We start from the raw sequence: 71,831 nt of genomic DNA, 5'->3' as shown, positions 1-71,831 counted from the left end.
ATAGGGAGTCTCAACCAGTAAGCACATCCCCGGAGGTAAGAAGAGAAAGGTTTCGGCACAATTTATATACAGTTCAAATAATATTAAAGCGGTAAAAGCATCACTTAGCACATTGAGCCTAGACATATAATAAAATCAGATAATAAATAAACCCAAATAATAACAATTATTCTAAGCTCGAATTCTTAACCCTGAACCAGCGATTCTCGGTCAGTTTCCCCAGCAGAGTCGCCAGAGCTGTCACACCTCCTTTTTCCGCGCCCGAGGGGGCGCAGGGGAGTTTTTTCCAATTGAAGGACAACCGAAACGGGATTGGTTTAATTATTTCAGAGTCGCCACTTGGGAGATTTAGGGTGTCCCAAGTCACCAATTTTAATCCCGAATCGAGGAAAATAATGACTCTATATTACAGTCTGCGTACCAGAAATCCGGATAAGGAATTCTGTTAACCCGGGAGAAGGTATTAGGCATTCCCGAGTTCCGTGGTTCTAGCACGGTCGCTCAACTGTTATATTTGGCTTGATTATCTGATTTTATACAAGTATGAACTTATGTGCAAATTCTAACTTTTAACCGCTTTATTATTATTGTTTTTACAAGAATGTGAACATCGCTTAAAACACGTCTTTGGACTGCGTCACATGAAATGCACCCACAATCCGGAACGCATTTTGTTTGATGTTTTGAGATTTGGATTTGGGTCGCATGAAATGCACACCCGAGCTTAAGAAAGTAAATTATTAAACACGCGCCTAAAGAGACTATCGCGTTATTATTTTGCGGAGGCCGTGAAATTCGCTAAACGACCCTCCTGAATTCTAAGTAATTTTAAACAAGTATTTACTGAGGGCCCCGCAATTTGTGTTGTTATTCGGCGAGGCTCATCTCATTCTTATTTTTTTAAAAGGAATTTGCAACGTCATGGAAATGCATCTCATACCACGTCACAGTCAATGTACCCGTGATTAAAGACACATTTCGATTTCGTTGAGATTTGGATTTGGGTCACATAAATGTGCACCCGAGTTTAAGGAGATAACATTATTAAAGGCGCGCCTAAAGCAACTAGCGAATTATTATTTTGGGTGGGGCCGTGAAATTTACTAAACGGCCCATCCCGGAATCTAAGTATTTAATACATATATTTTGCGAGGGCTCCACAATCTATACATTTTTTATTTTTGGCGAAGCTTGTCCCGTTTTTTTTTTATTTTATTATTATTTTTATTTTTTTATATTTTTAAAAGGATGCCATTTTTACGCCTTTAACAATGCTAAACCTTACGGCTTTTTCACAACTACAATCTCATAACTTGTCAAGATTTGATAAAAGAAGTTAAGCGAATGAGTGTTTCGGGCGTAGCAACAACAGGTACTAATACTAATTTTGTCCAAATAAACTAAGACAATAATAACATAACACATTGAACGTAAATAATAACAATACTAATCTTGGGACTACTAATACAACTAAATCAAATGATATCAAGTAAACAATAATAACATAACACAAAAATGAACTAAAATGCATACGGTGAAACATAAGCAGAAAATTATCATATCAATCGATATATTGCAACTTCGAACATTGAACGTAAAATTTCTTTATCTAATACAGTGAGGCCTACTAACCTGAACAGACAGAAACGAATAGAACCAGGGACCAAACCTCTACATCGACTTCAACGGACGGACTCGACGCGCCGGACCTCGACGAACAAAGACGACCTCAACGGACTGCACGACAACAGTGAAAGAACAACGATAACATCAGCTGAAGCAGTGGTGGTCGCGTTTGGACGGTGGGGTTGCGGGCAGTGGTTGACAGGCCTGTTTGGTGGTGGTTTTTGTTGGTTCCACAGGTGGTTTTTAGGCGATGGGGGAGGTGACAGACTGGTGGTTTTCGGACGTGAGGCTGGTGAAGCTGGGACGGGCAGCGTTGGTGGTCGACGACCGGACTGGGACGACGAACAGCTGAGGTCGTCGGGGTGCAGCGATGGAGGGAGTTTAGTGGCCGTCCATGGTGGTTTTGGGCAGTGACGTTTGGGTGCGACGGAGGGGAGGTGGTTATGGTCGTTTGAACCGTTGACGGAGGTGGAGGGAGCTGGTGGTGATTGGTCGACGCTGGGGAAGGTGACGAAGGGGGCTGTTTGGACGGTGTCGGAGGTGAAGGTGGGATGGAGGGAGCTGGTGTTTGGACGTGGGGATGGGTAGCAGGGTCGACGGAGTTGGGAGGAGACGGGGTAGGGTTTTTTGGACTGGTTTTTTGAAGAAGACGGAGGAACAGTGGTCGTTTGGGCAGCTGGGAGGTTGTCGATGGTTTGGGGTCTGTTTGGTGGTGACGGGGAGATGAACGGAAGGCTGTGTGGTTGTTGACGGAGGGAGCTGCTAGGGCTTCTTCTTCTTCTTCTTGCTGAAGAAGAAGATTCAACAGTAGACGTTCCCCCCTCTCCAAAATTCAAAAGTCCCCCTTTTCAAATGTTAGTCCGTGTATTTGACATGGATTTGCCCAGAAAACTGAGCCCACGCGTGGTGGGGTTCAAGGCATATGTTCCCCACGCGTGGTGGGGTTCCCCATGTGTCCTGGACACGGTTTATTATGGGCTAGGTCCGAAATTAGGCCTAAAACCGGGTAGTTTGAACCCGAATATTATTCTTTTGCCCGGACCCGAGAAATAGGAACACGTTGCTTAACTAGTCCTATGTAAGCAAAATAACTACCAAAAATAAGACTAGTATTTAAACAAAACTATATCTTTTTTTTAAATATTTTTTCAAGATTTAAAATAGCTACAAAATAAAACTATTTTTTGTAATTTTCGTTTTTAAATATTAAGATAAAATATGAGGTAATATTTTCGTATTTTTCAAAGTTAAAAATGACTATAGAATATTAATAAAAGTATTTTTTTTTGTAATTTTCGTTTTTTTAATAAAGACAAAAATAAAAGTAATATTTTTTTTGTATTTTTCCAAAATTAAAACGACTACAAAACATTAATAGAATTATATTTTTTGTAATTTTCGAATTTATATAAAGTACCAAAATAAAGTGCAATTTTTATATTTTTCAAGTTTATGAGAGATACATAAACTAAAATTTATATATATATTTTTTGAAATTTTTCTTTTTGCAACGAAATAAAGTAAAAATAGTTAAAATAGCTATACTAGACCCAGTTTCACATATTCACGCTAAAAATGTGAAAATTCTCGGGGAGAGTAAAAAATCACGTGCTTACAAGGAGTCCCTCTCCTTATCAATTATGCAATCTTTTCAGTCAGGAGATATTAGATATAACAAGTTAAGCTTATCTTCTTCACATGCATCCTTTATGCTTGAATCTGCCCGTGTCTATATACACTGTAGATAGTCCTGGTTCATGCTTGAACTCCTTTTGTCAATCTTCAAAGCCAACTTCACATGGCCCAACAAGTTCCCCCTTTTTCGATGATGACAAACTCTATGTTTTTCATAAATGTAGGCCCTGTTTTAACTCAGCTCAACATCAACACAAAGTTAGAATATTTTACCTTTTTAAAGTCATTAATCATCAAGGACCAGGTTTATTAGGTTATAACCATCATAGTCCAAAGTAAAAGCACAACATAATTTCTCATTTTGGCATCATCGAAAAATTGCATAATCATATTAGATAACCAGATTTCAACAGAAATTACTCATGGCCACTGTGGCTACTTCAAATACAATCATGGATTTAAGCATCATTTATCAATCTAAGGATATTAGCCATCTAAGAAATATCAACAAACAATTAGAGCAAAAAGCAGTGAATTTATTGATTGATAAGATCCTATCACAAAGTATAAAAAGAAACAAAAACACTAGATCATGAGCAAAAGAAACAAAAATAATCCCAAACTAGATCAGTGGTTGATCTATACTATGTTCGGAGCCTTAAGGCTGGGAAGGACCAGGTTTTTGGTTTTGGCTTGGAACAGTTTCAGCATATCCTGGAGAATGTCATCATTCTTCTCCTTCTCTTTTGCCAACTCAGCATCTCTCTCAGTCTCCACTTCTGCCAACCTCTTCTTTAGCCTATCAATCTCAGCATCATTAGCCCCACTTTCTTGTACCAAAGCTCGTACTTTGCTGTTCACTGATACCTTTTTGGATGAACCATGTTCTTTGGGAGTGGTTTGGACTTTATAGTCACAAACAGTTAGAGTGTTTGCCCCAAAATAATCCTTGCTTGTACCAACTTCCCATTTCTTGATGGGTACCTTGAAGTGTACAAGTACAAAGTACAACCGTGAGAATAAAACCATAGGGTATGGCATGAGTTTTGGTGCCATTCAGAACCCTATCAAGAAACTGGATGATAAATCCAGACCAATTGATTTGCCTCCCACTGTCTAAACATTCCATAAAGACCAGGTCCATGAATGTGGCAATGTGCCTCCTTTCCTGCCTAGGTAGCACAACTTTGTTCACAAATTCAAACAACACTTTGTAGGGTGGTTTCATCTCACTTTTGTAAATAGCCTTGGGCTCAAGCTCCTTTTCATTGTCATCAAACTTCCTAGTAATGGCAAGGGCAGTAGGGAGATTCTCTAGACTTGGTCATTTGAGCTTCTTATAATCATTGTACCCTTCAGCAGGTACACCTCAGATCTCTCCCAATTCTTTATCATCAAATCTCACTGTCACCCCCTTGACCACACTGGTGACCCTACCATCTTTGATCTCACTTCTCCAGCAACATTAACATCCATTCCTCCTCCAAATCCCTGAGGAGTCTACCTTTCAGGATGGTTCTCTTTCCAAACTTAACCATCTTGTCCTTATCAACATCAGATTCTTTTTCTTCTTCTCCACTCCATTCTTTTTCCTCCACTATTTTCACTTTTCTTGATTTGAATGCAAACCCGGTTCTTTTAGCCAGAGTAGACGGCTCAGTATACTTTGTCTTTGAAACAGACTTCTTTGTAGAAGTCTTGACTTTTTTAGCCTTTGGAGTCACAACCTCCACTTCTTCTGTCTCATCTTCATCTCAAAAAACCAGGTCAATCTCATCAATTGTAACTGCCTCAACAGGATCAACCACCTTTTTCTTTCCCTTAGCAACAACTTTCTTCTTTCTTTCTTCTAAGGCTTTTTCCAGCCCAGCCTCACTTTGCTTCTTTTGGCTCCTTGTTGCTCTTACTCTTGTAGGAAAAGTCTCTACAGGGATAGACGAAGTAGCCTTCCTTTTCTTGTTCGCCCTAGCAGTACCAGGAACTTTCACTCCTAAACTTCTTTTCCTTTTAGGATTGTAACTGTCAGATACCTTTCTTAGTAAGTCTGTGCGGGTTTCTTGCTCAGATGAAACAGGTTCTTGAGCATCCTTCCCTAATTGAACTAACCCCTCAGTAGCTTCTCCAGATCCACTTCCTCCTGTTTCTCACTCTCTTCTTCTCTAGCAGATTCCTCACTCCAAACTACCATAGCACCTGATTCAGCCACTCCTTTTCCCATTCCCCTCACAGCACTTCGTGCACCCTCTCTCTCTCTCTCTCTCTCTCTCTCTCTCTCTCTCTCTCTTTCTTTTATTTTTTTATTTTTACCACCAACCTTTCCAGACTCAGTAGTTTCAACACCTTCCACAGGTCCTACCAGAACAAACCTAAGCTCCAAATTTGTAGCAACCTCAAAAATAATTTCAAGAGTAACTTTAGGGCCAGGCGTTACCTTCTCTGTCTCGGAAGAAATAGTTTCTTCCCCCTCAGTAGCAGACTTGAATGACTCATCAGATTTCTGGGATTCTTCGTCCCGACTCGCTTTCAGTTTTTCATTTATTTTCTTGATTTGCTCTCCACTAGCGACAACCTTGTGAGCAATCATTTTTACCCCTCATTTATTAGAGATGGAAGTGGTTTAAAGTGTAGTAGATGGTATGGGTCAGGTTTCCTTGGGTGGTGATGAGGGATTCTCAGAGGGGTTAGCCATTTCTGTGCTTAAGTATAAGAAAAAATGAGATTGATTGTGTTTGGAAGATGAGAGAAGATGGAGAGTATTTTGACAGTTTGAAAACTTTGAAGTGAAGAAACACTAGGACTAATCAATTTAAGAAGAGGGTATTTAATTGGGTAACGACAACCTTTCAGAAGTCTAATCAAACCGAAATTTAGTTTGAAAAAGACGTTGAAGAGTGTCCCTAGAATCTAGGCACTTAATGCGGTTTTGGACTCCTTTTGAACGAAACTGGTTCATTTTTATAGTGGATAAGTTCAAAGGGGTTTGGGATTAAATGGTACTTTCCTCCTAATCATGGTCCAAATATAATTATTCCAAAATATGCAGAGTGGAGAATACGTACCAAGTAATCTTGATGAACCAGGTTCTTCACTGAGAATTCTCTTGTGTAAGTCTGAATTTTTCAAAGAAAATAGAGATAATATCATTAGAGATTAATGATTCACTTTAGCACATGGTGCAAGAGTATACTGATGAAAGTATGAGACTGAGCAAAATCTAATCTAATTAGGTAAAAATAATTCACAATTTTCTAACCAATTTTTGAGTTAGAACTGGTTCTTTTTAGGTGATCGTAATCATTCTTAATTCTAACTTGTTCCTTTCAAAGTGATCTCTACTTAGAGCGTTTGTGAAGATGTCAGCTATTTGCTTGTCAGTAGCACAAAATTCCACAGTGATCAAACCTTTCTCATAGCTTTCCCTTGCCTAACATCTATGTGCTTAGTTCTCTAATGATGAATCGGGTTCTTGGTCATACTAATTGCACTAATGTTATCACAGAATATAGGGATACAACCTACATCAATTCCAAAATCCATTAATTATTATTTGATCCAAAACAATTGAGCACAACATGAGGCAACAACAACATACTCAGCTTCAGCAGTAGATAAGACCACAGAAATTTACTTTTTGGTAGCCCAAGACACAAGACATGAGCCAAGAAAGTGTGACATACCTGAGGTGCTCTTTCTATCCACAAGAAAACCTGCATAATCAGCATTAACATATCCCACTAAGTTGAAATTACTACCTTTTGGATACCATAGAAAAAGGTCAGTTGTGCCTTTCAAGTATCTCAAGATTCTCTTGAGAGCAGTCAAGTGAGACTCCATTGGATGTGCCTGAAATTGAGCACAAAGACCTACACTGAATACAATGTCAGGTCTGCTGGCAGTGAGATATAATAAAGAACAATTCATTCCCCTATACAACTTCTGATTAACAGATGAACCAGGTTCATATATACCCAATTTTGTGGTTGTTGCCATAGGAGTATCAATTTCTTTGAAATCTTCCATTTTAAACCTTTTAAGCAACTCTTTCACATATTTCTGCTTATGGATCATAGTTCTATTTGAGTTGTTTAATTTGCAAGCCTAAAAAGAAATTAAGCTCACTCATCATACTCATTTCAAATTCATTCCCCATTAGTTTAGCAAATTCTTTACTTAACTTATTAGTAGCTGCTCCAAAGGTTATATCATCAGCATATGAACTACCAAGAGATCTTTACCTTTTTCTTTAAGAAAAAAATATTGTTAATTTTTACCTCTCTTGTAGTCATGCTCAAGCAAGAATTTTGATAGTCTTTCATACCATGCTCTTGGAGCATGCTTAAGCCCATAAAGTGCCTTGTCAAGTTTGTACACATGATCAAGACATCCCTTGTTTTCAAAGCCTGGAGGTTGCTTGACAAACACTTCTTCCTTTAATAGCCATTGAGGAAGGCACTCTTGATATCCATCCGATGGAGAGTGAATTCCATATAAGCAGCAAAGGATATAAGGAGTCTAATTGCTTCCAATCTTGCAACTGGAGCAAAGGTCTCATCATAGTCTATGCCCTCCTCTTGACTATACCCTTGAACTACCAATCTTGCCTTGTTCTTTGTAACTGTTCCATCTTCATCAAGTTTATTTCTGAAGACCCATTTTGTACCAATTATTGATCTATCTTTGGGTCTTGGTACTAGATGCCAAACTTGACTTCTCTCAAATTGGTTGAATTCATCTAGCATTGCATTCACCGAGTCTCCATCCTGCAAAGCCTCAACAACATTTTAGATTCAATAAGAAATAAAAAGCATCAAAATCACAAAGATTCTTCAAAGAAGATCTGGTTTTGGTTTCAAAGGTTGGATCAGTAATTATGTTCTCAATGGTATGAGAACTTTGGTACTTGTAAGTTTTCACAACCAACTGGTTTCCCCTAGATATTCCTTCAATATTCCCTCAAGGTTTGAGGATCAGTTCTTCTTTGTTCAATTTCCCCTGTCAGGTTGCCCTGGGTAGAAGAACATGTTCCATCACCTGTTCCTTCCTCTAGTGCAGCTTCAGTCTGGGCTGTGGTTTTATTTGAATTTCTTACCAGCCCAATTTCTTCATCTTTATGTTCCTACCTATTAGAAAGAATGTTAGTTTCATCAAAAACCACATGTACACTTTCTTCTACACACATAGTTCTTTTGTTATAGATCATATAAGCTTTACTATGTGAAGAATATCCCAAGAATACTCCCTCATCACTTCTGGGATCGAACTTACCTAGGTGGTCTTTACTATTATTGTGCACAAAGCACTTGCATCCAAATGTCCTAAGATGAGATATATTAGGCTTTCTCCCTTTAAGTAACTAATAGAGATTCTTCTCAACAAGAGGTCTAGTCATGCACCTATTTATGATGTAACATACAGTGTTCACATCTTCTGCCCAGAAACTATGGGGCAGTTTACTAGAAAGAAGCATAGTCTTAGCCATTTCTTCCAAAGTCCTATTCTTTCTTTCAACTACTTCGTTTTGTTGTGGAGTCCTAGGAGCAGAAAAAATATGATCTATGCCATGCTCATCACAGAATTCAGCAAATTTAGCATTTTCAAATTTAATACCATGATCAGACCTAATTGATGCAAGTTGATTACCTAGTTTGTGAGTTTTTCTAACAAAAGAAGTGGACATGTCAAATAATTCACCTTTGGATGTTAGTAAACCTAGAGTAATCATCAACAAGCACTATAACATATCTCTTACCACCTCTGCTCGATGTTCTCATCGGTCCACAAAGATCCATATGGACCAGTTCCATCGTTTTGGTGGTACTTACCATTTTCTTGCTTTTAAAAGAGGATCTTACATGCTTCCCCTTTGCACAAGCCTCACAAACTTTATCTTTCTTGAACTTAATGTTAGACAGTCTTATCACCAAGTCCTTGGAGACTAGTTTGTTGAGTTGACTTAGACTAGCGTGTCCAAGTTTTTGTGCTAAAGGAGGGGATCATCATCCAACATACTTAAACAAGTGAGCTCAGTATCTGAGAGTGTGGGCAGATCTACATTATATTTGTTGTTCACTATTTTTCCGTGCAAAACTATATTTTCAGTGATAAGATTAATCACAAAGCATTTTGTAGAGGTAAATGCAACCATGTTACCTATATCACACTGTCACGACCCATTTCCATTATAGGTCATGATGGCGCCCAACACCATTGTCAGGCAAGCCAACACGAAAATATAAATAAGTGTTCACTTTACTTTACCAAAACAAGTATTACAATTTCTAAACTTGAAGTTAAAACAAGTGATAATCAGTAATGTACCCAAAATAATTATATAGTTTCCAAAAGAATAGTCTACTAATGTGTGTGCCAAGACCTGGTGTCACAAGTTATGGGCAACTAATAGAATATACAAAAGAATAAATCTATCCACTGTCCGAAATAGAATAGACAGCCAGAAATAAAGAGAGTCCATCAAGCTGCAGAACGGCGTGGGAAGGGAGCATCTCACCGTGGAAGTCTCGGACTATAATTAAGGATGCGCACCAGACTGATAGCCAGATGTACCTGCCTTAGATCCTGTACAATTAAGTACAGAAGCATAGTATGAGTACATAAACAATATGTACCCAGTAAGTATCCCGTCTAATCTCGAAGAAGTAGAGACGAGAGGTCGATTTGATACTTACTAGGATCAAATAATATAATAAAGTGTTATGCTAAGCATGGAAGTCACAAGTAATTAACAGTTTGTAGCAAGAAATAATAAGTCATATCCCTAATAATATCACAGTTAGCCATTTACATTTCAAAACATTTAACAAAGCAAGTCATGAATAAGATTTCACATAGATATCATGCGCACATTATGCCGAGATCAACGACCTGATCCAATAGAAAAGAAACTATGCACTGCCAAATGGTCGAATGGCGCGAACCATAGATGTATCTATTTCTACCGAGGCGATCGGCCCGATCTGCAAATATCAATTATCATCAGGAAAACACATGAAGGCGCATTTATATTCAAATAAATTCATACAAGTGTTCAACAAGTACATACGTTCACTTATGTTCATTTCCAATTCTCTAGCATATCGTAAGTGATCACCTTAGCAAGAAAATATATAAGGATTCGCAAATATGGCATGATACGGGTCCTAAACTACTCGGACAATTAACATAATAGTAGCTACGCACAGACTCTCGCCACCTAGTGAGTACGTAGCCCCCGCATTTAGTGGCAAATTATTTAATTAATACACCTATGGGGACAATTTCCTCTTACATGGTTAGAAAGGAGACTTACCTCGCTCCAAAGCATACTTCCAATACCAAGAACGTGCTCAAACTCTTAATTTGGAGCCGAACGATCCAAAACTAATTAAACGAGGTAGGAACTAGTCAATACAAGCTCACAAGATTGCATTCTAACAATTAAAGCAATTTTCCAACCTTAAACACAAGTTTCCTAAAATCCGACCCCAGGCCCACATGCCCGGATTTCCGAAATTTTCTGAAGAAAGTTGTTCTTTATAACCTAAGGATCAATAATATATGATTTCTAATTCATTTCATAATAAATTTCGTGTTTAAATCTAACTTTTATCAAAACCTAGGGTTTGCCCTAACCCCATGATTTTACTTTAATCTTTGTGTGTTAATCTACCCAAGACTCAAGTATTAAACTAGAAATATGTAAGATAAACTTACCTCAAGATGCTAGGCGAATGTCCTCTCTCAAGAGCTCCAAAATCGCCCAATGGGTGAGTGAAAAATGGCCAAAATGGCTTAGAGCCCGCATTAAATGAAGCTCACTGCTTCAGTGATTTCTGCATCTGCGGTCCCGCTTCTGCAAGAGGAAGGCCGCATTTGCGGAATTGGCCAAGCGAGTTGGGATCGCTTTTGCAGTCTTGAAGCCGCTTCTGCGACTTTGACTTGGCCTGCCTTGGCCGCATCTGCGAGAGGACGACCGTTTCTGTAGTCTCGCACCTGCGGCTGATCAACCGCAGGTGCGGTTATAATAGCAACCTAAAGCTTCAGCTCTTCCCAAATTTTCCAACTTCACTCGAGCCTGGTCCGATTGACGTTCGGGGTTCCCGGGCCCCGCCCGAACATACCGACAAGTCTAAAATCATGAAATGGACTCGCTCGAACCTTTGATACGCCCGAAACAACGTTAAATATAAAAATCACCCCCTAAAACCAATTGAATCAAACTTATAAACTTCAAGTTCTTCAATTCACTTCTAACGTGCCAAAACGTGCTTATACTATTCGGATTAACACCAAAATTTGTGGGCAAGTCTTAAATGTTATATTGGACTTGTACCGGGCTTCGGAACCAACATACGGGCCCGATACCAACATGATCAATCATTAGTTAATTTCTTTAAATCCTTAGAATTTTCAGTTTAACAATTTCTAACAAAGATTCACTACTCGGGCTAGGGAACTCGAAATTCGATTTCGGGTATACGACCAGGTCCCATATTTTCATACGGACTCTCCAGTACCGTCAAAACACGAATCCGGGTCCGTTCGCTAAAAATGTTGATCAAAGTCAAACTTAGTCTTTTAAGAAAATCTTGAGGAATCAAATGAGCCTATTTCAGCCCAAACTCTTCCAAATCCCAAACCAACCATCCTCGCAGGTCATAAATTAGTTAAAGCAAGCGCGGGAAGTTTTATTTAAGGGGACGAGGTTCTAAGAAGCAAAATGACCAGTCGAATCTTTACATTATCCACCTCTTAAACAAATTTTCGTCTTCGAACGGATATAGAAAATTACCTGAGGTGCCGAATAAATGTGGATATCTACTCTGCATGTCCTCCTCGGATTCCCAGGTCGCCTCCTCGACTGGTTGGCCCCTCCACTGGACCTTCACCGTTGAAATTCTCTTGGATCTTAACTGGTGATCCTGTCTATCAACAATAGTAGATGGCTCCTCCTCATAACCCAAGCTCTCATCCAGCTAAATAGTACTGAAGTCTAACACATGGGACAAGTCGGCATGATACCTCCAAAGCATGGACACGTGGAAAACTGGATGAACTCCCGATAAGCTGGGGGTAAAGCAAGCTCGTAAGCAACCTCCCCAACTCGCCTCAACACCTCAAACAGGCCACTGAACCTTAGGCTCAACTTTCCCTTCTTCCCGAACCTCACAATACCTTTCATTGGTGAGACTTTCAAGAGGACCTTCTCGCCAACCATGAAAGATACATCACGCGCCTTCTGATCCGCGTAACTCTTCTGCCTAGACTGAGCTGTGCGAAGTCTTTCCTGAATCAACTTCAACTTATCTAGGGCATCTTTCACCAAGTCTGTGTCGTACAACTTAGCCTCTCCAGGCTCATACCACCCGATATGATAACGACATCGCCGCCCATATAGAGCCTCAAATGGATCCATCTCGATGCTGGATTGGTAGCTGTTGTTGTAAGCAAACTTTGCCAAAGGCAAAAACTAATCCCACTATCCTCCAAAGTCAATCACACATGCTCTAAGCATGTCTTCCAAAATCTGACATGTCCACACTGACTGCCCCTCGGTCTGAGGATGAAATGTTGTGCTAAGCTCTATATGGGTCCCCAACTCACTCTAAATGGCTCTCCAGAAATGGGAAGTGAACTGAGGGCCCCTATCTGATATGATGGAAACAGGCACATTGTGCAACCTGACTATCTCCCGAATGTAAATCTGAGCCAATCTCTCTGAAGTGTAAGTAGTCACAACCGGAATAAAGTGTGCCGACTTGGTCAACCTGTCAACAATGACCCACACTGCATCAAACTTTCGCAAAGTCCGAGGCAACCCAACTACAAAGTCCATAGTAATGCGCTCCCACTTCCACTCTGGTATAGGCATCTGCTAAAGTAGGTCACCCAGCCTCTGGTGCTTATACTTAATCTGCTGGCAATTCAAACACCTAGCCACATACTCTACTATGTCTTTCTTCATCCTCCGCCACCAATAATGATGCCTCAAGTCACGATACATCTTCGTCGCACCCAGATGAATGGAATACTGTGAACTATGCGCCTCCTCTAGTATTCTCTCCCTCAGACCATTAACATTAGGAACACATAGGCGACCCTGGAGTTGCAAAACACCATCCTCGCCAATAGAAACCTCCTTGGCACTACCCTGAAGCACTACCTCTCTGAGAACCGCCAAATGTGGATCATCGAACTGCCGGGCCTTGATCTGCCCCAATAATGAAGACTGATCAACAACACACGCAAGAACTCAGCTGGGCTCTGAAATATCCAACCTCAAAAGTCTGTTAGCTAATGACTAAATGTCCAAAGCTAGTGGCCTCTCCTCTGCTGGAATGAATGCCAAGCTACCCATACTCTCTGTTTTTCTGCTTAAGGCATCCGCGACCACATTTGCCTTGCCCAGATGATAAAGAATGGTAATGTCATAATCCTTCAGTAACTCAAGCTATCTACGCTGCCTCAAATTGAGATCCCTCTACTTGAACAAATGTTGTAAGCTACGATGATCAGTATAAACCTCACATGACACCCCATACAGATAATGCCTCCATATCTTAAGATCATGAACAATCACGACCAACTCCAAATCGTACACAGGATAATTCTTCTCATGAATCTTCAGCTGACGCGACGCATATGCAATAACTCGCCCCTCCTAAATCAATACACATCCCAATCCAACGCGCGAAACATTGCAATATACCATATACATCCCTAAACCGGAAGGCAACACAAGAACTAGTGTTGTAGTCAAAGCTGTCTTGAGCTTCTGAAAGCTCGCCTTACAATCATCGAACCAATGGAAAGGAGAACCCTTCTAGGTCAATCTAGTCAGAGGTGATGCAATAGATGAAAAGCCCTGCACGAATTGTCTGTAATAGCCTGCTAACCCCAGGAAACTCCTGATCTTGGTCACTGAAGTAGGACGTGGCCAACTCTGAACTGCCTCAATCTTCTTGGGGTCCACCTTAATACCCTCCCCTGACATAACATGCCCCAAGAATGCCACTAACTCTAGCCAAAACTCACATTTGGAGAACTTAGCATATAGTTTTTGCTCTCACAAGGTCTGAAGCACTACTCTCAAATGTTGCTCGTGCTCCCCCAGGCTACGTGAGTATATCAAGATGTCGTCAATGAAGACGATGACAAAGGAATCAATATAAGGTCTGAACACCCTGTTAACCAAATCCATAAATGCTGCTGGGGCACTAGTCAAGCCAAAGGACATCACCAAAACTCATAATGGCCATATCTAGTCCGGAATGCAGTCTTCAAAACATTCGAGTCCCGAATCTTCAACTGATGATACCCCGACCTCAAGTCGATCTTAGATAACGCCCTAGCACCCTGCAACTGGTCAAGAAAATCATCGATACGAGGCAACGGATACTTGTTCTTGATGGTGACTTTGTTCAACTGGCGGTAATCAATGCACATCCGCATAGTCCCATCCTTCTTCTTCACAAATAGCACTGGTGCACCCCAGGTGATACACTGGGTCTAACAAACCCCTTTCCTAACAACTTTTCTAGTTGCTCCTTTAACACCTTCAACTTTTTCGGAGCCATACGGTACAATGGGATAGATATAGGCTAGGTGTTTGGATCCAAATCAGTACAGAAATCAATATCACGATCTGGGGGCATGCCAGGAAGATCAAAAGGAAAAACATCGGCGAACTCCCGGACTACTGGAACTGAATCAATCGTCGAAGACTCTACGGTGGTGTCCCGAACATAAGCTAGATAAGCCAAACACCCCTTCTCGACCATATGCCGAGCCTTCAGGAAAGAGATAACCCGACTAGATGTATCAACTGTGGAACCCTTCCACTCCAACCTTGGCAACCCTGACATTGCTAATGTAACAGTCTTGGCATGGTAATCTAGGACGGCGTGACATGGATGTAACCAATCCATGCCCATGATGATCTCAAAGTCGATCATATCAAGCAACAGCAGATCCGCTCTAGTCTTGAAACCACAGAATGTGACCACACAGGACCGGTAGATCTGAACCACAACCACTGAATCGCCCACAGGAGTGGACACATGAACATGAGTGCCCAAAAGCTCAGGAGAAGTAACCAGGAAACGAGCAAACAGAGACGATACATATGAATAGGTAGACCCTGGATCAAATAATACTGAAGCATCTCTACTGCAGACAGAAATAATACATGTGATGACGGCATTTGAGGCCAATGCATCTGGCTTAGCCGGAAGGGCATAGAATCTGGCGGGAGCGCCGGCTGGCTAGCCTCCACCTAACTGAGCAGTAGTTGGCTGACTTCTTCCTGTCTGGCCTCCACCTTTAGGATGGCCTCTACTAGGCTGCCCCCACCTCTAGACGGCTGGGCAACCGGTGCTGAAATCATGGGCTGCTGACCCTGCTATACTGCCTTGCCCCAAAGCCTGGGGCAGTATCACCTCATATGACCAAGGTCTTCGCACTCAAAACAACCATATAGTGCGGCGACATACTACCTTAATGGCCTATAGACCTACTAGAAGAAGCTTGGATAGCCGGTGAACGGTATGAACTCTCCGGCATAGTACTGAAATAGGAACCAGAAGAACCCTAGGGACCTGAATACCTACTGGAGGAACCCTGAATAGCTGGCGGGCATAAGAAATCTCTGACATGGCGCTGAAATAGGGGGGCGCTGGAGCACCCCGAGTAGGTGGTGCTGATGAATATGGGGGTCTGCTGGGCTGACCCCTCCCAAACTGACCTCTACCCATAGCCGGGGCACCTCTGAACTCTTCGGAGAATCTAGCCCTCTTATCCTACTGCATCTGCACTCTACCCCTCAGACGGTAGCCCTCAATCCTCCAAGCAATCTCCATTACTAGCTGATAAGGAGTCCCCATCTCCACCTCTCGGGCCATGTTGGCCCTAATGCCAGAATGCAACCCTACAACAAACCTCCGCACCCTCTCTGCATTAGTATGAAGTATCATCAATGCATGGTGGGGATAACTCAGAAAACCTCGCTTCATAGTCAGTCACGGACATCTGACCCTGCTCCAACTGCTTAAACTGATATCGAAGCTCTTCCCTCTCAGAGGGTAGAATATACCTGTCCAAGAATAACTGTGTGAACTGATCCCAAGTGATGGGAGGAGAACCTGCTAGCTTGCCAAGAACATAGGACTACCACCATCTACGGGCCTTGACCTTTAGCTGAAAAGTAGTGAAGTCAACCCCATGCGACTCCAATATCCTCATATTGTGCAGTCTATCCATGCACCTATCAATGAAATCCTGCGCATCCTCATGACTCTCACCCCCAAAGATAGGAGGGTGAAGTCTAGTCCATCTATCCAATAACTTTTGCGGGTCACCATCTGTAGCTGGTCTGGGCTCGGGCACCACTGTAGCAACTGGCTGAGCCCCATCTGTGGGTAGTGCACCCGGAGTTTGGTACACTACAGCTACATGACCAAGAGCCTGAGAAGTAGGGGTCTGTGCTCTCCTTCTACCTGTGAAGTAGCTGGATCCGCTGAAAATAAACCAGCCTGAGTCATGGTGTCCATGAACCGCAGCATATGGCCCATGACCTCCTGGAAACCCGGTGCTGTCATAAAGTCCGTCGGGGTAGGCTCAGCTGTGGTCACCTCGCCATGATCCTCAATGATAGGATCTCCCGCAGGATTTGCTGGTGGTGCTACTGGGATAGCTCTGGGATGCCCTCTTCTCCTACCTCGGGCCGGTGCCCTCCCCCGGCCTCTGCCTCGGCCTCTAGCAACATGGGGATCAGCTCTTCCCAGGTCTGGAACATCAGTCGTGCGTGTCTTCACCGTCTGTGAGAGAATAGAAGAGGGAAATTTAGTATACCAACCACTACACGATAGGAAATGAATAAAGAGTAGTTTTCCTAACACTCTATGGCCTCTCGAAGATAAATACAGACGTCTTTGTACCGATCCACAAGACTCTATTAGGTTTGCCTATGACTTGTGAGACCTACGTGAACCTAGTGCTCTGATACCATGTTGTCACGGCCCATTTCCATTATAGGTCATAATGGCGTCCAACACCATTGTCAGGTAAGCCAACGTGGAAATATAAATAAGTGTTCACTTTACTTTACCATAACAAGTACTACAATTTCTAAACTTGAAGTTAAAACAAGTGATAATCAGTAATGTACCCAAAATAATTATACAGTTTCCAAAAGAATATTCTACTAATATGTGTGCCAAGACCTAGTGTCACAAGTTGTGGGCAACTAGTAGAATATACAAAAGAATAAATCTATCCTGCTGTCCGAAATAGAATATACAGCCAGAAATAAAGAGAGACTCAATCAAGCTGCAGAACGATGCGGGAAGGGAGCAACTCACCGTGGAAGTCTCGGACTATGATCAGGGATGCGCACCAGACTGATAGCCAGATGTACCTGCCTCAGATCATGTACAATTAAGTACAGGAGCGTAGTATGAGTACATAAACAATATATACCCAGTAAGTATCCCGTCTAATCTTGAAGAAGTAGAGACGAGAGGTCGACTTGATACTTACTAAGGTCAAATAATATTATAAAGTGTTATGCTAAGCATGGAAGTCACAAGTAATTAACAACTTGTAGCAAGAAGTAATAAGTCATGTCCCTAATAATATCACAGTTAGCTAATTACATTTCAAAACATTTAACAAAGCAAGTCATGAATAAGATTTCACATAGATATCATGTGCACATTATGCAGAGGTCGACGGCCCGATCCAACAGAAATGACGTTGGGCACTGCCAGAGGGTCGAATGGCGCGAACCATAGATGCATCTATTTCTACCGAGGCGATCGGCCTGATCCACAAATATCAATTATCATCAGGAAAACACATGAAGGTGCATTTATATTCAAATAAATTCATACGAGTGTTCAACAAGTACATATGTTCACTTATATTCATTTCCAATTCTCTAGCATATCCTAAGTGATCACATTAGCAAGAAAAAATATAAACATTCGAAAATATGGCATGATACGGGTCCTAAACTACCCGTACAATTAATATAATAGTAGCTACGCACGGACTCTCGTCACCTAATGCGTATGTAGCCCCCGCATTTAGTGGCAAATTATTCAATTATTACACATATGGGGACAATTCCCTCTTACAAGGTTAGAAAAAAGACTTACCTTGCTAAAACGTACTTCCAATATCAAGAATGTGCTCAAACTCCCACTTTGGAGCCGAACGATCCAAAACTAATTAAACGAGGTAGGAACTAGTCAATACAAGCTCACAAGATCGCATTCTAACTATTAAAGCAATTTCCCAACCTTAAACATAAGTTCCCTAAAATCCGACCCCGGGCCCACGGGCCCGGATTCAGAAATTTTTCGAAGAAAGTTGCTCTTTATAACCTAAGGATCAATAATATATGATTTCTAATTCATTTCATAACAAAGTTCGTGGTTAAATCTAACTTTTATCAAAATCTTAGGTTTTGCCCTAACCCCATGATTTTACCTTAATCTTTGTGTGTTAATCTACCCAAGACTCAAGTAATAAACTAGAAATAGGTAGGATAAACTTACCCCAAGATGCTAGGCGAAAGTCCTCTCTCAAGAGCTCCAAAATCGCCCAATGGATGAGTGAAAAATGGCCAAAATGGCTTAGAGCCCGTATTAAATGAAGCTCACTGCTTCAGTGATTTTTGCATATGTGGTCAGGGGACCGCATCTGCAGTCCCACTTCTGCGAGAGGAAGGCCGCATCTGCGGAATTGGCCAAGCGATCTGGGACCGCTTTCGCGGTCTTGAAGCCGCTTCTGCGGCTTTGGCTTGGCCTACCTTGGGCGCATCTGCGAGAGGATGATCGCTTCTACGGTCTCGTACCTACAGCTGACCAACCGCAGGTGTGGTTATGATAGCAACCTGAAGCTTCAACTCTTCCCAAATTTTCCAACTTCACTCGAGCCTCGTCCGATTGACGCTTGGGGTTTCCGGGCCCCGCCCGAACATACCGATAAGTCTAAAATCATAAAACGGACTCGCTCGAGCCTTCGGTATTCCCGAAACAACGCTAAATCTAAGAATCACCCCCTAAAACCAGTTGAATCAAACTTATGAACTTCAAGTTCTTCAATTCACTTCTAACGTGCCGAAACGTACTTATACTACTCGGATTGACACCAAATTTTGCGGACAAGTCTTAAATGTTATATTTGAATTGTACCGGACTCCGGAACCGACATACAGGCCCGATACCAATATGATCAATCATTAGTTAATTTCTTTAAATCCTTAGAATTTTCAGTTTAACAATTTCTAACAAAAATTCACTACTCGGGCTAGGGACCTCGGAATTCAATTCCGAGCATACGCCTAGGTCCCATTTTTCCTACGGACCCTCCGAGACCGTCAAAACATGAATTCGGATCCGTTTACTAAAAATGTTGACCAAAGTCAAACTTAGCCTTTTAAGAAAATCATAAGGAATCAAATGAGTCTATTTCAACACAAACTCTTCCAAATCCCGAACCAACCATCCCCACAGGTCGTAAATTAGTTAAAGCAAGCGCGGAAAGTTTTATTTAGGGGGACGGGGTTCTAAGAAGCAAAACGACCAGTTGGGTCGTTACACACACAATTGTGATACATTTATTAGACTGTACTTCAGTCCATCAATCAGGTAGACATTCTCAATAATTAAAGTGAGAGTCAGTCTTACCTACCTTGCCAACCCTAATGATCTCACATTTCTTCTCATTTTCAAAGGAGACATTACTTCTTTTAAGTTCCTTAAGTGAAAGAAACTGGTTCTTGCTTCCTATAATATGCTTTGAGCAACCACTATCCATGTACCATATTTGGCTGCTCCCCTTGACTTGGACCTACAAAAAGAAATCAGGGGTTAGTCTTAGGAACCCAAACTAGTTTGGGTCCCTTTCTATAAGCAAAAAGATGAATCAAATTCTTTTTAGCCCAACTTGGCAGCCTATTTTTCCCTTGAACAAATTCTTTGTTCTTTTGACTTGTCTTTTCTTTTGCAGTGCATTCAAATTTATAGTGACCAGTTTTACCACAGTATGTGCAATTTTTTTTCTCGAAAGTGTGAGGTACTTGCTTTTGAGATCCTACTTAGGTGCAGGGTTCCTAAAGCCAAGTCCTCTTTTGCTACTACTATGGTGTTCTTGTAGCTATGAAAGTGCATCGGAGGACCTGTTCCACTTACAGGTTCTGTCTAGCTCATGCTTGACCTTGCTCAGATCCTCCTTTAGAATCATTATCAACTCATCTCTTTTGTACAACTCATCTTCTATTTTTCCTACATTTTCTTCTAAAGTGAGTTGTGTGTGATCAACTGTCATTTTACCGGTTCCTAATTTTAATTTTAGATTTTCAGATCTAAGCTCTAGGATAGTAGTGTCAAGTTCATGAACCTAGTTCTTCAACATAACATTTTCACTTTCAGTTTCACTAGCCCTAAGTTTCAGGTATTTGCACTTAGCTTTTAAAACTATACACTCTTTTGACAGTTGTTTCTTTTCATTGTTTACATCCTCAGATTCATCAATTAGCTCTAGGAGCAACTCAGATAACCTTTCCTTAGATAAAAAATTTAATCTTGTCTTTAAGATGAGAAACATTTACCTCAGCTTCTTCATCAGATTCTTCAATAGTCATAAGTGCTCGTTCATCATCATCATCACCATCTGAGCTTTCATCCCCCAAGAAGCGACCATAGCCTTTGTTGATTCTTTGTTGTTGCTTTTCTTGGGTTGAACCTATTCCTTCTTCTTGTTCCTTCGTTCAACTCTTTCTTTCTTCCACTCAATTTCTCACAGAGGACAGTTCTTGATATGGTGATCAGTCTTTCTACACTTGTAGCAGCCATCGTTAGTTTGTTTCTCATGAGCTTTTGATTTGCTGTAGCTACTACTTCTTGAAAAACCCTTTCCTATCCTTAGATACTTCTTGAAATCTTTGGTGATCATGGTCATTTCATCATTTTCCAGATCAGAACCTTCAGTGATTGTGAGAGCTAAACTTCCTTCCTTCTTAGGTACATCCATCTTCATGGACTGTGTCCTAAGTTCATAGGCAGTAAGATTTCCAATCAATTCATCCAGTGGGAGAGTGGCAATATTCTTTGATTCCAGGATGCTAGTGATTTTGCTCTCCCAAGTGATAGGTAAGACTCTAGTCAATATCTTTTCGACCTTTTCTTCTTCAGGAATAATCCTTCCAAGAGATTTCAGCTTATTTGTCAGTGTAGTGAACCTTGTGTACATCTCTTGAATGGTTTCTCCTTCCTTCATAGCAAAACTCTCATATTGAGAGTACAGTAGAGTTCCTCTAGATCTCTTCACCTGAGGTGTTCCTTCATGTGTGTCCCATATTTTCTTAGCAGTTGTACAACCTTAGATCTGTTGTACTCATCTGGACAAGTCCACAAACAAACCATTTCTTGGCTTTAGCATTCTTCTCCCACTTCCTCAAGCCTTCAGCGGTGCAATCAGCTCTTGTCTTAGGCACATCTACTCCTTCAATATTTTTCTTCAAGGTAGCCAATGGACTATTAGTGACAATGTCTTATAGCTCGTGGTCCTCTCCTATAATGTGATCTCTCATCATATTTTTCCACCAAGAGTAGTACTGACCATTAAAGAGTGGTGGCCTAGCAGTGGATTGCTCTTCCTAGTTTTCAGGTGGTGCACTCATGTTGATCTTCTCCTAAGGTGTAAGCCTTTTCAAGGATAATCCACTCTGATATCAATTGATGTTTTATACTTCAATATCACACAAGAGGGAGTGATTTGTGTGGTGTCCAAGTTTTCGCGTATTCAGGTTATAGAAGGACCTAGTTCTTCTATGTATTCCTTATACTACTATTACAAAAATAATAAATGCGGAAAGTAAAGAACATAAGTATTTTTACGTGGAAAACACTCGGCTCAAAAGGTGAAAAAACCACGACCTACTACTCAGTAGGATTTTTTCCAATTACTTCACTAAATCACTTAGCCAGAACAACATTTACAAAACTCTTTGTAAACCTAAGAATTACCTCTAATCCCATTGTGGCAACCAGCCTCTAACTGTTGCGACAACTTCAAGTTAACTCTAACTTGAATACTCAGAATACCAAATACAATTGCTTCTAGATAAAGTTGAAAGGTACAATTTGAAAACAGTTACTACAACTGAACTAGAATAAAAGATAGACACTTGGAACTGGTTCTTCTATCTGGTTCATGTAGCTTCAAGTTCGCACACTTGAATCACACAAGAATTGCTTGCAAAATGCCTTGCTATTTTGCTCTCAACTCACGTTTAACTTCAGCTTTTGTGTGTACCTGTAAAGTGAGAACATCCTGCAATTTATAGAGTTAGTGGAATAGGAAATAACTAGAGCTCCAATGTTATACTCTTCCTTGATGGAAGAGTTCTAGTTAACCTCAACTTCTAACTCTTTCCTTATCTTGTATAGTGTTTTCTTTGAGTAAGGAGTCCGTCTCCTTATCAATTATGCAATCTTTTCGATCAGGAGATATCAGATATAACAAGTTAAACTTATCTCCTCCACTTGCATCCCTTATGCATGAATCTGCCTGTGTCTGTGTACACTATAAATGGATATGGTTAATGCTAGAGTTCATTTGTCAATCTTTAAAACCAACTTTACTTGGGCCAAACTACCACTCAATTCTTACATTGGTGGCTCGTTCTTTAAATTAGTTAGAAAATTATCACTGAAGATCGAATTTCTGCACCTTCAAAATTATAAAGTAGCCGTCCTACCAATAAACTACCACTCAATTCTCAAATTGGTGATTCTTTTCTTTCTACAAATATTTTGTAAATTACAATTATGATCTCCTTTTTGTTTTTTGGGGGAGGGGAAGAAGGGTACAATTGTTTGTTTGACTATATGCCTCTATGTAAAATGTCTCAAAATTACACAAATAGCCCTTAACGTGGATGATCTTGAGTTTTTATCCTTGCTTGCCTCATGAGTAAAACGTCAAATTTAATAAGTGTTGTCCCTTACTAATCTCATGGGCAATGCTTTTAACTTTTTATCTTGAAGTTCTACCCATGAGGCAAGTAATGGTCAAAAATTAAAGACCATCCCAAAAAGTATCATATTCTGCAATTTTTTCCTTAGTTATGATACAAATGCTAATGCCTAAAGATATCAAGTAGCCACTTTTAAGCTCGTTGTTTAAATATACTCATAGTTTACAATGTATTTAAAGATTAGCCAATTCGCTCGAATTTCAGGACAAGACGTCCTAAAGTTTAAACCTCAAATCCAAACTCTAAGACATCGTGTCCTAAAGTTCAAAAATTGTGTCTAGAAGTTCGAATCTTATGTCCTAAATTTTAAATTATTAGTTCAAGAATTCAGGACCCTTAGTTCTAAATTTCAAATTAACAGCTCGAAAGTTCAAGACACCATGTCCTGAATTCCAAATTTTGGATACTTAGTCATGAAGTTTGGATGAATTAGTTAATCTTTAAATATTTTGTAAATTATGAATATATTTTAAACACCGGACTCAAAAATGGCTAGTGGTGCACTTCGGCTTGTTCCTTAACGAAGCTAAATAGGACTGAACTTAGCGGCCTAGGCAAAAACCAAATCCAACCAAGTACATTTAATTACCAAAAACCCCCATCTAAAACCCTTAATTGATTGAGAAAAAACACAAATCAAACTTTCATCAATCGGAAATTATAACTTCTCCAATGGCTCTAAGCCTGAGAAAAGCAGCCGGAGCCTCTACACTGTTCAAATACCTAAGCCCCAAATCCCATTTAACCACCGCCACACCTTCGATCACACGCCTTTTTTCCTCTACTACCACCTCAGATTCAGATTCCACGAGCAAGGAGCAAAGCAACTCTCCAGAGCCAAGTAATTGATTCACCTGTTTAGCCCTTTTCTTATTTACCGTTTTATATTATGCGATATTTGCACATTTACATTCGGTAAATATTTTAGGTTTAATTAGTTGTTTGTTGACACATTAAATTACGCCCACTCTTTTTAGTTTAGTAAGAGATTGATAATAGTATAGAAGTTAGTGTTAGATTTAGGTAATATTGCTAATTTTTTTAATTAAAGTGGAACCGAAAAAAAAAACCAAAAATGTAGCCTAGTGCTTCGGTCGAGTGGTAAGAGCACAAGACGCGATGCATGGTTAGGTGCAAGTCAAGAGTTCGAATCCCATTCCAGATAAAAACCTGATATTTAAGTGGAAAAGGGTGGATGGAAAGCTATTGCCACCGGCCTTAGGGATTTCTCAGTTATTAAAAAAAAAAATAGCTGCACATAATTCATGTAGTCAATCCTAATTAGTTTGGGATTGAGCCGCAATAGTTGTTGTTGTTTAACCATTTATTTACTCCTATCAAAGTTGTGTTTTTCGATTTCCTCGATATTATTTGCAGTTATGGTAAAGGGTGCTCCGCAAGATATCAAAATGGAGAATCCATTTCAGTCAGCTGGACCTCCGAACGTGCTAGAAGTGGATAATGTGAAGGATGGTATACTTGTGAGAGTAGCAATGCCTGGTGTTAGTGAAGATGGGATTAAGGTGTGGTTAGAGAACAACACAGTTTACTTTACTGGGAAAGGAGAAATTGAGCTGGAAACTGAGAAATCAGGGAGGAAATATGGAGGAAGTCTTGAGTTTAAGACTGATTGTTGTAAAGCTGAGAAGGTTGAAGCACAAATCAAAGATGGTATTCTTAGAATGTTAGTTAAAGGTGAGATGGGAGAAGATTGATAGCTTTGAGTTTCTACTTTTTGTTTTCTTTTTCTGTTGATGTAATGCTTAGACATGATTTATAAAAGATTTATAGGATTTGGGAAATATTTGCTCAAATGTCAATGCTAGATGATGGTTGTTAGAATTTCTAATTATTAGGAGTGGTATTGCTAATATTTGGAGAAAAATGATACTTCTTGCTGTGTATACCTTGAATCGTAGTACTAACAGATTTTAAATTTTGTCTGTTGTTCATTGATTTCTTCTTCCCTTTTCTTCCTTTCCACCTTTTCTTGAGCCGAGGGTCGGTCGGAAATAGCCTTTCTACCTTTCTAGGTAGGGGTAAAGTCTGCGTACACACTATCCTCCCCAGACCCCACTTATGAGATTATACTGGGTATGTGTTGTTGTTTATCGATTAGTACTTCTGTTAAGCGAACAACATTTGATGAATACTTAGAGAGCCAATGAGCCTTGACATAATTGATAAAGTTGCTGTCATCACGGGTACGAGCCGTTAAAACAGCCTCTTGCAAAAATGCAAAAGGTTGCTTGGAATAGACCCTTGTGGTCCGGCCCTTCCTCAGACCCCTCACATAGCGTGAACTTAATGCACCAGGCTGCCATATCTTTTTAAAGAGCCAATGCTTAAAAATTGCTACAAGTTCAACCCATATGAAATTCTGATATTTGCTAACTCTTTAATTTAATGGACGAATTAAAGGACAAATTTTTCCTGCATAGATGAGTTTATGTTGATGGCTTCTATTCCATGGAGATGAACTATCAATAAAGATCCAGTACTAGATTAAATCTTCTTTTAGAACTTGAGCAGCACTGCCTTTCTCCATATTTGTTAACAGAAGTGTTTTATTTAGTTAACTGTTGAACTGATTCATGTTTTTCTTATCTGGTATAGTCTTTTTTGTTCTTTTTTTCCTTTTGCTAGTCAATTAGCAAGGAAACACACCTGCTTTAGGAGATCGCTTAACTGCAATAGCCAATAAAGATAGGGGACAGAATATAAAGAAACTGGTTTTTTATACATGAAAACAAAAGGAGAAAATCATAGTATACAAATGGAAACACAAGATTCCCAACAAATAAACACTTAAAAGAATATGTATTCGATTAATCAACTATCTTTTTTGTAGTGATCCAACGGAAGCTCAGTAAACTAAAAAAGAACGCGAAAATCCTGCTATGGTTCTCGTTGATCATATGGCTCTTTACTCCACCATGTTTTTCCTGGTGATGATTTCTAACATCTCCTCTAACAATCACTTGCTTTCTCCCAACATCTATTGTATACTCCCTCAACCCTGCCAAGTTTGGTCACAAAAGTTGAAATTCAAGACTTTATGCACATTCGTAATTGTAATTTCTTTAAGGAAAATGTCATCCTAACCAAACACCAGAAAATTACTTCCTCGTTGAAAACACTTTCGATGGAGAGTATTTTTTCAATGGAAAGTGACTTCCTCATACCTAACACTGCAGCCCGGTGCACTAAGCTTCCGCTATGCGCGGGATTCGGGGAAGAACCGGACCACAAGGGTTTATTATACACAGTCTTACCCAGTATTTCTGCAAGAGGCTATTTTCACGGCTCGAACCCGTGACCTCTTGGTCATATGACAACAACTTTACCAGTTACGCCACGGCTCCCCTTGCCCATCATGCGTAACACTGTGCCAAAAAAATTACTATTACGGGAAGTGTACTCTTTCTCACCTGTTATCTTTGAGATGACTTGAGATATTCTGTGTCTGCAATGTGTGCATCCCAAATTTGCATTCACCACCACCACCTGAAACTAATATCACCAACCCTCATAAGAAACTAAACAAGTTGAAACACCATTAATTGATGTTGCAAAAAAGAGAAGTCCTCATCATATATTATTCTGAAAACATGACTTTTCCTTGCTAAAACACCAAGAAAATGAAAGGAAAAGTCATAATTAAGAACCTACCGAAGGAAGCTTAAGCTTAGCGACCTTTAACAGAGTCTGCTTTTGACTTTGATCCATGCTGTTGCTCCTGAGCTTTTCCTCTGATAATTGTGATGAATGATTTAAAGGAAGAGAGTTGTTAGCCTAATGGGCTAATTGTATTACACAGCCTGGTCAACATATATATATTAATACCTTCTAACTTATCCTAACTAATCACTTTCAACACATCCTAACTAATCACTTTTCAACACATACTCTAATACATCCAAAGTATAACAAAATAGAACAATTATTTAATATAATCCCTCCTTTGTATTCTAAATTATAAGGTTATGATAAATGCATTCAAAACTGGCAGATTGAGAGTAATGAGGACTAGTTGGGTAAGAATTTGGCATGTTATGGCCACCAATAACGAACTTTCCCCTTTTTACCTGAAGGTGGCCTTCACGTTCCCATCAAATACTTGTATTCAAATGCTAATAATACTAGGTGCTGACATTCAGACAAAGATAGAGATTTGTTTATTTTCTCTGTATGGGAACTGCCATAATTTATTTAGTCCGGGAGACAGGTTAACAGCTACAAGTAAGAGATTATAATATATGAAAGGGATACCTAATTACTCTTTGAGAAACAGTATTACTCGCCAACTAACCAAATCATGATTAGCAGCAGGCTCCCTTGGCCCCTATCTCAACGTCCAATACGCAGAACATATGTATTCTCCAAATTATATGACACATTGACCACAAATCAGTTTTAGCCTTCTCCTAGGACATTGGTAGAAGCTTCCACTCCTGTATAGCATGTTCTTCATCAGAAGAAAAGAAAAAAAGTCATTTCTCTAACACAAAACTGGATGAAATTATCTTTCAATTTTCCTTAAATTTTTCTTGACTTGTGAAAGGCCAGCTACAGAAACCCACTGTATCGATTGGACAATATGTCACTCTAATTGGCATTGGGGCTCAAAGCGACAGCCTCGAACGCATCCAAGATTATTTTACAGAAATGAACGATGAAAAGAAAACAGCCCCAAGGTATTGGTCCAGTAGTAAGAGCGTAATGAGTGACGTGTGAGTTTAAGCACATGTAGCAGGTTAAAACTCTCCACCAAGTTTTAAACTGTGCCCCATTGGCCTTGAGAGATATTCAGTTATAAAAAGAAAAAGGAAAAGAAGGTGGAAACCAAAGAACTCATAGAAGGGCAAGCTCAAGTAATTCCGACATCATGCTCGCAACATCAAATCCATGGCTTCTACATGTTGACAAACAGCGAAGTGAATAGTAAAACCAGAATTTTCAGAATCGATCTATAACAATATCAGTCTAAATATAAGTCAGCATTTCGTGTGCTTCTCCCTACAGAACTGAAATGCTTCTCATAGAGACTGTACAAAAACGAATTATGGATTTCATTTTAAGACGGTTGTAAGCAAAACACTTCATTTTTCACTTAATAACATGGATGAGATGTACACAAAGCAAAGCGACGGATCTGCCGGGTCAGAGGCATTTTTACGACCATCTTTTTCGGCCATCTTTTTCGGGGAAGCTGGGGGGGTAGGACTGGTTTTTGACTTTCAGAAACAATTTCCCAGGCGAAGCAAGAATCTCATAATCCATCTCATGTCAATCAGGCCTCTCGAACCAAACTGCATGCAGTGTCCTCACCATATGATTTGCTATCCAAACAGGAAATGGGACTCTCGCGTTAATCCATCTCATGTCAATCAGGCCTCTCGAACCAAACTACATGCAGTTTCCTCACCATATGATTTGCTATCCGAACAGGAAATGGGACTCTCGCATTAAACATCAAGCCCTTGCCAAACTAAAATAGAGATGACGCAAGAAAATAGACATATTCAAGAATAAAACTGCACCCAGCCATGCTTTTTTCTCAAAGAGCTCTCAGAAAGTACAACAGATCCACTTCATTCGTGTTCATCACCCTGCATGAAGACATACAGAAACGAAGAGCAGTCATGCATGATGATTCCCCAGCTCCCAAAGTATTGCAAAATATATAGTTAAAAAACGAGAGGAAAATAAATACAAAAAGATAAAGAAAGTTTCCGGCTTTTAACAAATGAAAACAATCTATATTCAGCCAGAGATTTCACCAACCACCAGGCTTTGCAGTTGCTCAAATGCTCCCCATTTAGAAATGGATTAATTCCTTCCATCTCCCCCTTTTTGTACAAAATGAGATGCAGATGTATGTAAATTTTCATCATTCTCAAACACAAATTGTACTCCTAAGAAAATCCCACCCCAAAAACCCACAAAAAAAAAAAAAATCCCCACAATCTCTCCCTCTCTGCTGATCGAGCACACAACTCTGTTTTGATACACTTCAAGAGTGCTTAGGAAATACAAAAATCAATATCTAAAAGAACAAAAGGCATGTTCCATTCTTGACTCATCCTGTAACTTAAGCTATATCAAAAAGTTAGACAGCATTCTAGTTGAATTTTATACAAATATTTCAAGAAGAAAAAATCCTGATGAGATTAAAAGAGGTCTCAAAAAGGGAAATTACTCTCCCAGACTAATTGATGCAGGAAATTACTCTCCCAGACTAACTGATACAGGACTAACAGGTTTTCTCACTGCAAATCTGTGTCTAACAGTCAAGGAACTAACCAATCATAAAAAAAAATTCCATTTAAATTAATACCAAGATCAACCGTCAATTTTTGGTAAAGCCTTTGATATTTACAGTCTTACACTGGGTCACCACACAATAAACCTTACAAAGCCTAGGTAGACTTAGAGCTCCAATAGAAGTCCATGAAATCCAAATCAAAAACTGTAACATCCTACAAGAAATCTGAAGCACGGGTTAATTCTTTACCTCTATAAAGCTTTCCAAAACCAGAAGACACATGATGGAAAATACTTCAGAGTTTGCTCAGTAGTCTTGTCAGCAATTCTTCTAGAGTAGAGAGTACTTTATCTTTATCACTTCTCAGTTCTAACCTATTTCTGAACCTAAACCACCACCCAAGTGCCAAAACTTCTACTAACTGAAGAATTCGTGTACAAGCTTGAGGAAAATTGAAACGCATGAAACTCAAGAAAATGTTAAAATATACTCCCTCCATTTCAATTTATGTGAACCTATTTCCTTTTTAGTCCATGCCAAAAAGAATGACCCCTTTCCCTATTTGGAAACAATTTACCTTTATGCAATGATTTATAGCCACACAAAATATATGTGCTTCATTTTACACCACAAATTCAAAAGTCTTCTGTCTTTTCTTAAACTTCGTGTCTAGTCAAATGGGTTCACATAAATTGAAAAGGGCATAAATTGAAACAGAGGGAGTATAACTAAAATGTAACCTGAACTACAACCAAAAACTCGAGAACAAACAACAAAGTCTCACCAGAAATTTGTAGCTCAGTACATTGAAAAACATCAATGAATTGTAAAACAAACAAGCAATGATCGTTACAAAGTAGAACGAACAACTCATTAGCAACTTTGATGTGCCACTAAAATTTGAACTGAACCAGTACTTTTGATATAGAACATAAATATACATGTGAAAACCACTAAAATTTTAATAAATATTAAATATTGAACCCTTACATTAAAATGTATAATGAGTTTAGAGCTAACAACCTTAAAGGCGGACCTCATCTTCGTCGTGAAAATCCTCCATCTCTTCGCATTAACAAAGCTCTTTCTCTTTCCTTCTCCTTCCTCTCCCTCTCTAACGGCGAAAATCCTCCATCTCTTCGACTCTTCTCCATTAACAAAGCTTTTTCTCTTTCCTTCTCCTTCCTCTCCCTCTCTAACCGCTCTTGTCGCAATTCCTCCACCGTCTTTTTTCCTCCATTACTACTCTTCTTCACAGGTCTCGAATATTTATAATAATCATTATTATTATCTTCGTCGCTCTTTTCATCCTCGTCTCTGTTTTTATTCTCCATATACCAAGGTAATTTCGTTCCTTTACCAACAATTCCATATCCTAACCTATACTTCTCATCCTCCGCAGTAATAACCCTAGGCGCTTGCTCTTTCTTAATCCTCTTATTATTATTCCTTCCGTTTTTCTCCTCATCTTCTTCTACTTTTTTAACTGGATCGAAGATTCGAATCCCTTCGAATAAATTGATGTGCTTAGAATCCGATTTTCCCGGTTTCTCCTCTGCCAATTTCGATTTTTCCGGTTTCTTCTCCGGCGATTTCTGTTCTGACGACGATTTTTTGACGTGATTCGACGACGATGATGATAAGCCACGCGCTTGACGGAGCTGCTCGAGGCGATATTCTGAGTCGCGCTTGCGAGATTGTTCCTGCTTGAGCTGTTCCTCTTTAGCTGCGGCTTCCTCGTCTCGCTTTACTTTCTCGCGATTTTCGTAGTTGTATACGTTCCATCGTTTCTGTGGGAGAATGTTCAAACCTCCATGACCTCCCATAACTTGATTGGTTTAGATCTCTGAAAGGAACAACAATTTTGGCAGATGAGTTTTGGGGAAATTGATACCCCTAATTTGGGGAATTGAAGTTAGCAGGAGATCGAGATCGGGTCGGGTTCTGGTTCAAGCTACTTTTATAATGGGCCTTGTCCGCGTTCTACAGTGCTGGCCCGAAAAATAAATACGAGTAATTACTTTTCAAATTTATAAATTACACTAGTAAGGGTAGCCCGGGCTAACGTGAACAAAACTACCTCATTATGAGAAACAGAAAAAACTGCAAGCACTTTACCTCAGATAAGAACATGTATTTCAGCCGATCTTGACATATAATCGGCTAGAGCTTCAATTCTAGACGGAGTTAATCTAGGTGTCTCTCAATAACTAATCACTCACAATATTATAATATGGGCAGTTTGATTAATACTGAATAATCACGTAATATTAAAAATAAATTAATTGAAGTCAAAGAACTCTTTATTGTGAAAGGCCTTATTTGAAAAAATGATTTTAATACTCATCATAGTCCTTGCCATTTCATACTGTAATTACTAATTATCACTGATGCAGCCGTTCTACTAATTATTAATACTTGAAACCAAATATATTGGACCTATATGTACGACTGTTTATCTAAGGAAAGTTTTAAAATGACTTGAATTAGGTTCAATATTTTGCATAAAAAGTCCGGTGTGTTTTCCGATTTGCATAACAGTAGGTCTAGCTTCAATTTAGTAAACAGAGTAGTATGCAGTCTATTGAGTAACAAAATCATACACAACTTTCGTGCTTCTTCAATAGTTACCACTTAAAAGTAGGCATCAAACAATTACTTAGAAATACAAATACAAACCACTGCAGGACGATTCTGACCAAGTTAACTCTTAAAACTTGTAAGTTAATCCATATGTTAGCCAAAAGAAGGAAAAATGTTTGTGTATTTCTTCAAAATCCAATCCGTAAAGGAAGAAAAAATCACATGTCATGTTGTTGTTTAACAAAGAATGTAGGATACTCCGTCCATCCACCACCATCATTATCTTAAACCATCTCAAAAGATTTAATTTCTTAATGTCTATATCAATATCATTTAGTTTTAAAATAAAACTCCAAGGTTTTTTCCCTTTTCATTGTTATGTCTTTCCCCTAATACTTTTCTCTCCTCCCACAACCCCATTTCTTTACCAAAAGATTGCCTTTTCCCCCCTTCTCCAATACATCAGAAGTTGATTAATATGTTGAAATAGAGAAGCTAATACAATATTATTAAATAATTAATCTATTATTATAAATAAAATATTAAATAAGATATTTAGGAATGCTTATTAAATGTGAAATTGTTCAAATTTGAAGTTCGAGCATGGAATAAATTTTAAGTTGGAAAGTTGGGAAGAGTGAATTTATCAAAATCTGGATCAATGTAGAATTTAAGTAACTCCATAGCTGATTAGCGAGAATTATAAATATTACGATGTTTTACTTACTTAAATTGATGAACTTTGGAATTTCGAGATTGTTTGCATCACTCAGGTCAAAGTCTGTTTGTAGCATAGTCATGAAACTCCAAGCTTCAGTTAACTGAAAACTAAGAAAACGGAAGAAGGAAACAGAGAGAAACAAAAAGACAGTCACCAAAAACGTCATAGAAATCAAACATAGCAGGCGGTGGCCTTTTAGGAAATGAGAGGACACATGTGCATATGAAATGACAAAATTGCCCCTTAGTAAAAGTGCCTTTTAGGGTCTGAAGTGAATTGGTTTTGATATCAATTCACATTGACCGGAAACTATCTCATTCCCTCTTATTAATAGTAGTAACTTGAGATTTGAGATGGTGTGCCCGGGCTTAAACACTAAAAATTTAACTATGATCATCAAATTTGATCCTTTCTATCCCAACAACATTATATATATATATATATATATATATAGAACTTGTGTTCGAGTTCATGTCCAAAGAACCAGTTAATCGTAATTTTGCTAGGCCTAACTTATCTGAAAAATTAGAATTGAATGGAGCTTGCTTCACAATAGTGTTGCATTAATTAGCATGAATAAATGTCCAGTTTAGCTTATACCTGTTAAAAATATAATTTTTTTCTTATAACGTCAAGATTTTTACTTGTAACATCAAGTTAGTTAAAATAGTGGTGCATAGGTTTTTAGATAACGCTACCTATCATTTAAAATAAGTGTCATGTAGGAGTTCGCACCCATTAAGAAAATCATTTAGTATTAATAATGTAAGAGTTATACAACGACTTATTTCCTGTTATATCTTCTCAAATTACTTTTTATATATGCTTGCATTTTGTAGATAATTTTTTGGATTAAGAATAAATTTAAAAAAATTCATTCTTGCTTTTTCAAACGAAAAGCGAACATTTATTTTTTCCCAAATTAATTAAGCTGAAATAACACTTATTCCTCGGCAGAGAAGTTTATAGCTATTTGAATATGAATAAGGAAAATAATGTCTTCAAGATTTAAGCGTTTGATTACATGAGTTATATTCTTTTTCAGCTTCTTTTGCTTATATCAATGCAAAATATGGAATAAAATATAGGTTTAATTAAAGAATTACATATTCCAATAAAATAAAACTGCCAATTTTTTTTAAAGTTTTGAATATTGTTTTGACAAGTTTACAAAATAGTCTTCGAGAAGCTCTTTTTTCTCCGTTAACCAAAAACTCTTTTTTTTTTTTTTTTTTTGTTGAAAAATATCCAAACAATGGAATGAAGTACAAAGAAGCCTTATTATTGCTCAAAATTCTGAAGTTTGTCATACATCATTGATCAATTTTACATTAATCTAATGATGCTTAAAATATAATCATGAACCACTGTATGACTTTTCAATCGCCATTGAAGCAACATCAGAAGCTAAGAACGTAAATTTACTAAAGTTAAAAACAAAAGAAGTAAACAATTGTATTTTTAATGTTATATACATTTATCTTCATATTTTATTTATTTATTTGTTTTACAAAAAATTAGTTTTATATTCAAGAACTACGTTTGTTATAGGAATTAGGTGGTATTCAACACTCTTAACAGATATATTACAATCATATTCTAATTGAACATGCAATTTTTCTCTCTCTAATTTAACGGGCTTTTTACTGATATTATAAGCGGGTAACTTTCTTGAATCCAAATTGAGCTCTTGACTCTTACTATTCTATTTCACTGTATTTTCTAATAAATAAAATATTGAGTTTTAGAAATATAAATGAACCTTGATTAAGAAATTGATTTTTTCCTAATTAAAGAAAGCATATAGTAGCACTGTTAAAGCGCTAGGCAAATAATTATTGGTTCTATTTGGGTAATAGGCAAATGGAGATTGGGTGCGAAATGGGGGAATGTAATGAGTTTTAAACACAGAAAATTTAAGTATGATCAACAAATTTAATCTCAATTTTACGGTCATCACGAAACTTAATATGTCATTGAAACATGCTTGATAGCGGAGTTGTACAAGTATACTTACTTTTGAATATATGAAATCGAATTGCAGGTACTTGTCTCACTTGTTTTAGACTTCTATGCTTTAATTTGTCAGTTGTTAAATATAATATTTTTATAGTAGTTAAAATTAAAGTGAGAATTACAATTAAGCAAAGTTGTTAATCAAATCTGCTATAAAAGCTGTTATCAATATGAAAATGTTAGATTAGTTGAAGTACTTGTATTTTGAACAAGTATAAGCATGGTCCCACGTTGAGAATTGCATGCGCAAAGGTTGTGGCACTGAAAGTTAATGGAGCCCACGTAAATACTATGCATATCTTAGAGGAATACCTTGCAGACAAGTGTTAATGGGTCCCACTTTTCCAATATTTAAAGTACACCTGTCAATGCTATGCATGGAATTTACTAAAATGCGGCTGAAATGACTGATGAAAAGACAATAATAACCCTCTAAAAACAAGCAGGCATGTTCACATGAAAGGATATTTTAGGGAATAAACGAAAGTACCATGGTCTTTTGGTCAATTCACATTGACCGGAAGCTCCTCTACTCCCTCTTATTAATAGTAGTAAAAAAAATTATTTTAAGAATTACTAATAAATTTGTTTAATTTGTTTGATTGAATCGTTAGTTAAATTTTTGTAACATATTAGGACTTAGGACACACCGTAGGTCTAAGCCATTAGGGGTGTAAATTGTTCAGTTCGATCGGTTATTTTATAAAATTTGTGCTATACAAATTTTTCGATTATTCTATTATGAATAACCAAAATTAGACTTTTCGAAACCGTCCCAATCATGTCGGTTTCTCTTTGGTATCTATACGGTTCAGTTAATTTTCGGTAATTTTTTTAAATGTCATGTAAAATTCACTAGTAGAAGTATAATGCAATAACATATATACTTTTATAGGACTTAACAAAACTCTCTGGACATTTTTATAGTTTAAATGATGATGAATTAAGAAAATATGAAAGATGGTTAGAGTATAGATCCATCAACTATTCTACTGCAGCGTAAAAGAAACTAAGCAAATAGAAAGAAAATATAAATCACATGAATGGAAAGATAATAACCAAGCCAGAGTTCAAAAATAAAGTCTATATAAGATTAAATATTCAAAAAGATAAATCTAAATCATACGAAAGGAAATATATTCAATATATTGTAGTTTGCTACTCATAATCGCTACAATACCTTGTGTCTTGCCGGTGAATATGCTGGAAATAATTTTGTCTCAATAGGAATAGCATAATAAGTTTAGAAATTAGGATTTTGAGTTTAATTACTTGTTGGCTTGTAACTGTTTCATAATTCCAAAGCCGAAGAAATTTTTTAATGTTTTATTATTTTTAAACTTACTATATAAATATATTTTTCACATTATAAATTTATTCGTCACAGTTCTATATTTTTTCCTAATTATCAGCACGATTATAAATTTATATAAAGCCTACGATTTTATTAAAATAAACTTAAAAATCGATTCTGCACGATTTAGTTTGATCGATTTAGTCGGTTTTTAAATAACCATTGACACCCTTATAAGCCATTGTACTTACATAACTCTGATACTTGTCAAAGTCGGTGCGGTGGGAAAAAGTTTATGGTGAATGAGTTTTTAACTTTTAATTAGAGCGTAAAAGAATTTTTTATACTTTCATGCACCTAAAAGTTAACTGTAACTATCTATAAAACGTAGGATAACAATTTGAGAAATAAAACATTTTACCTACCATAAAAGGTTAAAATACATTATCAGCATTAAAACATTTTATGTTGTCTCTATATATAAATTAATTCTATAGTGAACGAGATGGCAACTCAAGGAACTCATAATTATCTCCCCCATCTTCAGATTTCCATGAGTATACAATGGTCACCGGCACCTCAGCACACAACAAAATTTCAGAAATGTTGCCTTGCAACTGATAATAGCAACTTCTTTTTCCAGCTTTGCTTAGCCAGAATGCTCTTCTGCGTCTGAATTTAGTATTGTCAGAGAGCTAACTCGTTTATCAGACAGCAGCTCAAAAAGTATCAGAAAACATTAAACTGCGACGATGAAAAATGGCTTAGCAACTTCAGCACCAACTCATACTGCTCCGCAAAGGAAACATCATCTCGCATCAACTCTTTCAGAAGATGAAGTTGCTCAATACATAGTTCTTACTTGCAGGATGTTTCTGTACAATGTAGGCACTGTCTTCTACACCTGCACTCAAGCAATTTATCCTGTGCCTGTGGAGGTAGCTCTTGTAGTCTGAGTATGGAGATGTGGTAGTACAAAACATGCAGAAATTATTAAAGTTATCCACTTACCATTCAAAGTGATCCTCACAGCAAATGGAATTGCAGATAATTGAAAGTCCAGCTGCTTTCCTGAATATAGCAAAATAATTAACTGGTCATTTACGAGGAATAAAATGCTTTACACCAGGAAAGAAATTCAAGATGTTTTGAAGACAAATGCAGCTCAATCCAGAAGATTAAGATGAATTGCCTTCTTTTGTTTCATTTCTGGTGTAAAGAGGAATTCTTGAATGATTCACATTCACTGTTGGATGTCATAGAATCCTTGTAAGAAGAACAAGGACATGCTTTTTTAGCATTTTGATATTGTAAATATGGCTCCAGCACAGCCTTTGTGCTGATGATACATAAAATCTGTTACCTTTCTTAAAAAAATGCTTATACCAGGCCCTGAACAAGTTCAGAGAAGTGGATAGCTTAGGAATTGGATTCAAGAGAATTTTAGTCATAACATGCTATATGATGGAATGCCTTTTGAATCAAAGCACATTATGATGATCAATCATTTTATCAAGACGTTAGAATAAGTTGTCTTTATAATTTTTATGTTGAGCAAAAATTGTCGTTTTTGTTGTGATGGTGTTTTTGCTGGGAGGGGCACCAATAGCAATTATCACTTCCTATCAGGACCATTAGATGTAAAACCACCACATACCAAGTTGCAGAATACATGTCATAGAATTTGTCGAAAGCCTTATCAAAACAATAGTGACAAGCTAAAAGATCCTTGATGTCTCTCACTTTGCACGTAGATTTGCAGCATTTAACCTATGTTAAATAACTGCGTCATTAAGCATGCCGAACATACAGGTAAACATGATAAACTCAAGCTGTATATAAGAATATCAAGAACAACTAAATGGTGATAAAATTAAAATCAGTATCAATTAATAACTATACCTTAATACCAAACTAGTTGAGGTCGGCAAGGAACGCAACACTAGGACTTCATAGGGGATCACCCATCCTAGTTCTACTCTCGTCAGGAATGCTTAGCTTTGGAGTTCTGATGGGATGGGGTATTAACGCTAGTATAATTGGATCCCACACATGACTAAACTACTTTAACATTGGCTGTCAACCTATAGCAACTCTCCTTTAGGGCTTGGGACCGGCTATACTTTGCAAACCTCACTTGGGAGGAGTTAATATCAAAAGCAGTGATTCAAAACACTGGCACGCAATGAAACAGGGAGCTCTACTAAATCTTAGCTTATATTGGCATTGCATACAGGTTGCCATCCTGAAGTTAAAGTCAACTGAATGTATAACTAGCGACGATAGAACTCCATGGGAAGTTATCAAGCGTTTATGACTTTGGACTCCAATGGTATGTCAAATTAAGTAAACTTTTCTCATATCGATGCTCCAAAAATAAGCATAAACAAGATGTAGCTTGTATTTATTTAATATGCCGATATTATGTTTTGGCACATTTGTGTCTTAATAATTATTAAATTGCAAAAATATAGTACTATAACGAAAATTAGAAGCCTTACGCGGTCCTTTAATGGTCACATTTTGCACATCCTTAAGTACAATATGAAACAGATAACTTACGACAACTTGAATTTATGGGAACTAAGATAGGTAAAGCTTTTACCAAGCGCTTGAGCTTGTAGGAGTAATATTGTCTGTGAGAGGGATGTCCAGTGATATGTTCTCTCAGGTGACCTGCACTGAGATCAACATAGATAAAGATTAAGCAATTCCTCTGCATTACAAAATGAAAAATCATAAGCTCCACTGGTTCAGAAGGCCAAGAACTGTGATGTTCAAAAAGGTATCTCTTCAGTTTCCCAGCTCCTTATTTGAATATTTGCAAATCTTTATTCGTTATGTTCAACCATGGAAGTAGGGGATCTCCCCTATTATCCCCCAATAAAAGCAGATCCTCCAATCAAGGCTCAAGCAACATGTATAGACCTACTTTAGGAGCCACACCGAATGAGGGGGAGAGCTAATTTCTATATTAGGAGAAGGCACCAAAGTTTGCTATTCTAACACTTTTCTTATTTGCCATCCTAACAAGTCATCACTCCCTTCTGAAAAAAGCTATTTGATGCTGTCAAAAGAAGGTGACACATACTCATTCATCAAGAAATATTATAATACATAAAGCTGAGATCTCGTCAAAGGCCGCTAAATTACCTGTCACAAAAGGTATTACTACAATCAAGACACATGGCTAAAGTAGTTGACCTGCGGCAGGTATTACAGTTAGCGTCCAATGCGCTTTTTCCAATTTGCTGGCACCTGCAGATTAAAAGAGACCGAAAACCAATTTCAGTGATGGACCTGAATCTAATCCTAAATGCAAATGTATGACTGTTTAACTTGTTAACTTGGTTTATCTAGTTGATTTTAGCTTTCACATGTCAAGAGGGAACAAAGACTTCAGCTTTAGCAAGTATTACCACTACCATGCAGCTATCGATTAATCTTTGTCATCAGAAGTAAACTACTTAGTTTAAATGTTGATCATCCTTTCCATGGAAAGATGACAGAAATCTGAACCAATAGAGGCAAGTATTAAATTCAACAAAAGCATCTACTGGAAGGTTTAGCAGGATGCCAGACAGAAAAGAGCCTGGCAACACACCTTCTAAAAGCATTAGGCAAACATTCCATCTAAATGTTTATTTATTTTTTTATATGTATTCTCATTCCTTCGAAATACAAATTTCCAAATTGAAAAAAAAATGATTACATCTTTAAAACCAAGAAAGTGAATACCTTATTATCTGTGCTTTCACGTATCACTCTTCATGTGTTGAAATGGAAATATAGAGTAGTTGGAACATAGATTGAATGCCTATTATTTAGTTGAGGATCAGGAAGGTATTTTTTTCCAAAAATAAAATAAAATAAAATTGAACAGACGTTAATTCATTGAATTATGTATATTTAATTTGATTCGTGGTGAATATAATACCAAAGCATGACAACACTTTAAAGTTTATATTACATTTTTTTCATCATTGTCATCGATGACTCAAAGATCATGTAGGATAACAAACAATTTCAAAAGATGGATGGGGATTAATCCAACATAGGGTAGTCAATTATGCTGATTATGTTAAACCATAGTTGTTAATAGTCCCACATTAGTTGAGTGAATGAGCTACTGTCTCCTTATACGGTTTTAGGCAATCCTCACCTCATGAGCTAGCTTTTGAGGTTGAATTAACCCAAGGTCCAATTTCTTAATAATAGTGAGCAGAGAATACTCATCATTCACACACAAAGTGAAAATGAAGACACACCAAACATATAAAGCACAAGCATACATGGTCAACATTCATAAAGCACAAGCACACATGGTCAATATTCTCTCTGCTTCCTCCTTCCTTCTGTGGTGGAGGGCGGAGGCTTCTGAAATTTGCACAAATATAGTATATACAAAAGTACAATTAATTTTTTTTCTTTCTCAGAAAAAACAAATCAGAGTACAATTTAAAATCAAAACTAGAAAGGAACAAAGGAACCTTTTATACAGTGGCAGAAGCTCTTTGGGTATAATGGATTTACTTTGAGCCACTTCCACCTGTGTCAGGCATTATTAAGATTAGCATAACAAATATATGACTACTACTTGCTACTGGCTTGTTTTCTGAAATCTTAAGAACGGAAGTAATACCTGATCACTGGATTCACCAGCTTGACCAAAGGAAAGGCGTTGATTTTTTGATGCTGTGACCAAACAATCTTCAGGAAGATGACCTGGCCTCTGACATTTCCAACTACACCAGTGAAATTATACTTAGAAAAAATACCCTCTCATAGCAATCAGGAACACAATATAAGGGCACATTTAATTTTTTACCATAAAGGTGGTTGCTACATGCAGCACATTATGTCATAATGTAAATCTAAGTGGAGCTTGATCTCAGAGAAGGATTATCAACGTATTAACAGATAAAGTCTTTGGTACTGCAAGACCTAATATTGAGAGATTACTCGTATTCAAAATGAATGTCAACAAGCATACCACTCATAAGTACAAAAAGCAGATCTCTTCATGGACCACCGATGACGGTCATAATCCCAGGTGTCACCTCCAGATTCAGGAACTTCCAGTTTGCACTTTTGTCCAGAAAAAGACGCAGCTTGGACTTGGCTACTCAAGGGCCCCTAAAGACATCATCAGAGAAACATATGGAGTTGAAGAAGCAGGTATCTCTTACATGCATAAAAGTACATATTGCTCAAATGCTTTTTTTTTTTGGTAAGACTACTGTTCAAATGATTTACACATTGGGTGCTTACTACATATCTTGATTCGTGACAGACATTACAACTCCAGTTTAGTTGGAAGCTCCAATGTTCAACATATCGGACCCTTATATTGAATTCTTATCTGATGATTTTTGGAGATGGCAACAAGATCCTAGTGACATGTATTTTTCCTGATTACATAGTTCGTCCCTTTGCTAGTTTATCCTTACCAGATTCCATAATCCACCCTTCCAAGACATAAGCCAGACATTCTATACAAATATAAGACTGTATGTTCAGCTTAGTGTCCAGGCTGAGCTGCATGCTTTACTACAACGCCTACTCCTAGCACAAAGCTATGGCTTGATCCCCCCGGAAGTTAATCTCGATGCTAAGGAGGTAATCACCAAGTTATAAAATAATAGCATACATTATGCTAATCTTATTAATGATTGCAGTCAGGAGCTCCTTTTTTTGACAAGGTAAATTGTATTAGTCAAAAGGGAGAAAAAAACTCCCGTGTACCAGAAGTATACCAAAAAGTAGAGAATTTACATCAAAACATGATTCTCTACAAAAGACGCCCAATCTTCTATACAAGTGGGGCTATATGAGTGCACCAAAAAGCGATCAAAGATAAAAGACTATTCTTAAGATGTGAAAAAAAAGACTCAATCCCCTCAAAAGCTCTCCTATTTCTCTCCCCCAAACTATCCACATGAGAGCTAACGGGCCGAACTCCCACGCCTTTTGCTTTCTTCTTGTCAGGAGCTCCTTATCTTAGATATGTAGTATTACACCAATATTCTCTATCTAACTAAAATGAAACAACAAATCTATGAAAACATAAAAATATGTGTCTAGCAAGGGAATTTATCACAGAAAAATCAGCTCTTGTTTTCCTTTTGACAATTGCTAGCTCATATGTTTTCATCATTAATTTCTTCATCATTAACAAAAGGTCCCAATTTTGAAAAGCAATAGTTAAATCATGAAATCTTTTCACATGCATCCATGCTAGACTACATATGCAAAACAGGATGAAAGTGGAAAACACCTGCTGGAGTTTAAGATTTTGCAGGTGCTCAATTTTGCAATCCATACTGCATATGTCCTCATCAGTCTGCACGCAAAGTAAATAAAGATATGGGGTTCATTAAGACAGGAGCAGAAAAACAAAAAGAGAACTAGATTCATCGATCCAATAACTTACCTCATCACATATATACTCCCCATACTTCCCACATACCACACAAGAAGGTTCTCCTGGAAGAGGAAATCGCTGCTCGCTGCAAGTTTTAACTCTATCTGTTTCATTTCCAGTTCCACTACCTAAAAAGAAGAATGGAGAAAATCATGAAAGAGAGAATGAATGACAAGCTCTTGAAAACCACAATAAAAAACTGTTCGCAAATTTCAGATTAGCGAAGATAAAACTTATTGACCATCTATCAAGGGATTTCTATCCGGTACGGATTATAATACTAGGTTAAATTTACCTTATAAAAAAGGTTAATGATCTTTCTTAGAGAAAGAATACTAGGTTAGATTTTCATATCACTTTAAATGAAGCAGAATCCCACAATTTCAAGGTAGAGGTACCTAGAGCCAGGGACAAGTGTTATGATGCAAGGTTCTATTGTTGTCCAATAATATTATGGATTTGGAAAAGAAATGAAAGAAAGACTAGATACACATTTCTCCATTCCGATTACAAGACAATTTCCACTTTAAGACATCAGAAGATCTTTGTCAAACTTCTATGAACAATAATATCATAAACAACTTTGACAACCTGTAAGAACTTTAATTATTCAGTGATAAGTAACTATAACTCGTATAAATAACCACTTAAAGGGATAAGTAACTAGAAAGCATATCTAGTTACATAAATTAGATTAAATGAAATTCCGCTTCTGCTAACCCGTAACCGCTAAAATGTCAGTGTTGGAAGAAGGATTGTGCCCCTTTTCACATTCTGAAGAAGAGCTTGCATCACCTGAAAGTTCATGAATATTTTGTCATGAGATCAGTCTTGGCAGAAAAACTTCTTGGTCCTAAATCATTAAAAGCAAAAAGGATAAAGGAGAAAATGGGAAGTTAAAAGATTAAAAAAGTCTAACATGATACGTATTTTCTTGTTTTGACAAGTACATGATTAATGTTGTAGAGCTCATAAACATATATAAAAGGAGTTGGGGGGGGGGGATGGTTGACATTTTGCTGCATGGTAGCACACTATAATGAAAGGACTGAACGAGGGAATTGCAGTGACAAATGAAGGAGGTCCAGTTTAGCAGGCATATGTAAATAATTAGACACCAAAGTATCCAGTATACTAGTCCTTGCTCATAGCATCAGTAATCAAAAATGCAAAAGATAAAAAATCCTTTTGAAAATCAAACTACTCTTTTCCAAATAGCAATGATTCCTTATGACACAGACGATGGAAACACTCAAAAATATGGAACTCTCAAAACAAGCATCCTGCCTTTTCGGTCGAGATTTGAGTTCCAAATGAACACATGACTGCTAATCAATTGCATACCAAACTACACTCAAACCATTTTCAAGTCATTGAGAATTAACCAAAAAGCCAAAAGCCAAATGAAGCTTACTCTCATACTCCACCAAATGCAATGCTGAATGTGAAGGTTCCTGGAACAGCATTAGAACCCAAACAATCACTAAATCACAACTGACGTGATACTAAGCATAAGTGCAAAATACAGTAAAATGAATATCCCACTACCAACACTTCTGCAGTCAATTCTTGATAAGGCTGACTTGAACTAGCCTCCTTCCTGCGTTTCAAAAACAAAATAGCAACTCACCACTCCAAATTGCACTAAAATTATCAAATACCTTCTTCTTCTTTTCACTTCAATGAGATGGGGTGTGCCAGAACTAGGTTGTAGCGTAACGCCAAGGCAATGTACCAAGGTCCCAGTAGCTAGCTATGTTAATGTGCCTTTTTGAGGATTGATATACTCCTTCTGTCCGAATTTATGTAATACTCTTTCTTTTTTGGTCTGTCCCAAAACCTTTCTATATTTAGAAACAATTTAACTTTAAAAGTTCCCACAAATTTCTATGGCTTGTTAAACTACATAAATTATGAAGGGACGGAGGGAACACTAAACTCCATGACTAGTCAAACTGCATCACATAAAATTGGACAAATGGAGTATTAAACTGATAAGAACATATACTAGCCAAAAGACCGGGAAAGGTTTATAAATTACTCTCATTGTTACAGTTTATGTGACACACTTTACTTATTAGTCCACTCCAAAATGATGATATATTTCTATATTCGGCAACAATTTAACTTTAAACTTTCTACTTTACCTATTTTACGAGAAGTTTTTATAGTTAAACAAATATATTATACCCCACGAAGCTTTTAGCACAGAAGTCATTTTTTCCCTTAAACTACGACACATAAATTGAAATGGAGGAAGTATCAAGTAATTTTAAGATTAATTAAAATAAAGTCACCTCCTTTTTTTAATATAATCCAGGTGAGACAGAGGGACGTCATTATCTTCCACTTCCTTGTGCTGGTGCACCTTAGATTTCCGTTCCCGGCGAAGTTTCCGGTGGACGGTTTTCTCCTCAACGGAATTCGACTCGACCGGAGGAGGAATGTTACCGGTAACAACATTATAAGCTGGAAAAGAGGGAGGAAAAAACGAATTAAACTGAAGAAAATACAAAACCCTAGAAATTAAATAAGAAATGAAACCTTGAAGATTTTGAAGAGCAGAATTGAGATTGAAGTCTTTGTTGTAAGCATAGGAAGGATTCTTGTAGAAGTTGCTCCTCGTCGCCATTTACTTTAAATTTTCTTTTTTTCTTTTTTTAGTGGCAACAAATACTTTCCCAATACAAAAAAGAATCGTGCACTAGGATTATGATTCCATCTAAAAAAGTTTTATCCGGGCTAGTTTATGTGCAACCGACTAATTTCACCATATATCCAGCCACGTGCAAAGGGTAATAACTTGAATACATGGGAAGAATTTAGTATTTTTGTTGGGATTTCAATTTCTTCTTCTTTTGGTGTAAAAAGACTACTTATATTATAGGGATTAAGGTGGAATTATAGTCCTAGGGTGGCGACCTCGTGTTGGGTCGTGACAAGAGGAGAAAAACTAGTGCTAGTGGTTCCCAATCCATATCTTGGGGAGGAAGAGTTGGAGGGTGGAAGAGTTGATGGTGCCACTCTTCTAACAAAAGGTTTCCGTCTTCCAAAGCTTTACAAATAAAAAATGATGGGTGTCCAAAAACAATAATGCCTGTCGAGCTCATTATGGATATTTAACTTTTGATATAAATTTTGTAGTGAGTGTAAGAGTATTGACTCTTAATGCATATATTTTCCCAGAAAGTAATACATGGTTAATTAATTTTAATAAATATAAAAATTTAGAGTTGTGAAAAAACGGAAAACAGAAAAATAATTCAATATTGTAGAACTAGTACCCGTAAAGAAAAGTCACAAAATAGTTGGTCATTTGATCTAGATTTTTCAAAAGCCAATTTCTAGTGATGTTAGAGGCGCATACAAGAAAAGTCAATTGAGCAAGATGTGGACTGAAAAGTCAACTCATTCCCTCACACAAGACAGGAGTTTGTTGCAGGGGTGGGTAGGCTTCCTTCAAAGGAGTAAAAAGACAATAAGATCGAACACACACCTTGTATTGTTTGTATACTATTGAGTATTGACTAATAAGCTTAGAACTTTTTCTCTTTTTTCTTTTCTATTCTTTTTTTTACGGAAAAACTCATATTGCATGGGATCGGTAAAAATAGAACTCACGTGAGATTAAAAGCACAGGCATGGGCAAAGCTAGGGTGGCGAAAAGAGTTCATCCGAACTCTCTTCACCGGAAATTATACCATATATGTAAGGTTTAAAATATTTTTTATAAATATTTAATCCTCTTAACTTCTTGATGTATTTATTTTTTAGGGACGTTAGCTTGGTTGCATAGTGGGTGGGGAATAATTTCTATTTTATAATAATACCTTAAAACAATTAGAAGGTGGCGTAGTGAATCTGGAGAAAACTATTTTTCTATATAAACATAAAAAATTCTAAACATGCGCTTGACTTTTAACAGATACTCTTTCCCTTTCAAGTCAGACGATTGTAAAAATTTTGTGAGGCTAAGGTATTCGTAAAGACAATAATAGAAAATATAACAGTGATTATCACTCCAGTAGCTAATGCCAATCGTATCCCGCCAGCTTTCAAGTAAAAAATCATGTCAAAGTCCCTCATCCATCTTGCTGACTTTTGCAGCAGCCTTTAACGCGTGAAATCATCAATGACCAAAGAATGATACTGAAGTTGTTTACCAGATCCAGAAATAGTAAATCTTTGGAAAACACTGGAAATAGCTTGAAAGATAGTCAGACAATCAAATAGATATGGTTGCATCCAAAACAGCATCCTAGACAAACACCAAGAGGTAGAAACACCCACAAGAACTCCTCAGAATAGCATACAAAAGCTCCACCACTGATAAAGATTTCAGCTTTACATTAAGAGATAACTAGAGAAGAAGTGAAACGAGATGGGGAAGATTGGTTGCACCATAGATGGCAACCTAGATGACTCAAAATTCAGCGAGCCAATGCCATGGATCGGTATCTATGTTGCAGGAGCATCTGCAGTTTGTGCGCTGGCTATGGCAATGGATGTCCTTCATGGCCTGCGCCATAGAAAATTCTGGTTTCCTTGCAACTACTTCTCTCTCAATGCTACAACCTTGACACTTCTAGCTGTCGCCACCAAGTTGTCTGTTGATCTAAATACCTCCATGCCTCGTCGCCAAGATCAGCTGACAAAACTTAGCAGTGCTACTCTAATCTGCACGGTAATTTCTAATTTTATGCCTTCTTTAGGACTCATGGAGAACAAAGAGCTGTTGATGAACATAATGGCTTTGGGTATTTTCGTCATCACAGCCATTGTGAACATTGGTATACAATTAGCTACAGGTGTAATCTATGTTTTCTGCAAAGAGCATATCGCCCTCATGTTTCTTATGCTTGTTTTGCTTCTGCTACTGATCTCCTCAGCCGTGGCAATACCAACTACAAAGTGTTATTTGGACCTGAAATATAACAAGAGGTACAAGTTAGCAAACAAAGAATGTGGGATCACCTCTAAATGCACAACTGAGAACCTGAAGGACGAGCTGATGAAATTCTGGACCATGGCCTATACCGCTAGCCCCCACTTCGTGGCGGGGCGCTTAGCAACATGCACTGCATCTGGAGGTTTCTGCCTTCTGAGCACAGTAATTTATGCTGAAGCCATGCTTAGGTCTTACTTTCTTCATTGGAGCTTCAACTTTTGTAATGGAGACTCTGAATACAAGTGGTCCACAACCTTGATTCTTGTAACTCAGACTGTGGCAATAGGAGTAGGAACAATTGCACCAGCTTTTAGATGGTTCGTAGCCATAAATTACAACTGCCCCAAAAAAACAAATAATGCCTGCAAAGCCAAGTTGTTCAAACTGGAGAACTACTGGATCCGCATCCTGCTTCAATGGAAAGAATCCCCGTTGGAATTCAGAATTTGTGGCCGGCATGGTAGAAAATTTGCTCATAAAACAAAGAACAGACTTCTAGATTTCTGTATTTGGATGCAAATTATGATGGTGTCACTCAGTAAGCTAGTTCGGCTCATTTCCACTTTCTCTGTAAGTTGGTTATTGATAAGCTGTCGGAAAGCAATCAGGATGCTGAAATGCAACAATATGGTGTCAGAGTCATGATATAGAGTCGCAAGTTAGTCTAAAGCCAGATCTTAGCCACTATGTTTTACACCTTGAAGGAGAGGAAGCATTAATTGATTTGATGATGCAAAGCAACCATGATGTGGTAGGTCACTGGATCGGGATGGGGAAAAAGGAGCAGCCTAAACATCTTATACAACTTCTGGAGAAGGTGAAGTCACCAGGATTCAGGGGAGTGTATGAATTTGACCATGCTCAAATTCCTTCTTTAGATTCAGAAGAACCTCCTAATTGCTGGGCTCTTCCCGTAGTGACGCTGACAAGCATCGCAATTGCACTTCCAGACATTGTTGTTGGGAATAAACCCCTTACCAAAATAATATTCACGGTAATAAAGCGGAATAATAATGTAGCACCGAGATACGGTAATTAACAAGAATAAAAGAGTAACAATGACACCAAAATTTTTACGTGGAAAACCCTTCTGAATAAGGGAAAAAACCACGACCCCGAGAGGAGCAACTGATATCACTATAGTAAGGAATTTTACAACTTTGTAGGTCGGAGGTAAATACTCCAAAGACCACTACAACACTCAAAAGAAATAACCCTCTTTTGATATTCCCACCTCACTACAATATCGCTCTCTCTCTATTTTCCTCACAGACTATTTTCTTATACCTTGTCTGTGAAACCTTACTCTTTCTTTCTCTCTTTGTTGGTGTGTAGAAATGAGAGTTGAAGCTCTCCTTTTATAGCCAAAGCTTCACCCTCTAAAGCCTACAATATTTGACAATTTACACACACTTTTCACAATTCAACAAAGTTGGCTACCAAACCAAAGAAATTCAACAAGGTTGGCTACCAAACCAAACTAATTCAACAAGGTTGGCTACCAACCAAACCAAGTCAACAAGGTTGGCTACCAAACCAAAGAAAACTCTTATTAGGCACATGCCTAATACTTCTTCAATGAGATGGACATCATCAATCTCCCCCTCCAGTCTCATTCATCTAGAGGAGGTAGCACTGTCTTCTAGTTTGAATGCATGCCGACAAGTTCTTTGCATAGCTCGAACTTGTTCCTTGGTACCACCTTGGTCAGCATATCTGCGGGATTCTCATTTGTAGAAATCTTCAAGACTTTTAGAGATTCATCATCTACCATTTCTCGAATCCAATGATATCTCACATCAATGTGTTTGGTCCTTGCATGGTACATAGAGTTCTTGCTAAGGTCTATTGCACTTTGACTGTCACAATAGACGGCATACTCCTTCTGATGCAATCCAAGCTCTTGAAGGAATCGCTTGAGCCATATCATCTCCTTGCCAGTTTCTGTAGCAGCAATGTACTCTGCTTCAGTTGTTAAAAGTGCAACGCACTTTTGCAACTTAGACTGCCATGATATAGCTCCCCCTGAAAATGTAAACAAATATCCAGTAGTAGATTTTCTGTTGTCAATGTCACCTGCCATATCAGCATCTGTATAGCCCTTCAAGATTGGATCAGATCCTCCAAAGCACAAACAATCTCCCGTGGTACCTCTCAGGTACCTGAGTATCCACTTGACTGCTTCCCAATGTTCCTTTCCAGGATTTTCAAGAAACCTGCTGACAACACCAACTGCGTGAGCAATATCTGGTCTAGTACATACCATTGCATACATCAAGCTTCCGACTGCTGAAGCATAAGGAACTTTAGCCATGTTCCCTTTCTCCTCCACTGTTGTAGGACACATCTTCTTACTCAACTTTAGATGACCAGCAAGAGGTGTGCTGACTGGCTTAGCATTCTTCATGTTGAAGCGTTCTAGTACACGTTCAATGTACTTCTCCTGAGATAGCCACAACTTTCTACTTGTTCTCTCTCGAACTATCTTCATCCCTAGAATTTGTTGTGCTGGGCCCAAGTCCTTCATATCAAATGACTTGGACAGATCTCCTTTCAACTTTGCTATCAACCCCTTGTCTTTTCCTACAATTAACATGTCATCCACATACAACAACAATATAATAAAGTTATTCTCAGAAAATCTTTTGAAGTATACACATGGATCAGAATAGGTCTTTAGGTATGTTTGACTTTTCATGAATGAATCAAACTTCATGTACCACTGCCTTGGTGCCTGCTTCAATCCATAAAGACTCTTATTCAATTTGCACACCATGTGTTTCTTTCCAGCTACTTCAAATCCTTCTGGTTGCTCCATATAAATCTCCTCTTCCAAATCTCCATGAAGAAATGCAGTTTTCACATCCAACTGCTCCACTTCAAGATCTAGGCTAGCTGCTAAGCTCAAAATTGTTCGAATAGAAGTCATTTTAACAACGGGGGAGAAAATTTCGTCAAAATCAATACCTTTCTTCTGTTCGAAGCCTTTAACCACCAATCGAGCTTTGTATCTGACCAGCTTGCCATCTCCATCTTTCTTGAGTTTAAAGACCCATTTGCATTTGAGTGGTCTTTTACCCTTTGGAAGTTCAACCAGCTTGTATGTGCCATTTTTCTGGAGAGATTCCATCTCTTCTTGCATAGCTTTCATCCACTGGTTCTTTTCTGGATGGGACAACACCTCCTTAAGACTTTCTGGCTCCCCCTCATCACTGATGAGGACATACTCTGTGGAAGGGTACCTGCGTGACTCTACCCTTGGCCTCTCTGATCTCCTCAGAGGTTGAGGTTGTTCTTCTCCCTGAGTGGGGTGCTCCACTTCCTCGACACCTTCATCAAGTTGCTCCCCATGCTCAATAACCTCACCAGGTTGCTCCCCCTGCTCGGCAACCTCGTCGGTCGTACTTTCTGCACTTGTGGGATTGTTAGAAGTAGAAGGAATAGTAACAAAGTTAGGAATTATACCATTCTTCGCCTTTTCTGACATATCAGCAGCAGTTCCAACTTCACTTTCTCGGAAGACTACATCTCTACTTCTGATGACCTTCTTCTTTACAGGATCCCACAGTCTGTACCCGAACTCTTCATCTCCATATCCGATAAATATGCAGGGAATAGATTTATCATCCAGCTTTGTTCTCTGCTCTTTTGGTACATGTGCAAAAGCTCTGCAACCGAACACCTTCAGATGCGAGTAGGACACCTCCTTGTTGGTCCAGACTCTCTCTGGGATTTCAAACGCCAACGGAACTGATGGACTCCTATTGATCAGGTAACAGGCTGTCTGAACTGCTTCACCCCAGAATGACTTAGGCAGTTTAGCCATTCTGAGCATGCTTCTCACCTTCTCCACAATGGTGCGGTTCATCCTCTCGGCTACGCCATTGTGCTGTGGGGTTCCAGGAACTGTCTTTTCATGTCTGATCCCATGACTTGAACAATACTCTTCAAATTCCCTTGAAGTGTACTCACCTCCATTGTCACTTCGGAGACGCTTTAGCTTTCGACCCGTCTCCCTTTCTACTAGAGCATGAAACTTCTGGAAAACTTGAAACACCTGATCTTTGGTTTTCAAAATATAAACCCATAATTTTCGTGAAGCATCATCAATAAAAGTAACAAAATATTTGTTACCGCCCATTGATTCAATTTCCATTGGGCCGCAAACATCAGAATATACTAAATCAAGTATATTCAATTTTCTTTCAGACGATGTCTGAAATGAGACTCTATGCTGCTTACCAAATAAACAGTAGTCACAAGGTTTTACCGTTGTACCTTTGGCATAAGAAATGAGTGATTTCTTGGCAAGAATCTGCAATCCCTTCTCGCTCATATGACCCATTCTTTTGTGCCACAAATCTACAGAAATCTCATCTTGTGCCGCGTTCAATTCACCTTGGCATATTTCTGCATTTGTCCTGTACAACGTGCCACGAGCAACTCCCTTTGCAATCACCAATGATCCCTTAGTGAGTCTCCACTTTTGATTTGCAAAATAGCTCTCGTATCCATCTCGGTCTAAAGCAATTCCCGAGATCAAGTTCATCCGTAAATCAGGTACATGCCGCACATCCTTTAGAACCAATGTGCATCCGACATTTGTCTTGATACAAATGTCACCAATCCCCGCAATCTTTGAGTAACTTGTGTTACCCATTTTCACTGTGCCGAAATCACCTGCTACATATCTGCAAAAAAGATCTCTTACCGGTGTGGCATGGTGAGATGCCGCTGTGTCAACCACCCATTCCGACTCTGAACCTGACAGGTGCATGCATTCCTCTTCCTCATTTATAAAGAGGACAACATTATCATTATTTTGCACCATGGCGGCTGTGTTGTCGTCATTCTTCTGGCCACTGGTTTCACCTTTGCCCTTCCTTAGATTTGGGCAATCTCTTTTGAAGTGACCTGGTTGATTACAGTTGTAGCAATTTCTGATTCTTGATTTGGATCGGTTCTTTGACTTCCCACGAGCTCCGGATCTACCATAATTGTTCGAACTCCTTTGATAACTCCTGCCTCTACCTTCTGTGATGAGAGCCTGTCCTTGATTTTCAGGCTTCTTTCTCATCTTCTCATTGAGTAGAAGAGCCGATGTGACATCTTTCAACTCAATAGTAGTCTTACCGTGCAGGATGGTTGTTGCCAAGTTATCGTACGAAGATGGCAACGAGTTCAATAGCAAGATGGCTTTATCTTCTTCCTCGATTTTCACTCCGAGGTTGGCAAGCTGTGTGATTAGTCCGTTAAACACATTTAAATGTGACAAAAAATTCGTACCTTCACTCATGTGTAGGGCGTATAACTGCTTCTTCAGGTACAATTTATTTGTCAGCGTTTTGGACATGTATAGGTTTTCCAACCTTGTCCAAATTCCTCGTGCAGTGTCTTCATCAATGATGTTATTTACCACATCATCTGATAAGTGCAACCTAATTGCACTAGCAGCTCTTTCATCCAAGTCAGCCCAATCCTCAGCTTTCATGGTATCAGGCTTTTTGGAATCAACATCTAGAACCTTGTGTAATCCTTGTTGGATGAGCAGATCTCTCATCCTTCTTTGCCATGTTGAGAAACCGTTATCTCCGTTGAATTTTGCTACCTCGTACTTTACTCCGGACATTTTTATTTTTCACCAAGTATAGTACTACCGACAGTGAATAGTATTTCAGTGAACGAGCAGAACCTGTGCTCTGATACCAGTTGTTGGGAATAAACCCCTTACCAAAATAATATTCACGGTAATAAAGCGGAATAATAATGTAGCACCGAGATACGGTAATTAACAAGAATAAAAGAGTAACAATGACACCAAAATTTTTACGTGGAAAACCCTTCTGAATAAGGGAAAAAACCACGACCCCGAGAGGAGCAACTGATATCACTATAGTAAGGAATTTTACAACTTTGTAGGTCGGAGGTAAATACTCCAAAGACCACTACAACACTCAAAAGAAATAACCCTCTTTTGATATTCCCACCTCACTACAATATCGCTCTCTCTCTATTTTCCTCACAGACTATTTTCTTATACCTTGTCTGTGAAACCTTACTCTTTCTTTCTCTCTTTGTTGGTGTGTAGAAATGAGAGTTGAAGCTCTCCTTTTATAGCCAAAGCTTCACCCTCTAAAGCCTACAATATTTGACAATTTACACACACTTTTCACAATTCAACAAAGTTGGCTACCAAACCAAAGAAATTCAACAAGGTTGGCTACCAAACCAAACTAATTCAACAAGGTTGGCTACCAACCAAACCAAGTCAACAAGGTTGGCTACCAAACCAAAGAAAACTCTTATTAGGCACATGCCTAATACTTCTTCAATGAGATGGACATCATCAATCTCCCCCTCCAGTCTCATTCATCTAGAGGAGGTAGCACTGTCTTCTAGTTTGAATGCATGCCGACAAGTTCTTTGCATAGCTCGAACTTGTTCCTTGGTACCACCTTGGTCAGCATATCTGCGGGATTCTCATTTGTAGAAATCTTCAAGACTTTTAGAGATTCATCATCTACCATTTCTCGAATCCAATGATATCTCACATCAATGTGTTTGGTCCTTGCATGGTACATAGAGTTCTTGCTAAGGTCTATTGCACTTTGACTGTCACAATAGACGGCATACTCCTTCTGATGCAATCCAAGCTCTTGAAGGAATCGCTTGAGCCATATCATCTCCTTGCCAGTTTCTGTAGCAGCAATGTACTCTGCTTCAGTTGTTAAAAGTGCAACGCACTTTTGCAACTTAGACTGCCATGATATAGCTCCCCCTGAAAATGTAAACAAATATCCAGTAGTAGATTTTCTGTTGTCAATGTCACCTGCCATATCAGCATCTGTATAGCCCTTCAAGATTGGATCAGATCCTCCAAAGCACAAACAATCTCCCGTGGTACCTCTCAGGTACCTGAGTATCCACTTGACTGCTTCCCAATGTTCCTTTCCAGGATTTTCAAGAAACCTGCTGACAACACCAACTGCGTGAGCAATATCTGGTCTAGTACATACCATTGCATACATCAAGCTTCCGACTGCTGAAGCATAAGGAACTTTAGCCATGTTCCCTTTCTCCTCCACTGTTGTAGGACACATCTTCTTACTCAACTTTAGATGACCAGCAAGAGGTGTGCTGACTGGCTTAGCATTCTTCATGTTGAAGCGTTCTAGTACACGTTCAATGTACTTCTCCTGAGATAGCCACAACTTTCTACTTGTTCTCTCTCGAACTATCTTCATCCCTAGAATTTGTTGTGCTGGGCCCAAGTCCTTCATATCAAATGACTTGGACAGATCTCCTTTCAACTTTGCTATCAACCCCTTGTCTTTTCCTACAATTAACATGTCATCCACATACAACAACAATATAATAAAGTTATTCTCAGAAAATCTTTTGAAGTATACACATGGATCAGAATAGGTCTTTAGGTATGTTTGACTTTTCATGAATGAATCAAACTTCATGTACCACTGCCTTGGTGCCTGCTTCAATCCATAAAGACTCTTATTCAATTTGCACACCATGTGTTTCTTTCCAGCTACTTCAAATCCTTCTGGTTGCTCCATATAAATCTCCTCTTCCAAATCTCCATGAAGAAATGCAGTTTTCACATCCAACTGCTCCACTTCAAGATCTAGGCTAGCTGCTAAGCTCAAAATTGTTCGAATAGAAGTCATTTTAACAACGGGGGAGAAAATTTCGTCAAAATCAATACCTTTCTTCTGTTCGAAGCCTTTAACCACCAATCGAGCTTTGTATCTGACCAGCTTGCCATCTCCATCTTTCTTGAGTTTAAAGACCCATTTGCATTTGAGTGGTCTTTTACCCTTTGGAAGTTCAACCAGCTTGTATGTGCCATTTTTCTGGAGAGATTCCATCTCTTCTTGCATAGCTTTCATCCACTGGTTCTTTTCTGGATGGGACAACACCTCCTTAAGACTTTCTGGCTCCCCCTCATCACTGATGAGGACATACTCTGTGGAAGGGTACCTGCGTGACTCTACCCTTGGCCTCTCTGATCTCCTCAGAGGTTGAGGTTGTTCTTCTCCCTGAGTGGGGTGCTCCACTTCCTCGACACCTTCATCAAGTTGCTCCCCATGCTCAATAACCTCACCAGGTTGCTCCCCCTGCTCGGCAACCTCGTCGGTCGTACTTTCTGCACTTGTGGGATTGTTAGAAGTAGAAGGAATAGTAACAAAGTTAGGAATTATACCATTCTTCGCCTTTTCTGACATATCAGCAGCAGTTCCAACTTCACTTTCTCGGAAGACTACATCTCTACTTCTGATGACCTTCTTCTTTACAGGATCCCACAGTCTGTACCCGAACTCTTCATCTCCATATCCGATAAATATGCAGGGAATAGATTTATCATCCAGCTTTGTTCTCTGCTCTTTTGGTACATGTGCAAAAGCTCTGCAACCGAACACCTTCAGATGCGAGTAGGACACCTCCTTGTTGGTCCAGACTCTCTCTGGGATTTCAAACGCCAACGGAACTGATAGACTCCTATTGATCAGGTAACAGGCTGTCTGAACTGCTTCACCCCAGAATGACTTAGGCAGTTTAGCCATTCTGAGCATGCTTCTCACCTTCTCCACAATGGTGCGGTTCATCCTCTCGGCTACGCCATTGTGCTGTGGGGTTCCAGGAACTGTCTTTTCATGTCTGATCCCATGACTTGAACAATACTCTTCAAATTCCCTTGAAGTGTACTCACCTCCATTGTCACTTCGGAGACGCTTTAGCTTTCGACCCGTCTCCCTTTCTACTAGAGCATGAAACTTCTGGAAAACTTGAAACACCTGATCTTTGGTTTTCAAAATATAAACCCATAATTTTCGTGAAGCATCATCAATAAAAGTAACAAAATATTTGTTACCGCCCATTGATTCAATTTCCATTGGGCCGCAAATATCAGAATATACTAAATCAAGTATATTCAATTTTCTTTCAGACGATGTCTGAAATGAGACTCTATTCTGCTTACCAAATAAACAGTAGTCACAAGGTTTTACCGTTGTACCTTTGGCATAAGAAATGAGTGATTTCTTGGCAAGAATCTGCAATCCCTTCTCGCTCATATGACCCATTCTTTTGTGCCACAAATCTACAGAAATCTCATCTTGTGCCGCGTTCAATTCACCTTGGCATATTTCTGCATTTGTCCTGTACAACGTGCCACGAGCAACTCCCTTTGCAATCACCAATGATCCCTTAGTGAGTCTCCACTTTTGATTTGCAAAATAGCTCTCGTATCCATCTCGGTCTAAAGCAATTCCCGAGATCAAGTTCATCCGTAAATCAGGTACATGCCGCACATCCTTTAGAACCAATGTGCATCCGACATTTGTCTTGATACAAATGTCACCAATCCCCGCAATCTTTGAGTAACTTGTGTTACCCATTTTCACTGTGCCGAAATCACCTGCTACATATCTGCAAAAAAGATCTCTTACCGGTGTGGCATGGTGAGATGCCGCTGTGTCAACCACCCATTCCGACTCTGAACCTGACAGGTGCATGCATTCCTCTTCCTCATTTATAAAGAGGACAACATTATCATTATTTTGCACCATGGCGGCTGTGTTGTCGTCATTCTTCTGGCCACTGGTTTCACCTTTGCCCTTCCTTGGATTTGGGCAATCTCTTTTGAAGTGACCTGGTTGATTACAGTTGTAGCAATTTCTGATTCTTGATTTGGATCGGTTCTTTGACTTCCCACGAGCTCCGGATCTACCATAATTGTTCGAACTCCTTTGATAACTCCTGCCTCTACCTTCTGTGATGAGAGCCTGTCCTTGATTTTCAGGCTTCTTTCTCATCTTCTCATTGAGTAGAAGAGCCGATGTGACATCTTTCAACTCAATAGTAGTCTTACCGTGCAGGATGGTTGTTGCCAAGTTATCGTACGAAGATGGCAACGAGTTCAATAGCAAGATGGCTTTATCTTCTTCCTCGATTTTCACTCCGAGGTTGGCAAGCTGTGTGATTAGTCCGTTAAACACATTTAAATGTGACAAAAAATTCGTACCTTCACTCATGTGTAGGGCGTATAACTGCTTCTTCAGGTACAATTTATTTGTCAGCGTTTTGGACATGTATAGGTTTTCCAACCTTGTCCAAATTCCTCGTGCAGTGTCTTCATCAATGATGTTATTTACCACATCATCTGATAAGTGCAACCTAATTGCACTAGCAGCTCTTTCATCCAAGTCAGCCCAATCCTCAGCTTTCATGGTATCAGGCTTTTTGGAATCAACATCTAGAACCTTGTGTAATCCTTGTTGGATGAGCAGATCTCTCATCCTTCTTTGCCATGTTGAGAAACCGTTATCTCCGTTGAATTTTGCTACCTCGTACTTTACTCCGGACATTTTTATTTTTCACCAAGTATAGTACTACCGACAGTGAATAGTATTTCAGTGAACGAGCAGAACCTGTGCTCTGATACCAGTTGTTGGGAATAAACCCCTTACCAAAATAATATTCACGGTAATAAAGCGGAATAATAATGTAGCACCGAGATACGGTAATTAACAAGAATAAAAGAGTAACAATGACACCAAAATTTTTACGTGGAAAACCCTTCTGAATAAGGGAAAAAACCACGACCCCGAGAGGAGCAACTGATATCACTATAGTAAGGAATTTTACAACTTTGTAGGTCGGAGGTAAATACTCCAAAGACCACTACAACACTCAAAAGAAATAACCCTCTTTTGATATTCCCACCTCACTACAATATCGCTCTCTCTCTATTTTCCTCACAGACTATTTTCTTATACCTTGTCTGTGAAACCTTACTCTTTCTTTCTCTCTTTGTTGGTGTGTAGAAATGAGAGTTGAAGCTCTCCTTTTATAGCCAAAGCTTCACCCTCTAAAGCCTACAATATTTGACAATTTACACACACTTTTCACAATTCAACAAAGTTGGCTACCAAACCAAAGAAATTCAACAAGGTTGGCTACCAAACCAAACTAATTCAACAAGGTTGGCTACCAACCAAACCAAGTCAACAAGGTTGGCTACCAAACCAAAGAAAACTCTTATTAGGCACATGCCTAATACTTCTTCAATGAGATGGACATCATCATGCTGCACCAACAAACTTTGAAGTGCCTTAAATTCTCATGTACATCAAAGTTGTGGAAGAGAACCTGGATGCTGGAAAAGACCTAGTATACATCAGGAAGGCGGCAGAGTTGGTGTGGGTAGGAGTTGACTTATGTTACAAGTGGCTGGATGTCGATCTCCGCACAACAGCCACTGAAAGACAAAATCCAAACGACGTGCTTGAAGGACTCTCTGAGAAAGCAAAGCAAAGATTCGTCGAATTTGGAAAGAAAGATTCGAATGCTTGTTTAAAGGAATCACCCTCAAGATGGCCTACCAATATGTTGGCAGCAAACTGTATGTACAGAGTATGTCAAACTCTTTTGCAAAGTTCTGATAGGAAAGAGTTAGAGAACAGCAAAATCATGTTTGACAGATTGTCAACCATGATCGTGGATATAACAGGTGCTTGTCTTACCAACCTACAAAGAGTTATAACCCTGCAATGCCACCATAGCACTATTGAAGAGAGAGCAAAAGGTGTTCGCTCTGCCGTCTTACTTCTGGGGAAAACAGAGAGTATTCTAGAAATTCTTCGTTCACAGCCACTTCCAAGTTCAGCACCAGATCAATTGGCAAAAATTGACCATTGGCGTACACATAGCAAAGAGGTAGACTACCTCTCCTGCAGTAGTAATTCCACCTCAAATGATACTCCAACTTCCCAAAGTTCATCTGACTTATATCTAACAGTGGACTAAGAAGCAAACGCCTGAAAGTGGAAAAAGAAAAAAGACACAGCTTGAGTCCCATTATAATTTTGAGCAGGTGGAAGATGAGGAAGAAGCAAAAACAGATTTGGAAGACTCTGGATATGGTTAGAGATAAGTGTTTCAAGGAAAAGAGGACACTGTTACTTTTGACAAATATAGACGTACCCAGAACTTGAAATTTTGGTGTAAGGCTTCTTTTGTAAATTTATGATATTGATATGATGCTAGATTTCATGTAATCCTTACAGTGATAAAGGATTCATGTCCAGCAAGCTTTTGTATTATACTCTCAGTACAATCTTGATACAGATGTTTTGATGAATAAATTTACTTATTTCTTTCTTATCAAAACAAAGAAAAGTATGCCTTCACATGTCTGTTGACAACACCATAAAGAATTTTGTTTTTGCACTCTTGTACTGTTTGGTGCGCTAATTGTGATAATACTGATGTGCGCTAATGTTGTGGGCTAGTCTTGTTAGTTATTAGTTTGGGTTATATTCTGTAACTGGGCCTGACCCAATTTGGATTTATGTTTTTCTATTTTAGTTAGGATAAGCGGGTCATTTTTGTACAGAGAAGAACAAAGGTCTTCTTCTAGAACATTTCATTCTCTCTAGTAGATAACTGTAAAATTCAGCCATGGTTGCTCAAATTCAAGCTTGAGTTTGCATTTCTAACATAGTATCAGAGCGGGAAGCATTAATTCTGGTCCTTCAATCCTTTTTCGATGCTAAGCTCGTAATCCTTCATTCGAATCTTCTTAACTTCACACCTAAGATCGTTTTTTTGTTTTTCCTTCAAATTCATTCTCCCGTCTCTCGATTTGAGGTTCGAACATCCTGGTTTCTTCATAAATTGTGAGATTTTTCGTCAAATTGTGAGAATCTCTGCGTCGATTGGAATTGTTCGGATATCTAGGGTTTCGATTGTCGAATTCCATCTGGCTGAGTTCATCTAGTATGTTAGGGTTTCTTATTGGAGCTCATTTCGAAGATTAGGGTTCCTCTATTGCTGCTAGAAGGCCGTCTCCTTCCGGTCGCGAAGGTGTTGGTAACATCGTCTCTTTCATCGTCTGTTTTTTTTATTACCTCTGTTTGTTGATCGAGATTTGTAAGCCGTAAAGTCAATTAGTTATTTTGTTATTCTTAAACTGTTGTTGTTGCCTTTCATTTACTATAATGATTACTCTTCCCTGCGATGCTACTCCTATTACTGACATGCTACTCCTATTGCTGACAGAGGAAACTCTTCTTCCTCTTGTCCTACTGCTTTTCATCCTAATGACTATACTCACCCGTGCCATCCTCTTTATGTACATCCGTCCGATGTTTTAGAAGCCTCTCTAGTTTCCACTCTTTTTGATGGCATTAGCTATGGAAGCTGGCATCGAAATATTCTGGTGGCTCTGTTTGTACTCAATAAATTGAATTTTATAAATGGCACTATCGAAAAATCACCTGTTGGTTCCCCTCTAGTCAGGCAATGACAACGTTGTAATGATTTAGTTGTGTCTTGGCTGACCAATTCTCTCACCAAGGAGATTTCTCGTAGTGTTGAGTATTCAGAACTAGCCAAAGACATTTGGCATGAATTAAAGGAGAGATATGGTATGGCTGATGGTGCTAGAATTTTTGAACTTAAGAAGGAGTTATCTCACATTTCTCAGGGTCCTTTGGACATTGCCTCCTATTTCAACAAAATAAAATAATTTTGGGATGAAATAGCTTCCATTTCTGTTAATCACCTCTCTGTATGCACATGTGGGGGCAATAAGAAGGCTGAGGAAGAGCAGAAGGTATACCAATTCTTAATGGGACTCAATGAGACCTACCTCCAAGTCAGAAGCAATATCTTGATGATAAAGCCCTTTCCATCTATGAGTACAGTTTATGGGATTCTACTAAGTGATGAGAAACAAAGGCAAGTATCCTCCATTTCTCAGTTTCCTTCAAACTCAAACTCTGCTTCTTTTAATGCTGGAGTGTCCAAACAATCCTTCCCCTCTAAGGTGAATTTCAATCCTCAAAGACCAGACAATCAAAGGTCCTCTATCATTTGCAAGTACTGTAAGAAACCAGGCAATTCTATTGAAAAGTGCTACAAGCTGCATGGTTTTTCTCAGAATTTCAAGTTCACTAAAGGTAATACACCTAGGAGAACTGTCGCACATGTTGAGGTTCAATCTCCTGTTAACTCTGATGCTACTGGAAATGATGGTAGTCCTGTCATGCATGCTGAATCTGAGCAGCTTTACACTTTGCCTGGGTTGACTAAGGATCAATACTCCCAGTTGATCACTCTGCTTCAACAGTCACACATTTCTGCTTCTCCTGCTACTCCAAATCTTTTGGGTTCTGCTAATTTTGCTAGTAAGTTGTTGCTTGAGAATGGTTTGTTCAGAACTTGTTTACTTACTAAGATAAAGAATACTATTTGGATCATAGATTCTGGAGCATCTAATCATATGACCTTTGATAAGTCCCTTCTCTTTGATATTTAGACTCTACCCATTCCTTACTTAGTTTCTCTTCCTAATGGTTATAAAGTTAGAGTTACCAATATTGGTTCATTAACTTTGTCCCCTGATCTTACTCTTCATAATATTCTTTATGTCCCTAGCTTTCAACACAATCTCATTTCTGTTTATAAGTTAGTTGAAAAGCCATGTGATATAGTTCAATTTACCAACACTGGTTGTACTCTACAGGGCCCTTCACTGAAGAAGTCAATGGTGCTTGGTAGACCACACAATGGGCTTTACAAGTTGTTTCAACTCCTGCAAATTCTGGCCCTTTATGTTATCATGCTATTTTACCCAATGTTTTTCCTTGTTCTATTCCTTGTAATCCTTCCTCTACTGATTTTCCTAGTGCACCTAGTAGTAATGCAAGCTTGTCTATTGATCATACTAATGTATCCACTGATGCACATGTTAATAAAGTGAACAAAGAGGATGTTGTTTGGCATTACAGACATGGGCATTTGTCTTTTTCCGAAATGAAATTTGTTTCTGCATGCAGTCCACATTTGTCTTCTAAACAATCTTTCTCTTGTCCTATTTTCCCTTTAGCCAAACAAACTAGATTACTATTTCCTGATAGTTCAATACAATCAACTGCCCCTTTTCAATTAATACATATAGATACTTGGGGACCCTACCATGCACCCACATATACTGGATCCAAATATTTTTTGACCATTGTTGATGACTATACTAGAGCTACTTGGACCCATCTCCTAGGGTCCAAAAGCAATGCCTTTGATATGTTGAAATCCTTCATTGCCATTGTAGAGACCCATTTTCACACCAAGGTGCACACTGTAAGAAGTGATAATGTATTGGAATTGGGATCTAGTCTTTCTGGTTCTCAATATTTTTCTAATAAGGGAATTGTGCATCAAACCTCTTGTCCTCATACTCAACAAAATAGGGTGGTGGAGAGGAAACATAGACACTTACTTGATACTGCTAGGGCTTTACTTTTTCAGTCCCATCTTCCCATTAGATTCTGGGGTGATTGTATCTTGACAGCTACCTATTTGATCAACAGGTTTCCTTCTCCCCTTCTGTCTCACAAGAGTCCTTTTGAACTTCTTTATGGTAAGCCTCCTTCTTACTCACATCTTAGAGCTTTTGGATGTCTTTGTTATTCTATTGTGCCTAAGCCTCATAGAGATAAATTCCAACCAAGGGTTGTACCATGTGTGCTTGTGGGGTATCCTTTTGCCAAGAAAGGCTACAAGCTATACAATTTGGAGTCTCATTCTTGTTTTGTTTCTAGGGATGTTGTATTTCATGAACACATTTTTCCTTTTCTCCAATCTTCTTCTGTCTCTTCTAGTATGTGTCATTTCCCTTTCTCTGCTTGTTTTGATGATTTATCTCCTGCATCTCACCCTGTTCCTACCCTTTCCTTGGGTGCAAGCCCTATCTCTTCTTCTTTTCCTTCTGGTTCCACTCCTCCTTCTTCCTCTTCTACACATTCACCTTCACCTTCTTCATCTCATTCTCCTGCTGCATCATCTCTTTCTCCTACTCCTCCTCCTTTAAGAAGGTCCATTAGGGAACACAAACAACCTGCATATCTTCAAAGTTATGTCTGCAACTCAACTTCAGTTGACTCCACATCTGATCCTCCACCTCCTATTTCTAGTCAGTTGCATGTTCTTGAGCCTTCAACTTATTCTCAAGCAGCAGTTATTCCAGAATGGCAGGATGCCATGAGTGACACGACCCATTTTCTGAACAAGCCGGGACCGACACTCGATCGCTAAACATGACCGAGCGAACCATCTCTGCTTATCAAATCTATTATAACTTCAAACTTTATATGCAACAAGGCAATACTCCAACCACATACTTTTAATTAATTTAAACATTTAAATAAATCAACTTCAAAACTTTATTCATAGTAACCAATGAAATACTGCTAAGTTATTATCAAAAACATCTGAATCTTAACCCAACAACTATGTCTATGAAGCCTCTACTGATAAACTGACGCACTGCTCAGGACATGAGATTTCCTGGCCAGTTCTCTAAGTAACAAAGAAATAACTAAATAAAGATGACTCTAAGGAATACTCCACGAACAAAAGCGGAGCTCACCAATAGCACTGGAAGAGAAGGAAGTCCTAACTCGTAGCCTGCTCGCCTGCAAATTCGGTTCCTACATTGTACCACAGACCAACGTAGGTTCCCAAAGGAGAACGTCAGTATCATCCATTGTACTTAGTGAGTCTCAACAACAGGGGGCGAAACTTTAATAACATATACATTATGATTAAAGGTTCTAAATGCATGTAAAACATAAAGCTTATAAGAATAATTCTAAATAATTGCATAATAGCAGTTTTTGAATATTCTAAAAGAAATTCTTTTCTTTTTCTTTCTTAACAAAAAATATACTTCACTTTGTACTTTGGGAGTTCCAACTATCCTGACTTAATTCTATCTCAGTCACCATATGATCGACACGGGTTCGATCCCAACCTGATCGAATAGGCCCAATCCACGAGGTGCCACTCGCTTCATGGTTCTCAGCGCTCATGTCTCATACCTTAGCATGGCTAAGTAAATTCTCAGCAACGAGACCCTCGGCTCGTGTGCTCCCTACTTTGGCACAAGTAGTTTCAGAAAGTCAACGCCTTGGTCAGGACCCTAGGCCTGGACGATGACCCCTTCTCAGAATAAAGGATACTCCCAAAAATCTTTTCTTTCTAAAACTTCTTCTTGTGACTTTTCAAGTCTAAATCTTTTATACATACTCATACTGGTATCCTTAAATGTAAGGCATGTCATAAGAATGAAATAAACATTCAAAAGTATTTACAAAGGTTCTTGATCCTTCATGAATTTTCAACATGAAGGTGGCATATCAGAATAACATAAAAATCTGAAATTTATGTACATATATCCAAATAATCATCTAAACTTTAGCTAGAAAATAATTCTAAGCTAATAGACACTTACTACTCCAATTAAGTATATATTAACTCTTTTATGCAATTCATCAAACACCTTGTATGCGTGCTTTTGTGAGTTAAACCACTTTACTAAAGGGTTATATCAACTCACCTCAATACTCCTCGAGCCAATACGTAGACCCCAGTCCAATTTATACTCGTCAAATAATTGATTCTACAACAACCAGTGCATTTTAATTAATTTCAAAGTTTCACACCTAAACATGGGATTTACTATTGATACAAAGAAAGAATTGAATTAACTATTCAATTCTTACCTATTACTACTGTAGGGTAATTGAGAATAGGAAATTTTATATACCTGAGTTCAAGAATAAGTAAGTTATGAAGAACCCTAGAATTTTCCGTTGCATGCGTGAGTATCTCGCTGAAACGGCTTCTGTTTCTTGAATAGAAAGTCGACTCCTATCTTTCAATGGCTTTCACGCCTTTGTCTGCCAAGAGTCCTTTATGGGCTTAAGGCTCACGTGCCCTTTTCCTTTTAGTTCTCTTTTTTTTTTGTTTGTTTTTGTTTTGTTTCTCTTTTTTTTGACTTAACTAGTATTTAATTATACCTAGTTTTAATAATTAATAATACTAAAGTTATTAATATTTCCCTAATTCTATGTCCAATTATTTATAAATAGAGAAGTAACTCAAAATTAATCACACGGGTTTAAATCCGTAATAGAAGTATAATTTAAGTTTTTTTTAAAAAAAAAATTAAGTTCTATATTTAGCGTGTCTTGAAACTTTTATAAATTTGAGGAGTGTTACAATTCCCCTCCTTAAAGACATTCGTCCTCGAATGTTGCTAGGGCGTTATTCTTAAGCTAACAATCATTCCTTAGGTCCTTAAACCTCTTAAGTTTTCTTAGCACTACTCACTCTTCCAAGGGACTCAAAATTTTGGTTAACTCCCTAAATTTTCAAAAATTTCGGCAGAGTTTCCCTTGTAAATTGGACTATCCCAAAAAAAATCCCTGTCACAAATACCACAACTATACCACCAACAATTAAATATACCATAACAGGCCATTCATAGGCACCATACACAACTCATAAATTAATTACTCACACTCCGGCAAGGAGGTACCACAATAACTATCAAGAATCCAAAGCACAACACTTTCGCAAAAGTAAATCACTTTAATGAATTAAATATACTCTGGCACAAACTAAGTCACTGCAACAACTAAATTTAATCTAGGAAAGACATAAACACTTGCTAACTTGTATTTAATAAATGAAATATAAATGTCAAACCAAACCTAGGTTTACATACCTTGTTACTCAAATAAATAAGGATACTTCTTCCTCATATCTTCCTCGACCTCCCACGTAGCTTCTTTTGAATCATGATTACTCCACAAAACTTTTACCGATGCTATATCTTTTGTTCTCAACTTCCTTACTTGTGTATCGAGAATTTCTATAGGTACCTCTTCATAAGTCAAACCTTCTTTAATTTCTATGGTATCGGCAGGTATTATATGCGACTCATCATGAATGTACTTCCTAAGCATAGACACATGAAAGACAGCATGAACAGAGGACAACTCAACGGGTAGCGCTAGCTTATAAGCCACGTTTCCTTTCCTTTCTAGAATTTCATAAGGTCCGATAAATCTAGGGCTAAGTTTCCCTTTCTTACCAAATCTCATAACTCCTTTCATTGGTGAAACTTTCAAAAACACCTTATCACCAACCATGAACTCTAACTCACGATGCCTATTGTCAGAAGAAGACTTTTGACGACTCTGAGCCGCTTAAAGTCTTTCTCTAATTAGTTGAACCTTCTCCAAGGCCTCACAAACAAACTCTGGACCAATCAACGACACCTCTGCTGATTCAAACCAACCTACTGGAGACCTACATCTTCGCCCATAAAACGCTTCATAAGGAGCCATACCAATGCTGGCCTGATAGCTGTTATTGTAAGCAAATTCTATAAGTGGCAAGTGATCATCCCAGTTACCTCCAAAATCTATAACACACGCACGCAACATATCTTCGAGAGCCTGAATGGTCCTTTCTGCTTGGCCATCGGTCTATGGATGAAAGTGGTGCTTAAATTGACCTTGGTACCTAATCTTTTCTGAAATGCCTGCCAAAAATGCGCTGTGAACTGAGGGCCTCTGTCAGATATGATTGAAACTGGAGTACCATGCAATCGGACTATTTCTTTGATGTACAACTACGCATACTGCTCTGCGGAGTCTGTCGTCTTTACTGGTAGGAAATGCACGGACTTTGTTAGTCGGTCTACAATAACCCAAATTGAATCATGTTTACGGTGTGTGCGAGGTAGACCTACTACGAAATCCATATTAATCATCTCCCACTTCCACTGTGGTATCTCTATATCTTGATCTAGGCCACCAGGCCTCTGATGCTCGGCTTTGACTTGCTGGCAATTTAAACATTTAGCCACATGGTCTGCTACTTGTTTCTTCATGCCTTTCCACCAATACAACTCTTTCAAATCTAGATACATTTTGGTAGCACCTGGGTGGATAGAGTACCTCAAACTGTGAGCTTCCTCCATTATGCCCTTCCTAAGACCATCTACATCAGGCACACATAATCGATCATTCAACTTCAAAACTCCGTCATTTCCTAGAGTGAAAGCAGTGATTTCTTTGGTTCTGACTCCTTCTTTTAATTTCACTAAGTACGGATCTTCGTCTTGCTTAGCCTTAACATGTGCAACAAGGGAGGATTGTGCTAAGGCATAATCAGTTATATATCCTTCTTCGGTCTCATCCAATCTAATTCCATCATTGGCTAGTTTTTGAATTTCTCGACCCAAATATCGCCTTTGTACACCAAGATGGGCCAAGACAAACACTGACTTCCTACTAAGTACATCTGCTACCACATTAGCTTTGCCCGGGTGATAAAAGATATTGATGTCATAATCTTTCAATAGCTCGAGCCACCTTCTTTGTCTCAAATTTAGTTCTTTTTGCTTGAAAATGTACTGGAGGCTTTTGTGATTTGTAAACACTTCAAAATACTTGCCATAAAGGTAGTGTCGCCATATTTTTAATGCAAACACCACTGCTGCAAGCTCCAAGTCATGTGTGGGGTAGTTCTTTTCATGATTCTTTAACTGCCTGGAAGCATAAGCAATAACTTTTTCATTTTGCATAAGAACACAACCAAGGCCCACTCTGGAGGCATCACAATACACTGTGAACCCACCCGAACCTGTCAGCAAGGTTAACACAGGTGCAGTGGTCAACCTCTTCTTTAACTCTTGAAAACTCTGGTCACAAGTGTCTGACCATTGGAACTTAACTGCTTTCTGAGTTAACTTAGTTAATGGAGCTGCAAGTGAGGAAAACCCCTCTACAAACCTTCTATAGTAGCCAACTAACCCCAAGAAGCTCCTGATTTCGGTTGGCGTTGTTGGCCTAGGCCAGTTCTTGACTGCTTCTATCTTCTAAGGGTCTACTTTGATTCCTTCACTAGATACCACGTGGCCTAAGAATGCTACTGACTGCAATCAGAACCCACATTTTGAAAACTTGGCATAAAGCTCATTCTCCTTCAAGGTTTGCAAGGTTATTCTAAGGTGTTCTGCATGTTCTTCCTTGCTCTTAGAGTATACCATAATATCGTCTATAAATACGATAATAAAGGTATCTAGGAATGGCTTGAAAAATCTGTTAATGAGGTCCATAAATGTAGCTGGATCATTTGTCAACCCGAAGGACATTACTAGAAATTCATAGTGCCCGTAGCGAGTCCTAAAGGCTGTTTTAGATATATCTTCTTCTCTGATTCTCAACTGATGGTACCCCGACCTTAAGTTTATTTTTGAAAAGTACTTTGCATCCTGAAGTTGATCAAATAAATCATTAATTCTTGGCAGTGGGTACTTGTTCTTAATGGTAACTTTATTCAACTGTCGATAGTCGACACACATTCTGAGAGACCCATCTTTCTTCTTGACAAACAGGACCGGGGCACCCCACAGTGAAACACTCGGCTTGATGAAACCCTTGTCAAGAAGGTTTTTCAACTATTCTCGCAACTCATTAAGTTCTGCTGGAGCCATCCTATAAGGAGGTATAGATATGGGCCGAGTGCCTGGCATGAGATCAATGCCGAAGTCATGATTCTTTCGGGAGGAAGTCCGGGAAGGTCATCTGGGAAAACTTCTGGAAATTCTCTAACAACTGGCACAGATTGAAGAGTTGGTGGTTCTGATTCTGGATTAATAATGTGAGCCAAATAGGCGAGACACCCCTTACCGATCATTCGTTGTGCCTTATGATAAGAAATAAACTTACCTACAAGCGATGCTGAACTACCCTTCCACTCTAATACTTCTTCATTTGGAAATTGGAACCTGACTATCTTGGCATGACAATCTAACATGGCATAGCAGGAAGACAACCAGTCCATACCCATGATCACATCAAAATCCACCATTTCTAACTCTATGAGATCGGCTTTGGTGTTGCGACCTTAGACCGAAACTATACAACCTTTATAGACTCTGGTGACTTTCACCGACTCGCCAACTAGAGTAGATAGGAGGAACGGCTCACTAAGTTGTTCAGGTTCTAGTCCGAGGTTAATTGCAAAGTAGGGAGTCACATATGAAAACGTTGAACCTAGATCCATTATGGCATAAGCATTATGTGAGCAGACTAAAAGTATACTTGTAATGACTTCTGCAGATGCTTCTGCACTCTAACGATCAAGTGTAGCAAACAAATGGGGTTGTCCCCCTCCCTGAGTAACTCGGTTTGCACCTCTGCCTACTCCATGCCCGGTCTGATTATGAGAACCATGAGCCTGAGGGGGTGCAACTGCAGTAGCTGAGGAACTAGAAGGACGAGTTGATCCACCACTGAAATTGCGTCGCAACTTTGGGAAGTTGGCCTTTATGTAACTAATGTCTCCACAATGGTAGCAACCATGAAACCCGAACTTGCACTGACCTGAATGTTGCCGCTTACATGTTCCACAAAGACTTTGCTGGTGTGAATGTTGCTCAGCATGACTCTGGCTATGTGAGGATGATGTCCTAAAATTCTGATTCTGGCGAGACTGATTTCCATAACTCTGAGTACGTCTGAAGGAAGGCCCACCACCTGACTGATGACTGGACTGAGCTGGTGCTAATGACTCCCTATTAGAGGAATCCCTTCCGCCTCCGCTGGATGTACCATTAAACTTGCCTGTTGTCCGGGCTTTCTTGTTATGCTCTTTTTCTTCTCTCCTTAGTTGTCCGTCTTTCTCTAAGTGCTTGACAAATCCCACAACAGAGGAGAAGGCTTCCATCCCTACTGCTGTAGCTGATGTAGTATCCTTAATATGGTAAGCTAAACCGCCAACAAACCTATGAATCTTTGCTTTTTCAGTCTTCACCATGTGAGGAGCATGCTTAGCTAACCTTATGAATTCCATGTAGTACTCTTGCACACTTTTATTCCCTTGCTTGAGCTGTTCGAACTCTGTAGCCTTAGCTTCTCTATCCTCTTCTGGGATAAAGTTAGCCATGAAGGACTCTTCAAATTCTTCCCAAGTGGGCGGACCATTATCTTCATCTCTTTCCTTTTTCCACATCTCAAACCAAGCGCCGGCCACATCTCTAAGCTGGTAAGCAGCTAGCTCTACAGCTTCATCATCAAATGCTTTCATCACTCGGAGGGATTACTTAACACATTCCATCCATAACATTGGATCTTCATCAACTATAGATCCATGGAACACTACTCAACTTCAAAAATTCATTCATCTTGATGACTCAGAATTGTTCTGTCTATTTGATTGAGGTGGAATCTCATCTTTTCTCTCGTTCTGGTTGGACATAAAGGCTTTAAACATCTTCATAGCACTGTTGACTGCATTAAACATCTGACCCACCTCTGGGGATAAAGTTGTTTGAGTCGGAGCTACTGTTGGGGGTGGCGTTGGATCCTGAGGTACTTGCTCATCATGCTCCACCCCTTCTACATGTTCAACCTGGGTACTTGAACACCCTTTGTGGATTTACCTTTCCTTTTCTGAGTTGCAGCCTTTTTAGTTCTGCCTTGAGCCACAATAGTAGCAATAGTTTCTTGAGCAGCATCCTGAGTGTCGGTGTCAAAGTTGCGATTACGAGCCATTTCTGCGAGATGTGGAGAACGAATACATTAGACAATTTCATAGAGGTAGGATCTACTGCACGATCTAAAGTATGACAAAATGAGATTTTTCCTAAATGCTTTTAGCCTCCTATTTATAAGTATGGCGCACTTCATACCCATAAACAAGACTCTACTAACACGGCTTCATAGACACCTAGGACTCCATAAACCTGAGGCTCTGATGCCAAGTTTGACACGACCCATTTTCTGAACAAGCCGGGACCGGCACTCGATCGCTAAACATGACCGAGCGAACCATCTCTGCTTATCAAATCTATTATAACTTCAAACTTTATATGCAACAAGGCAATACTCTAACCACATACTTTTAATTAATTTAAACATTTAAATAAATCAACTTCAAAACTTTATTCATAGTAACCAATGAAATACTGCTAAGTTATTATCAAAAACATCTGAATCTTAACCCAACAACTATGTCTATGAAGCCTCTACTGATAAACTGACGCACTGCTCAGGACATGAGATTTCCTGGCCAGTTCTCTAAGTAACAAAGAAATAACTAAATAAAGATGACTCTAAGGAATACTCCACGAACAAAAGCGGAGCTCACCAATAGCACTGGAAGAGAAGGAAGTCCTAACTCGTAGCCTGCTCGCCTGCAAATTCGGTTCCTACGTTGTACCGCAGACCAATATAGGTTCCCAAAAGAGAACGTCAGTACCATCCATTGTACTCAGTGAGTCTCAACAATAGCGGGCGAAACTTAAATAACATATACATTATGAGCAAAGGTTCTAAATGCATGTAAAACAAAAAGCTTATAAGAATAATTCTAAATAATTGCATAATAGCTATTTT

At 38.7% G+C, this 71,831-nt stretch overlaps 5 protein-coding genes across 20 annotated transcripts; 2 read left to right on the top strand and 3 right to left on the bottom strand.

Moving 5' to 3' along the window:
* Positions 1 to 23,845: 23,845 nt before the first annotated feature.
* Positions 23,846 to 25,258, top strand: LOC107813323 (14.7 kDa heat shock protein). The gene is made up of 2 exons (XM_016638575.2): positions 23,846 to 24,143; positions 24,680 to 25,258. The coding sequence occupies exons 1-2, from the start codon at positions 23,975 to 23,977 to the stop codon at positions 25,015 to 25,017; spliced, it is 507 nt and encodes a 168-aa protein (XP_016494061.1). The 5' UTR covers positions 23,846 to 23,974; the 3' UTR covers positions 25,018 to 25,258.
* A 765-nt stretch (positions 25,259 to 26,023) lies between these two features.
* Positions 26,024 to 27,129, bottom strand: LOC107813324 (uncharacterized). Of its 2 annotated transcripts, none has more exons than XM_016638578.2 (3): positions 26,975 to 27,129; positions 26,734 to 26,809; positions 26,024 to 26,321 (listed from the first exon to the last, which is right to left on the bottom strand). In XM_016638578.2, the coding sequence occupies exons 1-3, from the start codon at positions 27,029 to 27,031 to the stop codon at positions 26,131 to 26,133; spliced, it is 324 nt and encodes a 107-aa protein (XP_016494064.1). In that variant the 5' UTR covers positions 27,032 to 27,129; the 3' UTR covers positions 26,024 to 26,130. The 2 variants fall into 2 exon arrangements, with proteins under 2 accessions (XP_016494064.1, XP_016494063.1); XM_016638577.2 differs by having other exon boundaries at positions 26,734 to 26,815; positions 26,975 to 27,122.
* A 1,228-nt stretch (positions 27,130 to 28,357) lies between these two features.
* LOC107802349 (uncharacterized) lies at positions 28,358 to 31,517 on the bottom strand. Of its 2 annotated transcripts, none has more exons than XM_016625831.2 (2): positions 30,594 to 31,515; positions 28,358 to 28,914 (listed from the first exon to the last, which is right to left on the bottom strand). In XM_016625831.2, the coding sequence occupies exon 1, from the start codon at positions 31,394 to 31,396 to the stop codon at positions 30,608 to 30,610; it is 789 nt and encodes a 262-aa protein (XP_016481317.2). In that variant the 5' UTR covers positions 31,397 to 31,515; the 3' UTR covers positions 28,358 to 28,914; positions 30,594 to 30,607. The 2 variants fall into 2 exon arrangements, with proteins under 2 accessions (XP_016481317.2, XP_016481325.2); XM_016625839.2 differs by having other exon boundaries at positions 28,494 to 28,914; positions 30,561 to 31,517.
* Positions 31,518 to 36,583: 5,066 nt separating this feature from the next.
* On the bottom strand, positions 36,584 to 45,712 carry LOC107802363 (uncharacterized). 14 transcript variants are annotated; one of them, XR_012705808.1, is made up of 16 exons: positions 45,153 to 45,641; positions 44,906 to 45,077; positions 44,154 to 44,208; positions 44,023 to 44,062; positions 43,329 to 43,403; positions 42,618 to 42,736; positions 42,462 to 42,527; positions 41,178 to 41,320; positions 40,827 to 40,929; positions 40,675 to 40,733; positions 40,477 to 40,561; positions 39,338 to 39,442; positions 38,790 to 38,865; positions 37,842 to 37,954; positions 37,196 to 37,255; positions 36,584 to 37,114 (listed from the first exon to the last, which is right to left on the bottom strand). XR_012705808.1 is itself a non-coding variant. In XM_075245245.1 (15 exons), exons 1-15 carry the CDS (start codon positions 45,238 to 45,240, stop codon positions 37,012 to 37,014), a joined length of 1,374 nt encoding a protein of 457 aa, XP_075101346.1. In that variant the 5' UTR covers positions 45,241 to 45,712; the 3' UTR covers positions 36,584 to 37,011. The 14 variants fall into 14 exon arrangements, 6 of the variants coding, with proteins under 6 accessions (XP_075101346.1, XP_075101327.1, XP_075101486.1 ...); XR_012705814.1 differs by lacking the exon at positions 40,477 to 40,561 and having other exon boundaries at positions 38,790 to 39,251; positions 44,157 to 44,208; positions 45,153 to 45,712; XR_012705807.1 differs by lacking the exon at positions 40,477 to 40,561 and having other exon boundaries at positions 38,790 to 38,860; positions 44,157 to 44,208; positions 45,153 to 45,712.
* A 1,277-nt stretch (positions 45,713 to 46,989) lies between these two features.
* On the top strand, positions 46,990 to 48,201 carry LOC107798648 (uncharacterized). Its single transcript, XM_075218446.1, has one exon. It carries the CDS (start codon positions 46,990 to 46,992, stop codon positions 48,199 to 48,201), a length of 1,212 nt encoding a protein of 403 aa, XP_075074547.1.
* Positions 48,202 to 71,831: the final 23,630 nt, after the last annotated feature.

The sequence above is a fragment of the Nicotiana tabacum genome, chromosome 1, assembly GCF_000715075.1.
Source record: "Nicotiana tabacum cultivar K326 chromosome 1, ASM71507v2, whole genome shotgun sequence".
Taxonomy (NCBI): Eukaryota; Viridiplantae; Streptophyta; class Magnoliopsida; order Solanales; family Solanaceae; genus Nicotiana; species Nicotiana tabacum.
Note: the sequence above shows the minus strand (reverse complement) of the source record. Positions and strands in the feature narration are given on the sequence as shown.

Coding starts and splice junctions, on each gene's coding strand:
- LOC107813323 (XM_016638575.2), top strand. CDS start 23,975: ATGGCTCTAAGCCTGAGAAAAGCAGCCGGAGCCTCTACACTGTTCAAA. Junction 24,144..24,679: donor AAGCAACTCTCCAGAGCCAA/GTAATTGATTCA, acceptor TATTATTTGCAG/TTATGGTAAAGGGTGCTCCG.
- LOC107813324 (XM_016638577.2), bottom strand. CDS start 27,031: ATGGATCAAAGTCAAAAGCAGACTCTGTTAAAGGTCGCTAAGCTTAAG. Junction 26,816..26,974: donor CTAAGCTTAAGCTTCCTTCG/GTAGGTTCTTAA, acceptor TGGTGATATTAG/TTTCAGGTGGTGGTGGTGAA. Junction 26,322..26,733: donor AGTCATCTCAAAGATAACAG/GTGAGAAAGAGT, acceptor CAAACTTGGCAG/GGTTGAGGGAGTATACAATA.
- LOC107802349 (XM_016625839.2), bottom strand. CDS start 31,396: ATGGGAGGTCATGGAGGTTTGAACATTCTCCCACAGAAACGATGGAAC.
- LOC107802363 (XM_075245226.1), bottom strand. CDS start 45,240: ATGGCGACGAGGAGCAACTTCTACAAGAATCCTTCCTATGCTTACAAC. Junction 40,930..41,177: donor GCTTTTTGTACTTATGAGTG/GTATGCTTGTTG, acceptor TCACTGGTGTAG/TTGGAAATGTCAGAGGCCAG. Junction 39,443..40,674: donor CTTCTGCCACTGTATAAAAG/GTTCCTTTGTTC, acceptor TTTAATCTGCAG/GTGCCAGCAAATTGGAAAAA.
- LOC107798648 (XM_075218446.1), top strand. CDS start 46,990: ATGGGGAAGATTGGTTGCACCATAGATGGCAACCTAGATGACTCAAAA.